Source organism: Dasypus novemcinctus, chromosome 7 (genome assembly GCF_030445035.2).
Source record: "Dasypus novemcinctus isolate mDasNov1 chromosome 7, mDasNov1.1.hap2, whole genome shotgun sequence".
Lineage (NCBI taxonomy): Eukaryota > Metazoa > Chordata > Mammalia > Cingulata > Dasypodidae > Dasypus > Dasypus novemcinctus.
In genome coordinates, this window is record NC_080679.1 from 99,902,247 (window position 1) to 99,974,335 (window position 72,089).

Genomic DNA, 72,089 nt, shown 5'->3' on the forward strand with positions numbered 1-72,089 from the left:
GACCCATAAGAATAAATGGTCTATGCTTCAATGTCTAAGTATGCACATAAAGAGAATAGAGTTTACCTTAAGTGCTATATATGTAAGCTTCAGTCCTAGAAAAAATATATATGCTGAAAAGATACAAATTTTCTGAGGTACTTATTTACTAAGCTTCCAAGCAAATACAGTATACTATATATTTGGGAGATAAGTATTCTTTTTTTTTTTTTTTTTTTAAAGATTGATTTATTTATTTAATTTCCCCCCCTCCCCTGGTTGTCTGTTCTCGGTGTCTATTTGCTGCGTCTTGTTTCTTTGTCCGCTTCTGTTGTCGTCAGCGGCACGGGAAGTGTGGGCGGCGCCATTCCTGGGCAGGCTGCTCTTTCTTTTCACGCTGGGCGGCTCTCCTCACGGGCGCACTCCTTGCGCGTGGGGCTCCCCCACGCGGGGGACACCCTTGCGTGGCACGGCACTCCTTGCGCGCATCAGCACTGCGCATGGCCAGCTGGGAGATAAGTATTCTAAAAACTACTAAGTATTATTGCTAGTTTCTCCTGCATTATGTCTTTATTCTAGACCCTTTCATGCTGCCTTATTCCAGCTTTGTTGTAACTATACTCACTTGTGAATGGCAAGTTCTAAAAGATAGTGGACAAATAATTCAAAATCCTCCCCCAATTAAGAATATCCAATCCTAAAACATTCCAAAAATCAAGATATAATAAAGTTGATTCAATTGCCATAATGAAATAACTGTTCATGAGAGAAAAATATGAGCAAACCAGGATGATTTCTATTAATAACAGGTACCAACCTGAAAAAGGCAATACAAATATATCCACAAATCAGATTGTAGCTCCAAAATATTAACCTTTTTCCCCAAAATAATCTCTTTTAAAAGAACTCTAACAATTAAGCAAACCAATTATACTTCAGTACCCACACATTTCCAGAATTTCATTTCTGATAAGAGTGGTCAAGGAAAAAGTGAGACAATAAGAGCTAACATTTATTGAGTTATTGCTGAATGCCAAGTGCTTTACCCGAGTTATCAAATTTCATCTTCATGAAGACTATTATTATGACCATTTTGCACATAAGAGAAGAAAGACTTGGGACAGTTTAAATGAATTGCCCAAGACTTTTCATATAGTAAACAGTGGACCCAGGCTATCTACTTCAGAGCCTATGCTCAGAAGCACTGTCCTTGTCTACCACCCATGGAGCAATTTCATTCTATAGTATTCATCCAGAAAACAACTAGTCAAAGAAAAATCCTGGCTATTGGGTTATAATATTTATCAGAAAAGACCTAATGCATTCTGTGTGTTTTTACATAGATAAACTCCCACTACGCAAAATTCATATTGCCTGTCTTCACTGAAAAAGGCTGATATGAGAGACCCACAGGACTTGGAGAATCTAGAAAAAGAACTATGAGAGTTCTGAGCCATCATCATGACTGTAATTTTCATGAATCCCCAGAAAAACAAAGTAAGTAAAAAGGAGAAAGTGAGAATATTTTTTCTCCTAAGATTTGATGTAAGTTATACATTTTCTATATTTTCCTTAAAAATAATAGGCTAATAACCATCAGTAAACATGCAGTGCATTGCAATCTATCTATACATAAGCACATTTTCTCTTTGAGGTAAAAGTGACATAAGACAGGACATAAGCCATTAAAAAAAAAAAAAACATGTTGAATTATAAAACAGCTACTTTCAAATCAACGGGTACCTCAGTAGAATAAATATTCAATTCACCACTTCAGTCTTCCTCAGTTTGAGAGAGCAGAACACCAGAAGTAAAGAAGGGATGGTGAGGATTAGACCACCACAGAACCGCTAATTTTAGTAGAAGCTTTGAAGGCAACCTTGCCAGAGCTGCCAGACCCTCACAAAGCTTCATGAAGCTCACGGCATCCCAGCCTGAAAGCTGCCAAAGTCCAGGAAATTGGTCTGACTGAAAAGTAACAGTAATTAGATCAGAATCCTTTCCTGAAATTCTCCTTGTTGAGTCCTAATATAGAAAATCCCACCATTTTTTAAAAAAGAATAAAACATGGGGAGTGGGTATAGTTCGGTGGTTGAGTACCTGGTCCCCATGTACAAGGTCCCAGGTTCAATCTCCGGTACCTCAAAAAAAAAATCATAATTCAATTATACTTCAAATAATACATAGCTCACAAGATTTATCTTTCAATTACAATCTAAGAGTTCACCTTAATTAGAAGCAGAGTCCCCTGTAGGAAAGAAAATAACATGAACTGTGGAATTAAACCTGGGTTCAAATCCTGGCTCTACCAGCAAGAAAATTAATTTATTTAAGTAAAATAAACTCTTCTGGATCTCAGTTTCTGTATCTTTAAGTAAGAACCCACTTCACAGGGTTTCATGAAAGATTAAACGAAGATATTTGCATAAAACATGTGTAGGCCTAGGCATATATTAGATTCCTCAGTAAATTGTAGCTAATATTGTACTGTGGTGTTAGGTAAGTACCATAATGTTAGCACTGAGGGGGATTAAAAAGGAATAAGGTATGGTTCCTCTCCTTAAGTAGCTTGCAATTTAAATTGAAAAACTAGCAGCTCTGAGAAAATAACAAATAAGAAACAGTATTGTTTGGTAGAAGGAATAGATCATTGTAGGGTGGAACAGTACAAGAGGATGCATGGCAGACACATGCATTGCCTGGGGCCCAAAACACTGAGGAAGACCGAGTATGTGAGAACTCAGTACTCAGTTCTCTTTTTTTTTTATTTCCCCCACCCACCCACCACCACCACCAGATGGCTCCCTTGTCTGTCTGCTCATTGTCTGCTCACCTTTAGGAGGCATCAGAAACCAAACCCAGGCGCTCCCCTGTGGGAGACTAGTGCTCAACTGCTTGAGTCACTTCCACTTTCTACTGATTACGTTGTCTGCTGGTTGTGTCATCTGCTAATTGCAGCATCTGCTCATTGTGGCATCTGCTCATTACAGCATCTGCTCATTGCAGTGACTGCCTTTTGCAGCATCTTGCTGGTTGAGGCATCTGCTCAACTTTTTTTAGGAGGCACCAGGAACCAAACTCAGGAGGTCCCATGTAGGAAGTGGGTGCCCAATTGCTTGAGCCACATCTGCTCCTCAGTTCTCATTTTTAAACAACCTTCACAAGGTACTGGTGAGTATATCTTCAAATCAAAATTGTCAATGAAATGAAGAAGCAATGCTTGACACAATGAAATTCAACACATGATGTGTTCTAAACCTGTGCTCTTCAAGGTGTAGTTCTAGACCAGGTGCATGACATTTCATAGTTTATTAGGCATAAAGAATCTTGGATCCCACTTACTAGATCAGACTCTATATTTTAACAAGATTCTGAGATGAATTATATGCACATTCATGTTTAAGAAGTACTGTTATAAAACCACAAGAAAATCTCCTAAACAATAAGACATTTTATATTTAGAAAAACAAGGGTTTTATGACATTTTAAGATAAACATCATTTTGTATTGTCTTTATTTCTAAGACAGAAATCATAATACCTGCTCCTCGGTGCTGTTGTGAAAAGAAATAAAATAAAATAGAGTTACTATGCCTAAGATATAAAGTCAGCACTTTTTAAAATCTCTTAGCCATAGTAACTATTTTGTTTTATTTCTTTTCACAGCAGCACTGAGGAGTAGGAGGTTCTAAGGGCAGAGAGAGGGAAAAACAGGTACAATATGGGGCACGTTGGGGAATTGTCCTGAATGACATTGCAAGGACCGATACAGGTCATTATAAATCTTGTCATAACTTACAGAATTGGATGGGAGAGAGTGTAAACTACAATGTAAATTTTAATCCATACTTAGTGGCAATGCTCCAAACTGTGTTTATCAATTGTAATGAATGTACCTCACTAATGAAGAGTGTTGTTAATGTGGGAAAATGTGGGAGGTTTGGGGAGGAGGGCATAAGGGAATCCCCAATATTTTTTATGTGACATCTGCATAATCTAAGTATCTTTAAAAAAATAAAATAAATTTTAAAAATTAAAAAGTAAAAATGGAGCCAGGAGGTCAAGTGGGAAGTTACTCTTAAGCAGCCTCAGCCTGATATCACAAGCTGCCAAAGTAAGCGAAACTACAAACAACGTTTCTCAGAATTCTGGATGCCATGAACCAACCACAAAATAAAGAAATCAGTAAACTTTCTACTTAAAAAGATATTTGGAACACCCTGAATATCCACAATCAAAATTCTCTACAAACAATTTATGTAATTTTCTTTTTTTCCTTTAAAGCCCTTACTTAGAAGCCCCAAGATGGGATACAGTTTAAGTTGGTACCTGAATCTGAGCCCCCAAATTGCAATTCTAAGGCCCCAAATAAACACTTTTGTTGCCTTGCAGTTCAGTCTGTAATTTTGTGTTCAACACTGTTATAAGGATTGAGATAAACATAGGAATCATACACTTTTTGGTCCCACAAAAGCAAAAACCATTATTTTTTTTCAATCTTTATATCCATTGTCCCTAGCTTAAATGATCAAAATACAGTGCATATTCAATAAATGTTTTAGTTTGCTAAAAGCTGCTGGGAGCAATATAACAGAAATGGGTTGGCTTTTAAAATGGAAATTTATTAGGTTAAAAGCTTATAGTTCTGAGACTAAGAAAAACGACCAAACTTGGCATCAAGTAAAGCTCTCTCCCCAAAGGTCAGCTGCTGGTGATCCTGGACTCCTGTCACAATGGCGGCTCTGCCAGTCCCTGCCTTCTCTTGCTTTCAGCTTCTTGCTCTCTGTGGGCCTTTTCTCTCTGCCTCTCATGGGCCTCTTTCCATGCCTCTCTGCTCTGCTGATTCTATCTTCTCTGGCTCTGTGACTTTTATTCTTCTGTTTATAAAGAACTTCAGAAGGAGGACTGAGACCTACTCTGGGTCATGCCCTACTGAAGTGATCTAATCAAAAGAGGAAGGTCCCATAAATGAACCTAATCAAAAGATTTTATCTATATAGGTTTATATACACAGGAATGGACAGATTTTAAACACAGGATTTTCTGGGGTCCACAAAAAGACTCAAACCAGCAAAATAAATACCTGTTAAATAAATGAATTAATGAGTCAAAGTTCTTTAAGATGTTAGTGAGCACATTTTAAAATGCAAGCAAGGGGAAAATGGGTTAGGTCTCTAGGCAAAGAATGTTAAACTACAACAGGGGAACACTTTTCAGATTAAAATATGCATGCTCAGTTACAAGATCTTTTCATTGTTAATTACAGAAATAAGATGACAATATAATGGTGAAATTTAAACCACAAAATGTATTTGTCATAGGAAATTAGATTTCTCACTTAATAATGATCTTACTAGCCTTGTGTTAATTTAATTCAGTACTAAATGTACTGTGGGGATTCTCTTATTAGCTACAATATCAGTTTCTTGTTGACAGGCTTAAATTATATTAGTTCATCTAAAAATGCAAATCCAAACATAGTTCAAAGTTTCATTCTTCCACAGCCTTAAGAAGCTTATAGTTTAGTGGGGTTAGAGACACATAATTAGCAATTAGAATGAATACTATGCCTTAATGAAATAGGGTTCTAAAGTGCTGTGGTAGTAATAACAAATGAGCTGACAGAGCCTGCCTGGGAAAGTCAGGGTAGACTTCAGAGAGATGCTGAGCTGAGACCTGAGGGATGGGGAGTGTGTCAGGTAAAGTAGTGGGGTCAGACACCAACTAGGGAAAAACAAGGAAGCAGGAGAGAACACAGCACTTTCTGGGACCTACCAATTAGCTCAGTATTTCTGGAGTGTAAAGTGTGATGGTAGCAGGAGTGAAATAAGAGAGGTACACAGGAACCAAGACATGAGGGCTTTTCAAACCACACACAAATTTTATTCTTGAGGTTATGGGGGAGTCATTAAAAGAATTTGAGTGGGGAAGTAATCTAATTACATTTTGATTTGAAGTAAGTCAATTTAGCAGCAGTGATAAGGATGGGTAAGAAGGAGGGAAGAGAAAGGAGCAAGTGGTATGAGATAAGAAATTAGCAGACAAGTACGGAAATGAATGTTTTAGTTGAGATGATGACTTGAATTAGGTCAGTGGTAGTCAAGATGGAGAAAAAAGGATGTAACAAAATGTTGAAGGGTAAAATTAATGGAATCTGAGAACTGATTGAATGTAATGGTTTTCTAATTATCAAGAGAAACTCCAGTGAGTTTAAAACTACACAAGACTACTAAATTCATTTTCAGCTTAAGCAGGTATGCTCAATGTCCTCTAACAAACAAATTTTCTAACTTCGGGATGAAACTTGCAGGTTTAAGCTTAGGCAAATGGCTGAAGAATGGTGCCATTCACTGAGAAAGGAAATATAGGATAGGGAGCAAATTTAAACGAAGAAGAACCCAGTTCAGTTGAGGCCATGTTGACCTCAAAACTACCTCTAAATTCCATCCAGACATAACTTTCTAATGGAGTCTGATCTTCTTTCAAACTGAGAGTCATTTGTAATTGTGAAGCGGGTCATAGTCAACATAAATTGGGGCTTCTTTCAGCAGCTTGAGTTCCAGAAGAATAAACTCATTAAAACCTGGATTTTTAGATAATAGCCTAATCTCCCTTGTCAGATTGGTAGAAGCCAATCTGAAAAAATCTTGCTCTAGTCTGGGGTTTCAAGGCAGACCTGAATATGAGATTGGATGCAGCTGGCCTAGCTCTATAGGTATATGATAACAGGGATATATGTGTGTCCATACATGGATGGGTCTGATAGGAATCTAGGGAAGAGGTTAAGCATCAATACCATGGAAGCAGAGAACAAACAGCCCATAAAATGTAAAGAAATGGCAATTTTTGAAGGCAAAGTCCTTCATCCCCCATTGTTTATGCCTTGTTAATCTCTATCCCTGGTTCCTTAGCACAATGATTCTCAGCTCTGGCTATGAATTAGAATCACCTTGGGAACTTTTTAAAAATACTGATCCCCAAAGCTTCTAATTTAATTGGTCTGGAGTAGGGAAATACCATCCTACACAGTAATTCTCAACTCTGCCTGCACATTAGAAACTCCTGGGACTTTTAAAAAATATATAACTAGGTCCCCCCTCTTTAAGATCCTGATTAATTAGTCTGAGGTGAGGCCTTCACATAGGGGTTTTTTTAAAGCTCCCAGATAAGTCTAATATGCAGCCAGAGTTGAAAACCACTACTTACCCTCCAAAGCAAAGAGGTTCTATATTTTCTCTGCTCTTTTCTTTTCTCTTTCTCCTGCTCACCCTAAACTCAGCTTAACCTAATCACGTTTTGCCTAACTTAGACTATGGGTGTTCCCATCATCTGTTCTCTTCTTCCTTTCTTCCATCACTTTGAATTTTGAGCAAGTAACAGCTCTGTCATCTTTATCTCACCACCATCCTGATTACTGACAACAAAGATAATAAAACCATATCCCCTTCTCTAGTGGATCTTTTCTTTCTGACCACACCCACATCAAGGCTCTCTCACTTTAAAAACAAAAACAAAATCCAAACAAAACAACCTTCCTAAAACCTTGTTAACCCTTGAGGTGTGTCTCCATTGTTTTCCTTCCCTTGAAAGCCAAACTTCTTTTGATAAAAAGATTTCCTTGGGACCAAGATAGGTGAGGTGATACCTGATGGTCCCTAATAATCTTGGAAATTTGGAAGAGCTCAGAGAATAATCTGATCTAGAAAATAATCCCCATGTTTCAACTGGAGAAGGAAGAACTTAAATTCTAGTCAGACCCCAAAAGAAGGATCCTTTAACTTGTACCAAGGAGAAGAAGAGGGGGAAATCTAGTCTTTGTTACATAAGGAGAGACTTTCATTTACATATAAAGACAAAGAATTGATCTGACAAAATGATAAAGTCTTATAATATTAAAATGTAAACAATATGAGAGTTAATATCAGGCATTTTAATACTACTGATATTGTATTATTTGATCAAACTCATTGCAATAAGTCTGGTGCAAAATATGGAACCCAAGCCTATAAATTTGGTTCAACAAAAGCTTGGCACAATTCGAGAGGGTAAATAAGATAAGGTTGAATCTTGACCATTTTATAATATGGCTTTAGAATCAATTTACTGGTTCCTTAAGGATTTACATGACACATTTCAGTAGTTCAAAGGGGGGGGGTGGGGAAGGGTGCAATAAAAAGGTACACTAATAAATAGTACCATGGGCTAAAATTCCCATGATATTCATTTAAGGTAAATAGGAACAGTGGCAAGAACAGGAGAAGGACTCTCATAAAGGTAAGGCAGGACTTTTCTAAAACTCCACTCATTTCTCTTGAAAAAGGCAGCAATATCTCTGATTGACTATACACTTGAATGTTGAAATCACTAACTTAAGAGAAGAAAGATACAAGTTTGAGGATGCTTTAGTCATCCTCAAATTCTGCCCTATCTCAAACTGATATCTAGGGAGAATTTAAGGTCTTTTCTGCTCTCCCAACACCACTGTCACCTTCACCCTCAACATACATAGACAATTTCTCTTCCAGCAAGTAGATCTCAAACATGAGTCCAAGAGTCTAGAGGATCAATTAGATCATTGCCTGAAGAATGAAGATAGTAAAAATAGCTCATTCTCAGTTATCTTGTCTCTTTCCCTGGTAAAGTTGAATGGAAAGTCTGAAAGGAATCCTTGAGAAAGAAGAGTGAAGAAGATGGCTTCTGAGGCTCAATTTTAGTCTGAGATAAGGAGTCCTTGAGGCTCATACTGGGTCCAACCCAGTTCACAAGGAAGAGAGAAGCAAATAGACTTGGCTAAGCAATAAGATTTGGGCATTTGCCTGGAGCATTATATTATATTATATTCCACTGAAACCAAATAAATAAGATGGTTACTTTCAGGATTCAGATATATAAGATCAGTTAACTATAAACATTATCTCTTAAACCCAATATAATTCCTTGCTTATTAATTGCTCCATAATTACTTGTTGAATTGAAATTTTTGGTTTTATTTTGCTTAGTATGCTATAATTAGTAAAACCTGCTTTAAAATTTTTTGCAAGAATGAATGAAAGTTTTTTAAAATGTGAGGGCTGCTCAAGTGCAAGACATCCTACCAGTAACTGGAATACAGTATTACTAGTGTACATCACATGAGCCAGAACACCTGTCAGTCCACCAAGATTCAGTATGAGCCGAACAGCTGGACAACAACAACAAAAAGCTATTATTTGGAAGGTCTTAGTCTTTGCCCTTTGACTCTCTACCTTTGGACCCAGAGTGTGGTCCTTAAATCTACTCCCCAAGAGACTGCAAGGAAATGCCTGTGTGGTCAAACCAGTTCCGCCATTGGTCTCTTTTCAACCAAAGCTCATTAGTTTTGCTTTTCCCTTTGGATTTGTGGGCTACAGTTTTATTCATTGCATAATGGAAAGCACTAGCAGCTTGTATTTTCCTTTACCTCTCGGCATTGAATCAGTAATGTATCCATTATATTTCCTTCATTAAGATTAAGTGGCAATTTGCTATATGTCCTTAGACTTGGTTGTCATTTTAAACATTTATTAAATTACTCTAATTATAAGAACAGGCTATACATTCTATGTATCTCATCAAGGTAAAATTAAAATGAACTAGTGCTCTAGCTTCAATTTTAAAAATCTAGATCTGTATTGCTACTAACCATGGTCAATGATTTACATTATGGTTTACATTTTGCACTGTACAATTTTATAAGTTTTGACAAAATTTTAAATGTCCTGTTTTCATCACTGGAAGACCATGAAGAACAATCCCAATGCCCTAAAAATATCCTTGGTACCATCTATTCTATTTTTCCCTCCCCCTCCCTTAGGGAACTATGGTAACCACTATGTTTCAATTTTAAAGAATAAGGTTCATAGTTACATGCATTAATATTGAGGACTTGACATATTTGCCTGTAATGTACCATATACATATAAAAGGTTATTAATAGGAGAGAGTAAAAGAGGGGAAGGGGGTTGAGTATATGGTAATCCCCTATATTTTCTATTGACGTTTTTGTAAACTAAAGCTTCTTTGAAGATAAAGCAAAAAAAAATAAGATGCTGGGGGAACATATAGAAGAAATTGCCACTGTACATAAAATATAATCTTATGGTGACAAAAGACACAATGAAAGAAATTTTATTTTATCTTATTAATTTTTTTATTTTTGTATTTTATTATTTTTTTATTATTTTATTTTATTATTTTTGTTTATTTTTTTTACTTTGTTTGTGGGGAGGTTTTGGATCACAGAAGAATTGCAATATGCCAGGGAAGGATCACCGGTGCAGGGTATCAATGATGGGCAGATGTGTGAGGAGCAGCGCACCTGGGGCAAGCCTCCATGGCATATGAATACCTTCAAGTAGTCACAGGACATTGTCTCAGTAGGTGGAGATCCACACAATAACTGAAAGAATATTGAATTCCCATTCTGGGAAGTCCTGCTACATTCTCTAATAGAGTGACAGAAATCTCCTGAGAAGATTCTTCACAAGTGCTTTGTGAAGGAGGATAGAACATTATGCCAGGGCCTTGATATTGATGGTTGTACTTACGAACTATTTCTTGGGAAACTGAAATTTGGCCTGGTATTATATATTGCCTAAGAGTTAACCCCTGAAAGCCTCCCTGTTGTTCAAATGTAGTCTCTCTCTAAGCCAAACAGCATATAAATGTACTACCTTTCCCCCAGCATGAGACATGACTCCCAAGGATGAGCCTCCCTGGCACCAAGGGATTACTACCAAGCACCAACTAGCAATGTATCTGGAAAAAGACCTTGACCAAAGGGGAAATGGTAAATACAAATGAGTTTTTATGGCTAAGTGATTTCAAACTGAGTGGGAAGGTCATTCCAGAGGTTACACTTATGCTCATCTCAGCAGGAGCTCATTGACTGCCACAGTAAACAGTGCCTCAAATAGCAGGGCTCTTGAGGGTTCTAGAGGTATCCAGAAACCATAAGCAGGGCAGACAGCTCAGGAGTTTGGCACCTTGTCAGTGGGTCTTACTTTGGAATTTATGCTCCCCAGTGTAACAGACTGCAATTTCCCCTACACATGACCCTTTTGCCACTTTTTTTTGAACCTATAATTAGCACTATACTTATTAAATATGTCCTAGAGATTTAAATCTTCTTCCTGTTCATATGCTAGTTTGAGCCCTGAATCTCAGCAGAGTTGCAACATCTACTCTACAGTTCATTGGACAACAAACAAAAGGATGATGGTGAACAATGCCCATTCCAAAAAAACAGAATATCTACAACTGCAAGCAAGACAATTCCATCCATCTGCCCCATGGAATCTAAGCCCCTTCTCAATCAGAAACAGAGCAGCAGCAGCATCCCAAAATCCTCAAGACTGAAGAACGAACAAATATAAGGGGCAAATACGACTACTGACTAAAGTAGACTTACTATTCTAGCAATGGAAGAACTTGTATCATTGATAAAAAGGCAGTGGCCATCAGAGGTTCTGAGGAGAGGGAGAGAGAAGAAGAAGTGTAACATGGGAGCTTTTTTGGGACATTGTAATTGTCCTGTATGACATTGCAATGATAGATACAGACCATTATATATTTATCATAACCTATAAAATTGTGCAAGGCAAAGTGCAAAGCGTAATAGAAACTATCATCCATGATTAGTAGCAATGCTTCAATATGTATTCATCAGTTGCAACAAATGTACCACACTAATGAAAATGTTAATGGAGGAAAGTGTGGGAGGGGAAGGGGTGCTGTATATGGAAGTCCCCTATATTTTTTATATAACATTTATGTAATTTAAAGCTTCTTTTTAAAAAATTAATTTTAAAAACTTTTTAATTAAAAAAAAGAAAAAAATCTAGATCTGCTGTGATGGTTAGGCTATTGTGTGAACTCGGCCAGGTAACTGTGCCCAGTTGTTTGGTCAAGTAAGCACTGAGCTAACTGGAATACAAGGGCATTTATGGACTTTAGTCACCATTGACTTTACTGCAGTGGTAAATCATAGATAACTGGTTATAATTACGTCAATCACGGAGACTGCCATCAGCAATGAGAGACGCTTAACCCAATCAGTTGAATTCCTTAAAAGGCGAAGTGATTCCAGCATTGAGAGAGAACTTCCCAGCTTGTCTTTGGACAGCTAACATCTCCCAGAGTTCATCAAGAATTGTCACTGGACTTTCATCAGAGCTCCTGGTTGCAGACTGCCTGCGGAGTCTGGACTTGTGCATCCCCACAGCTGCCTGAGAGACTCTCATAAATCTCTTACTATTGATGGATATCCCTTGTTCGTTCTGTTTCCCTAGAGAACCCTGACTAATACAGCTTAGTACCAGGAATGGTTCTTGAGGAATAGAGTCTTAAATTTGGGGTGTCTGAGGTAATTCTGGGAGTTTTGCAATTGTCTCTCTACCCTAATTGGACTCAAGGGTACTGACAACTTCCTTTCCAATAACAAAAAGGCTAACAGTCCATGACATGAGTTGCAATCGAGATACACAAACTAGCATCATAGGATCCCCTACTTCCATGTTTGTAAGAAGCAAGGATCTGGGTGAGAGTGTTTTCAACACCTTAACAGAGTTTTGTGGAGTCAAATGGTATAATGATATTGGATGGCTCCTCCTAGATACTCTGGATACCGTTACCAAAGAAAGAGATAAGTTAAAGGCTTCAAATTTGAAACTTTTAAACACTGAATGGATGACGTAAAGTTTCTATGTGTGCTCTGAAAGAAAATCTTGTCTCCTATAGCCACAGACTTGAAATATCTGAGAACCAAACTCAGACTCTCACTGTATGAGTAGTGGAGTTACAAAAGAAACTAAAATCTCAAACCCGCAGGGTTTCTGCAGTTAAAGTGAAGGCATTGATTGGAAAAGAGTGGAATACAAAGACATAAGTGATGGTGATGATATTGATGGAGAGACTGGAACCCTGAATTCTACAGAGACTTTACTAGATAAGCCTGCTATGGTCTGCCCTGTCCAGGCCTTGTATCATCCAGCCTCCAGCCTGCCCCAGGGAGTCTGAAACAACTTCCAGCCCTAAGGTGGGTACCAGCCAAACTGAAGCCTGCCCTGCCCAGCCTCTGGCCTGCCCCAGGGAGTCTGGACCTCCTCCCAGCCCCAAGGCATGTACCAGCCAAACTCTAGCATGCACTGCTGAGCCTCCAGTCTGCCCTGAGGATACTGCCTTCCAACTCGAGCCTGAAGAGATTAATCCTGTCTCATCAGAAGAAAATGCAATGGAATGCCCTGAGGTCAGCAGCTTGCAAGGCATTTCTAATCCTTCTCCTTACCTACCCCCACCACCTCTCCTGTCTTCCAGACCTCCTACTACACTAAAATCACAACAAGCCCCCAAAAGGTGAAATACAAAGTGTGACCCATGAGGAAGTAAGGTATACTCAGAAAGAACTGCATGTGTTTTCCAACTTATATAGACAGAAATCAGAGGAATATGTGTGGGAATGGATACTAAGGGTATGGGATAATGGTGGAAGGAATATAAAGTTGAATCAGGCTGAATTTACTGATATGGGCCCACTAAGCAGGAATTCTGGATTCACAGCTGTAGCTCAAGGAGTTAGAAAGGGCTCTAACAGTTTGTTTGGGTGGCTGACTGAAACATGGGCCAAAAGATGACCTAGCATGCCTGAGGTTCAGATGCCCAATTTGCACTGGTACACAGTAGAAGAGGGAATTCAAAGGTTTAGGGGAATTGAAATGCTAGAATCAATTTACCATTTGAGAGCCGCCCACCCCAGGAATGTTTACAGGACACACCTTTAACCAGAACTGTGACAAATAAATTTGTAAGACTAACTCCATCTGCCCTGAAGAGCACCGTGATTGCTCTTCTCTGTAGTCCAGATATTACTGTAGGGAGGGCTGTGATGGAATTAGAATCCTTAAACATTATCAGGGTGACTGGATGTCGGTCTGGTAAAAGTCAAGTATCAATGGTTAATCGCCAAAGTCAAGGTGGGCATGGCTACTACAATGAAAGGCAGATACAGAAAAGTACTCAAAATAGACTGAGTTGTGTAGAGTTATGGGTTGGCTAATACATCATGGGCTACCTAGCAGTGAAATAGACAGGCAGTCTACTAAATTTCTTCTGGATCTGTATAAACAGAAGAGATCTAGGTCGGGTGAACTAAACCTTAACTCAAATGACAGATGCAGAGAATCACAGCCCCTAAATCAATTCCCAGATCTGAGACAGTTTACAGACCCAGAGCTCCTTGAATGAGGAGGAGGCCAGGTCTCCTTGGGGAAGGATCCTGTTAAACTGCCCAAAATTTACACTGTTAATCTTCCTCCCCCCATTCCCCAAGGAGACCTATGGCCTTTTACCAGAGTAACTGTGCAGTGGGGAAAAGGAAATGATCAGACATTTTGGGGATTATTAGACACTGGCTCAGAAGTAACGATAATTCCAAGAGACCCAAAATGTCACTGTGGTCCACTAGTCAGAGTAGGGGCTTAGGGAGGTCAGGCGATTAATGGAGTTTTAGCTCAGGTCCATCTCACAGTTGGTCCAGTGGGTCCCTGGACCCATTCTTTGGTTATTTCCCCAGTTCCAGAATGCATAATTGGAATAGACATACTAGTATAGTAACTGGCAGAATCCCCACATTGGATCCCTGACTTGTGGAGTGAGGGCCATAATGGTTGGAAAGGCCAAGTGGAAGCCACTAGAACTGCCCCTACCTAGCAAAATAGTAAATCAAAAGCAATACCAGATTCCTGGAGGGATTGTAGAAATTAGTACCTCCATCAAGGATTCGAAGGATGCAGGGGTGGTGATTCCCACCACATTCCCATTTGACTCTCCTTTTTGGCCTGTACAGAAAACAGGTGGATCTTGGAGGATGACAGTAGATTATTGTAAACTTAACCAGGTGGTGACGCCAATTGCAGCTGCTATCCCAGATGTGGTATCACTGCTTGAGCAAATCAACATGTCCCCTGGTACCTGGTATGCAGCTGTTGATATGGCAAATGCTTTTTTCTCAATTGCTACTAATAAGGACCACCAGAAAACAGTTTGCTTTCAGCTGGGAAGGCCGGCGGTATACCTTCACTGTCCTGCCTCAGAGGTATATCAACTCTCCAGGCCTATGTCATAATATTGTCTGCAAGGATCTTGGTCATCTCTCCCTCCCACAAGACATCATACTGGCCCATTAAATTGATAATATTATGTTGATAGGACCTAGTGATCAAGGAGTAGCAAAGACTCTAGACTTATTAGTAAGGCATTTGTGTGAGAGAGGATGGGAGATAAATCCAACTAAAATACAAGGTCCTTCCACCTCAGTGAAATTTCCAGGTGTCCAGTAGTGTGGGGCATGTCAAGATATCCCTTCTAAAGTGAAGGATAAGCTGTTGCATCTGGCTCCTCCTACAACCAAAAAAGAAACACAACACTTAGTTGGTCTCTTTGGATTTTGGAGACAACACATTCCTCATTTGAGTGTGCTACTCCAGCCCATTTACCCGGTGACCAGAAAAGCTACTAGTTTTGATTGGGACCAGAACAAGAAGAGGCTCTGTGTCAGATCCAGGCTGCTCTGCAAGCTGCACTACCACTTGGGCCATATGATCCCCCAGATTCAATGGAGCTGGAAGTTTCCATGGCAAATAGAGATGCTATCTGAAGTCTTTGGCAAGCCTCTATAGGAGAATCACAATGCAGACCCTTAGGATTTTGGAGCAAAACCCTGCCATCCTCTGCAGATAACTACTCCCCTTTTGAGAAACAGCTTTTGACCTGCTACTGGGCCTTAGTAGAGACTGAGCACTTAACCATGAGCCATCAAGTTACCATGAGACCTAAGTTGCCTATCATGAGCTGGGTATTGCCTGACCCACCAGGTCATTAAGTTGGGAGTAAACAGCAGCACTCCATAATAAAGTGGAAGTGGTATATATGAAATAGATCTCAAGTGAGTCCTGAAGGCACGAGCAAGTTACATGAGGAAGTAGCCCAAATGCCCATGGTCACCACCCCTCCCATGTTACCTTCTCTTTCCCAGCCCATAGCTTTGGCATCTTGGGAAGTCCCTTATAATCAGTCGACTAAGGAAGAGAAAGCTCAGGCCTGGATTACAAATATTTCTGCACGATGTGCAGGTACCACCCAAAAGTGGACAGCTGCAGCACTGCAGCCCCTTTCTGGGACATCCATGAAGGATATGGTGAGGGCAAATCCTCCAGTGAACTTCAAGCAGTGCATTTGGTTGTTCATTTTGCTTGGAAGAAGAAATGGCCAGAGGTGCGTCTGTACACTGATTCATGGGCTATTGCCAATGGTACGGCTGGATGGTCAGGGACTTGGAAGGCACATGATTGGAAAACAGGTGACAAAAAGGTCGAGGGAAGAGGTATGTGGATTGACCTTTCTGAGTGGGCAAAAAACATGAAAATTTTTATGTCCCATATGCATGCCCACCATAGAGTAGCTTCAACAGAGGAATATTTTAATAATCAAATGGATAAGATGACCCACGCTGTGGCTAATGCTCAGTCTCTTTGCCCAGTGGGCTTGTGAACAAGGTGGTCATGGTGATAGGGATGGAGGTTATGCATGGGCTTAGCAATATTGACTTTCCCTTACCAAGGCTGACTTGGCTACAGCCACTGCTGAGTGCCCAATCTGCCAGCAGCAGAGACCCACACTCAGCCCCTGATATGGCACCATTCCTCGAGGTGACCAGCCTGCTACCTGGTTGCAGGTTAACTACATTGGACCACTTCCACCATGGAAGGGGCAGTGATTTGTTTTAACCAGAATAGATACATACTCTGAATATGGGTTTGTATTTCCTGCATGCAACGCTTCTTCCAAAAATACCATCCATGGACTTACCGAATGTCTTATCTACCACCATGGCATTCCACACAGCATTGCTTCTGATCAAGGAACCCATTTCACAGCAAATGATGTGTGGGAACGGGCACATGCCCATGGAATTCGCTGGTCCTACCATGTTTCCCATCACCCTGAAGCAGCTGGATTGACAGAATGGTGAAATGGCCTTTTGAAGAGTTGATTATGGTGCCAATTAGGTGGCAATACCTTGCAGGGTTGGGCAATATTCTCCAGGAGGCTGTGTATACTCTGAATCAGCATGCACTCTGTGGTGCTGTTTCTCCCATAACCAGGATCCATGAGTCCAGGAACCAAGGGGTGGAAATGGGAGTAGCACCACTCACTATTACCCCTAGTGATCCACTAGGAAAATTTTTGCTTCCTGTCCCTGCAACCTCAAACTCTGCTGGCCTACAGGTTTTAGTCCCAAAAGGAGGAGTGCTGGCACCAGGAAACACAGCAATGATTCCACTGAACTGGAAGTTAAAACTGCCACCTGGCCACTAGGGGCTCCTCTTACCTCTGAATCAACAGTCGAAGGGAATTACTGTACTGGCTGGGGTGATTGATCCTGACTATCAAGGAGAAATAGGACTGCATCTACATAATGGGGGTAAAAAAGAGTGTGCCTGGAATACAGGAGCTCATCTAGGGCATCTCCTAGTACTGCCATGTCCTATGGTTAAAGTCAATGGAAAATTGCAACAACCCAATCCAAGCAAGACTAATAATGGCCCAGACTCTTCAGAAATGAAAGTTTGGGTCACCCCACCAGGCAAAGAACCATGGCCAGCTGAAGTGCTTGCTGAGGGTAATGGAAACATGGAATGGGTAGTGGACGAAGGTAGTGATAAATATGAACTTTGACCACATGACTAGTTACAGAAATGAGGACTATAATGGTCATAAATCTTTCTTCCTTGTTTCATTACGATGATGATTATATATGTACACAAAATTAATTTCTTTATCTTCTTCCCCAAACTTTGCCCTTATCATATAATAAGTTGTATCCATTTCATGTCATAATATTTGAGGATGTCAAGTTTGAGAGGGAATATTACCCAAGAATTTGCACCCTATTCTGTATGGAATTAATGCATTTCCAGTTGTACACAGGAGAGTTGAACGTTGTTAGGCAGAAATATATATATATATGTATATATATGCATGTCTGTTATTGTTTTTACTTGAAGACTAAGTATGGTTTAAGATAATATGTATGGTTGCCAAGTTGACAAGGGCTAGACTGTGATGGTTAGGCTATTGTGTCAATTTGGTCAGGTAATTGTGCCCAGTTGTTTGGTCAAGCAAACACTGGGCTAACTGTAATACAAGGGCATTTATGGACTTTAGTCACCTTGACTTTACTGCAGTGGTAAATCATAGATAACTGGTTATAATTACGTCAATCACGGAGATTGCCATCAGCAATGAGTGACGCTTAAACCAATCAGTTGAATCCCTTAAAGTGGGAAGTGATTCCAGCATTGAGAGAGAATTTCCCAGCTCATCTATGGACAGCCAACATCTCCCAGAATTCATCAAGAATCATCACTGGACTTTCATCAGAGCTCCTGGTTGCAGTCTGCCTGCGGGGTCTGGACTTGTACATCCCCACAGCTGCATGAGAGACTCTGATAAATCTCTTACTATTGACAGATATCCCTTGTTGATTCTGTTTTCCTAGAGAACCCTGTCTAATACATCTGCTCTATCCATTATGGTAGCTCACAGCCACATATGGCTATTGAGCCCTTGAAATATGACTAGTTCAAATTGAAATGTTTTGTAACTATAAAATACAAGCCAAGTTTCAAAGGCTTAGCTGAAAAAAGAATGCAATTTTTAAAATTAATCGCATGTTGAAATGGTGATTTTTATTATATTGGGTCAAATAAAAATACATTATTAAAACTAATGTGGATTGTTTTTGTTTTTTAATTGATAATTAGAAAATTCTAAATTACTTATATATATAATATTACATTCTGTTTCTATTGGACAGCTTTGATCTTGATGCTCAGAATTTTTCTAGAGATTTCCATTCTTAATGATTCTGAATAGTCTGGCTAATTTAATTAATTCTAATTGCCATCTTTCTTAGGGGCTTGTTTAAAATTTGTTCAGTATTTTACTTCCAGAATTGACAAGAATACTAAAGGTAAATTAAACTAATTAATAACCATTAATCATGTTTAAATGTCACTGACTTTGACCTTGCAAGTGCTTTGGAAGCCCTTTATTCACCTGCTTTAATGGCTTTGTGTCATGTCGAGTGATTTTGACTGGTGAACCAGAAACACTCTAATGCCGTTCTTGCCTAGAGGTGACCTCCTTGGTCTGGAGTGCCATGGAGCATAACAAACAGAGAGTAACACATAGCAGCCCACACATTGATATAGGTATTGGGCAAACGTTAAAGCTCTTTTTCCAAAACAGTATCGTGAAATAGAATACAAGAAATTAGAAAAGTAGATTTGTTCCTAATACTCGTAATTTGTCCACAAACTTCAGCTTTCATTACCTGACCACCTATTCCTACATCAGAGGTATTGAAGCAAATGAAAAGAAAAGCAAGGTCTACAGAAAGAAAAAAATATTCCCTTTTAAAACTGAAAATAATAAGGAGAAATAAAAAGAGCTAGTTGGAAATGGTTAAAATAATAAAAAGCTCACCAACCATCACCCCTCCATGCCACTTATTTCATCCATTAAATTGAAAAGTAAGAATGAGAAGAAAACAGCTCAACCAGGAAAAAACAGCACTGTTCTGGTCCAGAACATAAAGCAAAACCTTTATTGAACGTCAGAGTCAAAAGGAAGCAGAGGCCTAAGATGAGCCCATTTGTGCAAAGGAAAGAAAAGCCTGCAAAAGGACAGAGAGTATGCAAGAGAAAGAGCTGATAAAGATCAAATAGAGAATAAGATGCATTAGGAAAATTGTTCTACATAATTTTCTCACTCTTGACTAGGAAGTACACTCTATAGCTGTGATAGGACATTCAAAAAGGGAGAAAAGCTTTATTTTTCTCCCAGACAAGCCTCTAATAAGAAATTTAATAATAAGAAATCATTTGATTAGTTTACTATGCAAAGACAGTGTGTTTAAGATAACCGAATCTTAAAGCTACCCATGTTAAGAGAAGCTCACAAAGAGGGAACCAAAGCATTAGCATTAACTGAAGACTGTACATTTATGTACAGAAACAACTTGATACTATTCTATTTTAGTTCATCTTTAAGCTTCCTGTTTTCCAGGTAGACAAACTGATGACCTGTATTTAAGTGACTTGGCCAAAATTACAACCAGCCTGTAAAAGGACCAGAACTAGAAATAATTTCTGATTCTTTTACTGATTTCTCAGGCCATTCTGTCCTCACACATCCTTACTGTAAAATCCTAGTCCTTCCACCTTGTGAGAAGATAATTGTTCTTCACTGTTCTTAGGACCACCTGAATGGCTTTTTTTTTTTTTTAAGATTTATTTTATTTATTTCTCTCCCATTCCCCCCCATTCCTCTCTCTCTGTTCATTCGCTGTGTGTTCTTCTGCGTCCACTTGCACTATCCGGTGGCACTGGGAAACTGCGTCTCTTTTTCATTGCATCATCTTGCTGTGTCAGCTCTCCATATGTGCGGCACGACTCCTGGGTAGGCTGTGCTTTTTTCACATGGGGCAGCTCTCCTTGCAGGGCTCATACCTTGTACATGGGCACCCCTACGTGGGGGCGCCTCTGCATGGCATGGCACTCCTTGCGTGCAGCAGCACTGCGTATGGGCCAGCTTACTACATGAGTCAGGAGGCCCTGGGGATCGAACCCTAGACCCTCCATATGGTAGACGGATGCTCTATCCATTGAGCCATGTCCAGTGAATGGCTTTAAAAAGATCTAACATGAAGGAAAGAGTCTTAATAGAATACTAGATAGATGGTCCTTGAATCAAATTCAACTTTTAAGTCATTGTTCAATAAAATCATGCTAAACTCCTCCCCCAAAATGTGACTATTAATAAATAGTTAAAGATATAGCCTTTAAAACTTTTTATAAAAGGTGTACAATTAGGGAAGCGGATTTGGCTCAATGGCTAGAGCATCTGCCTACCACATGGGAGGTCCAGGGTTCAAACCCAGGGCCCCCTGACCCATGAGATGAGCTGGCCCACACACAGTGCTGATGCGCATAAGGAGTGCCGTGATATGTAGGGGTGCCCCCCCCATGTAGGGGAGCCCCATGCGCAAGGAGTGCACCCCATAAGGAGAGCCACACAGCATGAAGAAAGCACTGTCTGCCCAGGAGTGGCGCTGCACACACGGAGAGCTAACGCAGCAAGATAACGCAACAAAAAGAAACACAGATTCATGGTGCCACTGACAAGAATATAAGCAGAAACAGACGAACACACAGCGAATGGACACAGGGAGCAGACAACTGGGGGTGGAGAGGCCAGGGGAAAGAGTGGGGAAGGGGAGAGAAATTTTTTTTAAAAAGGTGTACAATCCTATACTTTTTAAAAAATAAAAATGGGATAAGACTATACAGAATATTCTAAAGCTTTCTTTTTCAATGTGTCAGATATTTTCTTTTTCCAATACATCATTTCAATACATCATTACCTTTTTTTAATCTAGTTTGTCACTCTTTGAATGTCCTATTGTTTTCTCAACCAGGCCCATCTAAATGGCTATTTATTTAGGTTATAAACAATTTTTCACTATTGCAAACAATACTAAAGTACTATTCTTTGGCTTATATCTTTGCAACTTATATAGGGATTTCAGAAGGGTAAATCACTAGAGGTGAAATTGCTGAGTCAAATGTTATATACATTTTTAGGACTTTGGGCATGTGTTAAAAAATGACACTCCAAATCACTTGGGTCAATTTATATTCCCACCAGAAATAAATTAGAGGGCATGTCTTCCCATACCCTCATCAACACTATTATCAACTATTTTAATTATGACTGACTAGGGAAAAAGACATCTGAATTTTAATTCCACTTGGGTTTCTTTAATGAATCAAAGTTGAGTTTATTTTTAAGCTTATTGTTTTTAAAAATTGAGACATTAATAAGGCATAAATCCATCCAAAGTGTATAATCAGTGGTGTTCAATATAATCACATAGTTGTGCATTTATCACTTCAACCATTTTTAAAGCATTTTCATTATTCCAAAAATAATAAAAAGCAAAGAACAAACAAAAAATCTCGTCACCTCAATCTCTCTATGCTTCCCCTGCCATACATAGTTGCTATTCTGTTTCCATTTTTCTAGTTTATTTGTATTTATATTTTGTAAAAACAGTTTTATATATGCAAGTTTATATTGTATTCTCTACCCTCTTATTTAGTTGGCCTTTCCTGATGCTATTTGTGACAGGAGAAGAAGAAGAAGAAAGGTTCACCGTCTTGAGACTTATAGGGTATATTTGAAAATATTTACCCAATTTCAGAGATTGGCAAATATAATCCAATACTGAATAGAATTAATTGCAGCATTTTTCCTAACATTTTTGGCTCAGCTTTTATCAGACAAAGCAGAAATCCATCTTATTCTGTACAAAGAATTGGGAAAAGAGAACATTTCGTTCAGCCTGTATTCAGAAATAACACAAAGTTTTCAATATTACCCCATTCAAAACTTCAGCTCACTATTTATATTATTTTTCCTTGAAAAAATTCTTTTATGAACATAGACCCAAATCCAAACAAAGATTGTTTCATAAATATATACTTAAAAGGACACATGCACAAAACCAAGACAAGTCTTTGAGATTCCCATGGAAATTGACATTCCTACTCTGCATCTTAAGGACAACATGTGAGAGCCTTAGTAAAGTTTTTGAAGCTTTAAAGTACATCAAATTAAAATTAAAAATCATGTCCATTAAAAGACACTTCTGGCATTGATTCTGTCAACATTTCTGGGGTAACAAAAAAAAAAGTTATTTAAGGATATGAATATGGGTTGGAAATTAAAGTATTTTCTTTATTGAGCCTATCCAGATTTTCACTTTTGGATATCAATATTAAGATAAAATAAAGCAGATTTGTGCCTTTGTGCATGACAGATTAGTGAGCAACAAGGAGGAAACAATTTCCTGGTTGTAGGAAATTGTGATGCTTACAGAATAGTACAAAATGTTGAGGATTTGAAGGCAACCTGAAATGTTATCTTATTCAACAAGTTATCTATCTAATGCTTAAATCTTCTCCACAGTAGATGTGGCAAATGTTCATTTGCCCAATGTGTAAATACAGGCAATGATAGGGAATTCATCTGCTGGGACTACCCTTTTAACCACTGAGTAGCCAGGACGAATAGAAAGTCCTTCTTAGCATGTCCTGCTGAAAACTGTTTTCAAGTACTTAATATGTACTGATCCTACTTACAGGCTGATATTACACCAGAACTCTTGGGTGGCTGACTTATATCCATTTACAGGCCCCTCTTCCTTTTACTTTTCACTATACAAACAATAAAACTAAATAGTTGCTTCCTTGGCTAGCCAATGCATCAAGAGTTTGCCAACATAACATAGTTATAACAAATGAGTATATGTTCACATGCATGGGGATTCTGGGAGAGCTTCTGTCATCCATCCCCTTCCTTCTACACTGAATATAAACTTGTTACAGCAACAATTGCTACTAGAAACAGGGAAGGAACGTGCACAGGAAACACAGATGTTGGCTCTCACATTCCTGAACCACTAAACAAAACCAGTAGCCACCTATCTTCAGATTTCTTGTTATGTAGGAAAAGTAAATCCATTGTTCCCAAGAGATCTTAACTCAGGTTTCCTGATGCTTGCACCTGAACTCAAAGCTAGGATATTTAACACAACACTGAAAAGTGAAATTTAATTCCACTTGACAAGCTTTCTTTTTTTAAAAATTATATTGTAGTAAAATATATATACCATACAATTTGCCATTTTAACAATTTTCAGTGTACAATTTAGTGGTATTAGTTATACTCACAATGTTGTTCACCCATTACCACTATCTATCTTCAAAACTTTATCACCCTAAATAGAAACTCTTCACCCAGTAAGCAACAACTCCTCATTCTGCCTTCCCCACCCCCCAGTCCCTGGTCACCTCTAACCTACTTTCAGTCTCTGAATTTGCCTATTCTAGATATTTCATGTAAGTGAATCATACGATATTTGTCCTTTTGTGTCTGGTTTATTTCACTCAGCATAATGTTTTCAAGGTTCATCCATGTTGTACAATGAATCAGAATGTCATTTCTTTTTATGGGAGATAATATTCTATTGTACATGTATATCACATTTTGTTTATTCATGGGCACTTGGGTTTTTTCCATCTTTGGGCTATTGTGAGCAATATTGCTGTGAATATCGATGTACATATACTGATTTGAGTCCCTGTTTTCAATTCTTTTGAATATATACCTAGAAGTGGAATTGATGGGTCAAATGGTAATTCCCTTTTGAACTTTTTGAGGAATCAACACCTCATATTTTTGAAGACAGCTGTCACATCCTCTTCACTCCTTACAAACCCCTCCTCATCCTAGGTCTACATTGAATAAACTCTATTTCAACATATCCTTCACAATTTGTGACGTTAAAACATAAAACAGTCTTCTAGGAGTATGTAGTCATTTGGTATTATTTATGAATTCCAAAAATAGATATTGGATTATGTTTGTAAATTGGTATGGTCCTCTGGGTATATTAGATTGTATTAGATTCAGAGGTCTCCTTCTTAGTTGACTAAATAATGATTAAGGCTTTCACTGGGCCATGTCAGTAGGACTTGAGTCCCCTCCCCCTTGGTAGGTGGGGACTCACAGGGAAAATGACATGGCAGAGGAGACAGTTGTAGAGTTTTGAGCTAGAGTCAGGGAAGTAAACACATAGGAGAGAGCAGAGCAGCTGAGCTGGAGAGACTTGAGCCCTGGGGAGAGAGACAAAGGCTAGGGAGCCTGATAGTCTACAGCTGACCTTGTGGAGAGACCAGAGCAGCTGAGCCTGGAGAGAAATAAGCCCCAGGAGAGAGATGAGACTTATTCCAGGCTACAGCTGATGTTGGAAGAAGCTGGGATCATGGAGCCCTAAGAGAAAGAGGTAGGCTTAAACCCTGGAGACATCAGCAACCATCTTGCTCCAACATGTGGCAACAGACTTTGGTGAGGGAAGTAAATTATGCTTTACGGTCTGGTAATTATAAGCTTCTACCCCAAATAAATACCCTTTATGAAAGTCAACATATTTCTGGTATTTTGCATCAGCACCCCTTTGGCTGACTAATAGAGAGCATCTGCCCCACTCTTGGATACTGTTCCTCCTTCTTGGATAAATTTTCTAAAACTAAAGTAATACAGCCTAAACCACATTAATATTCTCGGTTTCTCCATTGGTCTATCAACTTAAAATTGACTACATTTCCTAAGTTTCCCTTAGCATGTAGTTGTAAAATGGTTTTGCTTGTATCCAAATACTTTTACCTTTCACCACTTTTATTAAAGTTTCTTACTGGATATAATCCATAGTTTCAGTCTATCAGGAGAGTTTGCAAGATTGATGGTTTTGTCAATCACATGAATCACTCTACAATAATGTTGCTGAATATTATGTCCATATCTAAGAATTAATCCAAGTTAGCAATAAATGTCAAGCATGGCAAGGCCCTGAAACACTTCACTAGATAGTTGTCCCCACCAAATTGTTATTCTTTACAGATCTTAGTTCTTCATTTTGCCAACAAGTTTATTATAAGACTTTGCCCTGCTAAAGTATAAATTATTTGGGTCTAATTCATTTTCCAAACATAGCACTTAGGTTATTTGACACAATTTGTTCTTAGTGACAATTCCTTCTGTTAAGTCCTAATTTAGTGCTAGTTTCTACTCTTCATCATTTATTTGTAGATGCTGACTATGGATTGCTTTAATAATCTGTTCTAGAACCAGGAGCAACATCAGTCTCACAGACTGGCAACCTTAAGTATCATATTCTACTCACCTTGCCAGTGGGCATATCAATCAAGTATCTCATGCAGAATGATTCTCCCTACTCTTGCTTGGAATGCTGGGACAGATAACCACTGGCACTCACATGCACTCACCTGTTCTCTCTCTTGCCATTTTGACGCACAGATGTGAGGATGGGAACAACAGCCATATTGGTACGAGCCTGAAGTAGAAGAAAGCACACTGAGAAGAGCAGAGCTAAGATAACTGCAGTGAAATAGCCTGAGAACCACTGTGTTAGCAACCTTAAATTCCTTCCTTTCTCTGGACTTCCAGTATGGGATCTAGTGAATTCCCATATCGTTTAAAAGTTTATTTGAGTCTGATTAAAGGGGGTTTTCCCAGACCATTTTCTATGCTTTTCATACATATATATACATAAATACATACTACACGATTTTTTTTAGGTATATTTGTTAGAACATGCTAAACCTGTCCTTCCACAGCTAGATTTTTCACCAATCAATATGTTTTGAAATATATCTATTTTAGTGCACATGAATAGACTTCATTATTTTTCATTGCTATATAATATTTTATATAATACTATAATTAATTTAAACATTCCTCTGTGAAGAATCTTTAAGTTATTTCCATTATCTATCATAAACAAATGCTCAAATTCATAGATGTCTATGCTTATAATATAAATGTAAATATTGAGTTGATAAAAATATATGCATTGAGATTTCTTAATACGTATTTTCAAATGCATTCACTTTCACAGACTTTCTTGGAAGTAGTAGCCTACTTAAAAGCCAGTTACCCTATAGGATTTAACATGTGGCCAGGAAAAGTGTCCCTAATATGAACCCTAGGCTATGAACATGTAAGATTCATTCAATGAGAGTAGTTTGAATACATACTCATTAGACTTAATGCTTAATGAGCACTAATAATTATTAATTTCATTCTCTCTTGGAGAAATATACTTCCTAAAGAAATCTGATTTTTTAAAATTACCCAGTATGATGATTCAGTAATGCTTTGATCACTTTAAAGAATTGAGTACTTGTATAAATTTGGAACTCTGATACATGACAGAAGACCAAATGATAAGGGGTCATTTCTCAGTCTTCAAATGCTAGTCCAGGATTTGTTGTGGCTGACTGCATTCGTCTAAGGAACAAAAAAAAAAAAAAAAAGAAAGTGGATGTGGCCCAGTTGAGCATCCACTTACCATATGGGACGTCCCAGGTTCAGTTCTGGTGCCTCCTAAAGAAGACAAGCTAGACGCTGCACCCACCACCCCCCACCACAACAAGCTAGACACTGCACCACCATAAGGAGCAGATGCCTAAAGGAACAGATGTTACAATCCAGCAGATGCCGCAGCCTGCAGGGAGCCCTCGGGGAGCAGATGTGGCTCAGTCTGTTGGGCCCTCACCTCCCACATGGGAGATCCCAGGTTCAGTTCCCAGAGCCTCCTGGAGAAGGCAAGCAAACAATCAGCAGACAGATGAGAGAACCATCCAGGGGAGAGGGGAGGATAATTTTTTTTTAAGTTAAAAAAAAAAGGTCCCTGGGCAGCCTGGGATCTGGTGCTGGGCAGGGCTGGGGGGAGGGAGGATGGGCTGACCCTGGCCTGGGGCCCCTGGCCACAAGTGGCCCCCAGGTCCTGCCCTTCCCTGTCTCCCAACCCTGCCCTGCACTGGGACCCCCTACTCTCCCCCAGGCCAGAGAAGTGACCCCAGAAATAAAACCATCAGAAAGACAAACAGCTCGGCCATGGCAGATTTGGAATGGAGAGAAATGGAAGATGACTGCGAGTTTCATTATGGAGGTGGTACCAGTGAGCCTCAGGACAATGACTTTCCAACAGAGGAAGAGGTAGCCTTCAAGAAATGCTGTCACTTCTGGAACTAGAGATGTACCTAGTCTAGAAACTTAGCCTCCAGGATTCTCTGCAGATCAGTTTGGACAACATGAAGAACTGTGGTCCTCAGGTACTCAAAGACTTGCCTTAGACTTCCCTAAGAAAGCTGCAGGACTTCAATGCCAAGGCCAGAAACACCACGATGGCACCGAGCGTGCCACTGGACACCAGGCTCACAGAGAAGGCTGGAGGGAGGAGGCAATACTGGGGCACAGCCGCCAACCTCGCTGCCGACATCTGTTCTCTGAGCTGCCAACCCCCGACATGCTGGTCAACCCCTTGGGCCTCCTTTGCACCCTTCTGCTTTCTTGAAATAGTTTTCAGCAACAGGAAATACTTTAGAGAATGTCCCTCTGGCAGTTTGCATGGCCACTTGTTTTGCCTGACTCCGAGAACCACTATCACACGTTTCTGCTGTGGGTCATGAAGCACATGAGACCCCTCTGGGATTGGGGGGCTTCAGAGAAGATGGTGAGGTCCTCTCCACAATGCCCACCCTTGCCTTCGAGCAAGCAGCAACTTCCAATGCCACGGGAGGCCGCAGCCCAGCCCCAGCCAGCGGGACTGCTTTGGGCACTGGGGTCTGAACCTGGATGTCGACCCTCGGGAGATCACAGATGGGCTGGTGGAAATTTCCTGGTTTGTTCCCAAGTGGCAGGGAGAACGTGGACATTTTCCCAGCGCCTGTGGCTTTTACAAACCTGAGAGGCGGTATTGGATCTCACTGGCTGCAGTTTAAGCTTCTGACGGAAATCTCCTCAGCTGCGTTTATACTAACCAACAGGATCAGTAAGAAGGAATACAAACTGCTGCACTCCGTGGAGGAATCCACCACAAAACACTCCATCATCCTGAGGCTACAGTGGGAAACGCAACACAAACCTGTGGCTCCTGAATAAATTCATTCCCGTGCTGCCCTGCAGGCGAGTGTCTGCGAGGACCTGGGAGCGCAGCCCGCGAGCTGGGCCTGAAGTGGACGGGGCCTGGGAAGAGGGCCAAAAGGCCAAAGCCTGGGTGGAGAAGGTCACCGGGAAAACCAAGGATCCTGAAGGCTACAGAAGGGACGCCCTGGGAGAAAGGCGGTGCCGGGGGAGAAGGAGCCGGCTCCGCGGGCCGGGGCACCAGGCGAGCTGCGGGCAGGCTGGGGAGCTCCAGCCTTGCAGAGCCGCCACACGCCCGCGGCGGCCGTGCGGGACGTCATCGTGGGCCTCAACGGCTCCTCCCTGGGCGAGGAGCAGGACTTCCTGAGGGGGTGGAGTTGGGGCTGGCTCCCGTGGCCCTCAAGAAGCTGAGGCCACCTCCCCCTGCGGTCCGACCCCACTGCGGGGCGGTGCGCTGCCCCGGGCGCCGGAACCCAGGGCCCCGGGCACCTCCTGTGGGAGGTGGGTCAGTGTGACGAGGCCCAGGGCTACCTCGTGGAGGCGCACAGGCTGCCGGCACGCCGCGGGCCGTTTGCCCACTTCCCCGGCGTGGCCTGGAGCTGCTGCTGAAGGGGCTGCCCCTGGAGCTGGGCAGCGGCCACGTGAGCGCCCCCTCCGCTGGGTCCCCGGGCCCGGGGAGGAACTGTCGTGTGGCTGGAGAGGAGATCGCGCCGGGTGCGCCCGGCCGTCCTGGGAGCGCGGCGCGGACACGTCCACCCCCTCACCACCACGTGTGGTCTGTGGTGTGCCACTGGCAGGAGCTGTGGTCCCCGAGGGGCCTTCGTGCAGCTCGTTGGGTGGCGGAGGGCTTCAGCCGGGTCCTGGGCTGTGACCACATTCTGGTGAGACTCACATTCTGGTGGCTGAAAGGCAGTGTCTGCACCGCGGCCAGGGCGGCGTTGGAGCTGGATCCTTCCCGGGCCGCCCTGATTACGGGACTGAGAAGCATCGCTGGGGTCAGCTTGGCCAAAACGAGGGAAGTGCGGCTGGCTATTCTGCATGCGTTCCTGAGTCTGGGGAAAACGGGGCACCTGCGCAGCTTTCAGCTGGTGTACCAGAACCTTCACCATGTGTCTACCCCCAGCCCCAAGCTGAGGGACAGGAGGCAGCTCCTGGAGCAGCTGCATGACATGAGCAAAGCTGCAGCCCAGATGGAGCAGCAGAGGGCCAGCGTCCAGACGTCAGGACGCCAACCAGTAGGGCCTGCTGCCACCCTGTGAAGCAGCACCGTGTGGCACATCCCCGACTTGTGGCAGGGCTCCTCTCCCATGACCTTGGTGAGCTCGGGATACAGCAAAGCCATTTTTAAACTAAAGAGAGAGATACCTGTTCGAGAACATCAGGAATGGTCTTTCCAACCAGAACTAAAACATGCAGCAGCTCATGGAGCAGGTGATGCTGTGAGTGCTGGAGGAAAGTGCCTCAGCTGAAGGAAACCTGCTGTGAGTGAGAGCAGTAGTGAGGGGCTAGTGCCTGGTCCACCATGGGAAAGAAGGTAAAGGAAGTACAGGAGCTTGAGGGTCTCCTGAACAATGTTAAAAAGAGGAGCAGCCACGCAAACAAGTTCAGAGATGCTATCCAGAGAATACAAGGTTCCAGGGGAGTTGTTGGGAGGCCCCCAGTATCTGGGTGTAAAGGGATAGGGGAAAGACACACAAGCAGCCATTTGTTCTCTGATTCTGAGCCCCTCTGATTCTGAGCGGCTAAGTCGGCCTCATCCACTGACCCCTGAGGCATAAGTAGCTGTCCTCCATCCTCCATGCCAGGGAATCAGGGGATGCCCAGGGGACAAGGCTGTCCTGAGGAAGTCCAGGGGCTCGTACCAGCATCCGAGGCCTTTGGGTGACGCAATCCTGAGGTGGTATTTATTGACTGAGCTGTGAAGCCTTCCCCAGCCCCCACCCCAGGAAGAGTTGGCTGCTCTGGCTTTCCTGTCCACAACACTTTGTTTTCACCTCTATGAAAGTACTCCACACAGTGAGTGGTGATTTATCTCTTTACGTATCTGCCAACCCCACCCCCCCCACCCCAGACTGTGAGCTTCTGGAGGGCAGGGACTGACTGCACATTATTATTACCCACTATTGTAACCCCCAGTGCCCAGCACAGTGCCTGGCACATTGTAGGTGCTGAACATTGTTCCACAAATGAATGAAATGAATGAATGGACGAATGACAAAATTGGGCAGGTTCTTCCATCTCTCTGTGCCTTAGTTCTCCTATTACCTTAAGGAGGACAACAGTGCCCTCAGGCTTCCTTGCCAAGGGAAGAATCCTGGCCTCTGGACAATTCTGCTAATTACACCAAACCAAGATTGGCTCTAATCTGAAAGCTGTGGTTTTAAAACTTTGGTACAATTTCTCTTGTCATGCTAGAGTAGCCAAAATCCATGCCACCCACCAAACGGGCACAATATCCAACTGGACTAGGTCATAGTTCTGCTGTCACAGTGAAAGGTAGAGAGGAGTGGAAATGCAGCTTTTTATCCGAAAGATCGTGTTATTTGAAAATACCTTCCTTCTCTAGGATACATGCTGGTCAGCTGTAGTGCTAATGATGACCAATGAGCCAATCTTAATGAACTGGTGCAGCTAGACAGGTTGGATATTCTTTCACCTTCAAATGCCAACATCTAAACTATATCTACAGTATAGCAACAATTTAAAAACTATTAGGAGAATACACCCAAAAGTAAGAGAACATATTTAATGGAAGTTGGAGACCCTTAACTTCTGATGGAAAACCACTGTAAGCAATTTACTCACTGTTCCTGGTCAATACCTTCTCTTTTCTATCTTCTCTTTCTAATTCTACCTTCCCTTACCTCTGAGTTCACATTAAATTAAGATTTCTAAACCCTGGAGAAGTCTGATAGAACTATCCAATTTGCTTTCTCTCCCCTTTTTTTCTCTTCAAGTCTATCAGGATGTCAGTTTTCTGCAAATTACTTGCAGCCATAGTTTAATCTCAAAAAGGAGCACTGAATTTCAGTTTTCCCAAGAACATCAAATTTGAGCCTCAAGTTGCAATGTGATTTAGAGATACTGATCTGCTATAATCTTTTTAGACTAATAGCAAAATGCCCCACCAGAAATATTTCTAAAACTTTGACCTATATTTCTAGCTTAATGTATCCAATAATGCTATAAGATTATTAATAAAAGTATTCTCTTCCAAAAATTAAAAAATACATCCAGATAAATCTGAATTTCTCTCATAACTTAAACCAACTCAATCCTTTTTTAAGAAAAAAAATGTAATTGCCTACTTAATGAATTATGATTTGATTTTGTCCATTTCTGAATTAGTCAATAGGATTGGTTATGTGTTTCCCTTAAGGATGATTTCTAAAGAAGATAACAGTATAGTTAAAAGAATAGACCTTGGCAATAATGAGACCTATTTGAGTATGGACTTTGCCATTTAAGAGCTGACCAATTTGGGGCACGTTATCTAACCCTATTCATATTCATCATCAATAAAAAGGGAATGGTTTTTTATCTACCTCAGAAGTCTATTGTGGGGATAAATTGAAGTAATGCATACAAAGGACTTAGTATCATCACTGGCACATATAATAATAAATGTATAATAAATGTTTAGCTTTTCATTCCTAAAAAAGTACCAGCCTCCTTTGGTACCATTTGGAACTCAACCATATGAAACTCTTTTATATCATTTCTGTTTCTCCCCTAATCCTTTCTTTTGAATAGTGGAGCAGCAATCTTGATTCATAGTATTGTGACTCAGAATAAGTGAATATCTAGTGTGAGTATAAATTCTTGGTATATTTATATAATTTCCATTTTTATCTTTGAGTCATTGCCTATCCTTTCACAGAAATAGTATCTAAGTGATTTGCCAAGACGTTTAAAAAAATGTAAATGGGGAAAGGGATGGAGTGGTAGAACCCCTAGAGTTAGAGGCATGTCTTAGTTTGTGTTATCCTAGGAGCACACCTTGAGACAAGGATTTTGAGTGCTGATAGCTTTTTTAGGAAATGCCGGGAATAATGGTAGGGAAGTAAGGAAAGGAAAGAAAGAAGGATTATTTATGAACCCAACTACCACTGTGGGTGACTTGAGCTAAATCTTATTGAGGAAACTCTGAGATCCCATGCAAAATATATACCTCCAAATTATTGCACCTGAGAGACAAAGGCTAAAAGTTATTAGTTGAGGCCTGCTCCCATCCAGGTGTTGTCAATTGCCTGGCACTTCTGCCTACTGATCATGGATCATGGGCACAGTGGCCTTTCAAGGTTCTGAGGAGAAAAAAAAAGGAATTGGACACAGATGCATATGCTGGTAGATGGAATCAGGGGGCACTCACTGGATGACCTGAGGGCTAGGAGAGAGAGGCACTTGATGGTGTGTGCTTTGAGATCAAGAACTAAGTCAAAACCAGAAGAAAAGGAGCTAAAACCAAGTCACATTTTCTGATAGGAGGAATTCTGAGGGTAAAAACTATTACCAGGAATCAGCAAATAAAATCAAAGGCTTAAAGTTTTGTGGGTTGAAAATGCTGATAGCCTAGGAGAAAGCTGGTGTTTTGTGTTTGGAGATGGGGTACACATCCCAGCACAAACTATTTTGTTTTAGTGTATCATTGCAAGAAACATATATGGTACTGTAGGGCCTGCTCATAAGCTACATGAATGAGCCTTTAGGCATGTCTTTTTTTTTTTTTTCAGGCATGCCTTTTTGTCTAACTGGCTATTGCAGAGCAAACTGTACTTCACAAAGCATGGCAATGGCCATAAACATTGCCATTTGCCATTCCAGCCATTCTTTGCAGAGCCTTGGAAATCAGAGTCCATTTTGGAAATCCTCAAGCCTGAACTTTTCTCTTGACAAAATTCAGACATCTCCAGATCCCAGAAGTCCTGTAGACAAAACTTAGTTCACTGGCACAGCATTTTCTGCATTTGTCTGGCCTGCTGCTCAGAATGTTTGGTGCCGTCCTTCTCCAAACGGGAGACCCAGAGAGAAGCATAGAGCGATGGGCTGAGGTCCAGAGACTAGGCTGAACTAGACCTGAAAATTATGAAAGAGCCTACAACACCTTCAACACTTAACTTTAGCCTGTAACCCCTGACCTTTCCTTAACTGATTCTTCAGCAAACATTTATTAAGCATCTACTTTTCTCTCACATATCTGTGGCAGGTTTATAGTAGCAAGCAAGCCAGGACTGAAAACTCCTCGATAAGGTCTGCTGATTTGTCTGTCCATGATAAGGAAGTCAAAGTTGTAAATTAGATTGCCATTATTAGTTTGCCACTTAATTTCAAATGACTGAATGCCCCAATTTGTCTCTACCCCCCACTCCCTCTCCATTCTCAACCAACTCATTCGGTGGGGAACTTCAGTCAAATACATCTCTGGGACTAGAGATAAGGCTTGTACAGCTGCCAGCAAAACCAGTGGTGTCTTTCTCAGACACAGGGATATCAGCAGCATTAGAGGAGCTGATGGAACATTTGCTAAGAGCTATACAATAATTTATGTTGGACTTCTTAGAGGTATGATTACACTTAGGAAATTTTAAGAATTTATTAGGTATTTTTCAGATAAGAATTATGGCATGTGCTTTATATAGAGAATCGTTTCCTTGAAGAGTCATGATCATTTATTCCATATATTTTTCTTTTTAAAAAATCTCCATGGATTTGATATATTGGGATAAAGATATCTCTAAAGGCAGCAATTCTCCCTTCAAAAAAATTGCTGTGTATCAATACAGACTGTTGATTTTGGTAAAGAACATGGACTTTTGTTTACAGAAAAATGTAAAAAAGGAACATGTTTAAAAGCCTTTTTGAAATTAATTTGGGGACATTCTGAAAAGAATATCAATTAAATAATATGTTTTTAGAACCTTCCCTAAAACATATTAACTTTCCAAATTGTATACTGAGATTTTTTTGCTAGATACCTATAGATATGAATGGATAGCTTTGGGAACACAACTGCATCTCCATTTCTTTGGGGGGTATTATTATCCTTGAAATATGACCATGAAACTAAGAATGGATGGTTTTACTACCATAAACTCAACTCTAATTTGTCCATATTAATGAAGGAAAAAGATGGGTGAATGATTTTTTAAGCACAGAAATAATAAATAATAATTTATAGGTATTTACCAGTGAGAACAGAGAAGTGAAATACAGAGAAAGAGAAAAATTAATTAGTATGCTAAATTTTGTCTTCAGTGATGTTTGTAGAAGGAAAATGATAGTCCCTTGTTAGAGCTTTACTTGATTCTAACTGCTTTCCTTATAGAAAATGCAAACTGGGTAGAATACAGCAAGCTCTTATTTTAATACCTTTAGTCAGGACTATACTTTCTACTTTACCACAGACCCCATCACTGTCTATTATTCATGACCCACCTGAGATCGCCCTTAAATAGTCAGCCTGGCCTGCATAGGCATTGGGACTCCTGTCCCCCATGCCTCGCACCAGCCATAGTACTCTGTTCACTATCATGGAGCATGGTTCACTCTGTGATTCCACTCTCAAATAACCCTCCTCGTGTCCTCTCTACCCATATAAATCCCATTTCACCCTAAAATCCATTCACATGATAACCCACATGAACTGATCACATTTATTATTTATATGCAATGGGGTACTGGTAGATGTTTAGTAACAGGCTCTCCTGGAGAGTGAGAGGCATCCTTGATTTGTAGTGCTTTCCAATTTCTGTGGTATAAATTCTCCTACTATAGCCCATTTCAAGACTTTGTGTTGAAGAGATACACACTATTAGTTCTTGAGAGCCAGCTCCAGCACACAATTGTTTTCTAGGACCAACTGATCTGCTACTTTGTAACATTATGACACTGTGTTATAGTTTTAAGGGATTGAGATACTATAGTGAAAACAACACTGAGAAGAAACAAAAAGAACTAGGTTCTAGCTCCAGCTCTGCCATTACCTAATTAGGAGATTCTAAAGCCAATTTATGGGAAGCAGACTTGGCCCAATGGATAGGGCATCTGCCTACCACATGGGAGGTCCGCAGTTCAAACCCCGGGCCTCCTAGACCCATGTGGAGCTGGCCCATGTGCAGTGCTGACGTGTGCAAGGAGTGCCGTGCCACACAGGGGTGTCCCCCGTGTAGGGGAGCCCCATGAGCAAGGAGTGCACCCTGTAAGGAGAGCCACCCAGCGTGAGAGAAAGGGCACTGCACACACGGAGAGCTGACACAACAAGATGATGCAACAAAAAGAAACACAGATTCCCAGTGCCGCTGATAAGGATAGAAGTGGTCACAGAAGAACACACAGTGAATGAACACAGAGAGCAACAAGGGGGGGGGGGGGGTTGGCAGGGGAAGGGGAGAGAAATAAATAAATACATACATCTTTAAAAAATAAAAAAATTAAAGCTGATTTACCACTTTAGACCCAAGCTTTCTCATCTGTAAAAATAACAAGGACACACTAAATAACCTCTTCTACCTCTCACAAGTCTATGATTCTAGGTATCCTTTCATCTGACCATCTAGACAGAAATTTCCTTGAGAGTAGGCTATGCCCTAACATATTATGTCCTCACAACACCATGCACAGCACCTTGCCCCTAAAAAGTGCTCCATTAATTGTTGTTGAATTAAAGATTCACCTGGGAGTATGATGGGTTAGTGAAGGAAAATGGGTATGATATTACAGTAACACAAGAAGACACGAATCAAGTGATTAATTTGACTAATGAATAATTTTCTCTGAAAATAATATTTTCAACATTGGTAATAGACTAATTGGGAAGTACCATATTAATTGCACACATGTCTTTCCCTCCATTCCCCTCCAAGGGCCATCTAAGCAGCTGCTAAGCTATCCTCAGTTGACAGTACCTCCTACTGGAAACTTCCCTTCCCCACCATCACTTTTCTACTTTCAGGAAGATCATACTAGACTGTTTTTAGAATTGCTTTGCCATTTGCTGCTCACAAGTTCATCTAATCTTATACCGATCATTTCATAGACATGCATCTTTTATTAATTAACTTATTTCCTTTATTTTCTACTCTGCATGTTTATTCTATCATTAGCAAATATTTATTAGGGACATACAATGTGCCAGGCACTTTCCCCATCATTATCTCTGGCAGATTTATTTCAGAGAAAAAAGTATCTCTGTCACCAATTTCTTTCTCCCTCCCCATTTTTCTTATAATGCTACTTGTAAGCATAAAGAAGCTGAATTGTGGCTGATTAGAGCACTACTATTAATATCCATATTAATACTCTTAATTAAAAGTAAAAGAGCAATATATGTGTTGAAGTAAAATTGGGCATGCAACGGAATAATAAATGAGATTCTTTTGATCTCAGCTTTAGCCAAGGCTGCAGAGATCTAGAATTATATGATAGTGAGGTGAGAAGGGCCCTATACAAAAATGCTTGGGTATTACAAAACCATCTCTGATACCAATGATCTCCAATGAACAAAAACTGTCGAAACAGAAGAATTAGAGAAGAATCCTGTGGAGAGAGTTGTTAGAGGGTATGATCCCCCCAAGGTGGAAAAACTATTTCTCCTCTGTTTTAAACCAAGTGAGAGGGACTTCAAGTGAAGCTTGGAGAGTGGGACAAGTGTCTCCAGAGTTTAGGGAATTTACATGCTGGTTTAGGAGGCTGTGGCTAGATTGGCCTGAAGGAGAAATGCAGACAGAAAGGCCAGATTAGGGCTTTCTGTTCACCAGATGTGGGCCACACAAGAACCAGCAAAGGGAGTCATCTTGAAAGGACTGCCTGGAAGGGCAAAGTAATGTGAGAGATGGGTGACCAGTAGAAGCCCAGCAACTGACAGCATCAAAGAAATCAGCAACCTGAGACAGCATCTGAAGTTCAACTTGAGGATAACTAGGAAGGGAATCACACCAAAAACACCCCATGAAAGAGTCAGCTTTGACATCTATTAATCCAAATCACATCAGTAAGGTCTAGACTGTGCCCTAACCTCTCCTTCCTCATCTCACTCCAAAGCTGGAGGGGCCAGAAACCATAGCCAGTGACTAGAGAAGGAAAATCCACTTCCTATACACACACAACACACATACATGGTCAGGCCCTGGCTGGGAGATGGGGGAATATTTAAAGTAAGCAAAAGATTTGTAATTTAGATTATTATACAACTGGACTCTGAAGCTTTATGGTGACTGGAAGTCCATTAACTACCAGAGAGTGACTGAAGAAGCTCTGAGATCTGCTGAAAACTTCTTTTAATCGCCTAGAGAAAAGCTACTCAATGGAGTGTATTAAAGGGATAGTGAGAAAAAAATAGTCGCTTTAGGTTTTTAATTCCATTGAGTCCAGCTTTTTAACTATAATGGTTGTTGACTTAATAGAAAAAGATTGACCTCCAACCTCTAAAGTCCTTGAATGTTTCCAATGCCACTTTACAATACCTGAAGGCTTTGGCTCACTTGTCTGCTCACCTGCCGCTAACTAAACCATAAGCATTCACATTCTAGAAAAGTAAAATCTCTTCTTCAATTGTGCCATTTTCCTTAATTCCTAGTATTAAAACCATGTGTTTTCTGTTGCTTTTCTTTGAAAGTACACAGCGTATTTCTATTTCCCTATATATTCTTAGGTGGGCTAGTTCTGGGATCTGAAACACTACTTATAACGCTCTATAAATAAACTGTGTATAACATTCCAAAATAACAGTGGGAAACCAACTCACTTGGATATTGAGTTTTCCTGCAATCTGTGCACAGTCCATTTGTGACTATATGTGTAAGAGTAAAAGAAGAATCTCTATTCTAAATTACAATCTCTGTGCAAACTTGCTATACCAATCTCAAATGTCTCACAAGATGTAGATGTTTTCCCCCAGCAGGTCAGGACTCAGGGATAAGAGAAATGCATTATTCTGACTGTATTAATTTGTCAAGGTCTGTGCAGTCATGTACCTAGCATAAAAATGGCACAAATGAAAACGTCCAGGCTCTGACTCTCCCCTGGGGGTCCAAGACACCATAAGTTGACAGTGCTAATAAAGATACATTCTAAGAATTATGAATCTGCCCATTATTTTTCTGGTAACAGCAGCCAAAACCCATAGCAAAAAAAAAAAAAAAAAAAGACCCAACACTGCCAGGATGGCAGGCAGCATTCTGTACCACATTTTTTGTCAATTATTTCTTCACACATGACAAGCAGACATTAATTAATTTTCAACCCCTGACCTACATTTCACATACCTAAGTTTCAGACCAAAAGAAACACTAGCTATCATAAAAATGCTACAACAGCCTGCCACATGATGCGGCATCCCTTCAGGCTTCCAGCCAACAAGTTTGGTTTGAGTCTGCAAAACTTTTTTAGGGTTAAAAGGTGAAGTAGGAAATATAAAGCAGATAACTGTCCTCCCTTCCTTGAGAGGTCTTATTTATTGCAACATCCACTATGTTGAAAATGGCAGAAAAAAATGATGGAAATAATAGTCCAGTTTCTACTTGTCTCCATGGTGCCTCAGGAGCCTAATAAACTACATCCTCAACTACCTCCCCCTCTTTTAAACCCATACTAATCATTCAAGTAAAACCTAAAAAAAAAATCTTCTGCCTGACTAAAATAGTCCAAAGACATAGGATTGGAAGTAGAGAACACTCCAGGCAGAAAATCTTAAGATGGAGCATGGATTTTGTGAATGGGATGTCATTGCCTATATCACTTCTAGTAGCTGAGCAGGAAATGGAGTGTGATGGTGGCACATTCACTAAATGGTTCTCCAGGGCCCTAAAAAAGATAACGCAGGGAAGCGGATGTGGCTCAACCAGTTGGGCACCTTCCTGTCATGTGGAAAGTCCCATGCCTCCTAAAGAAGCTAACGCCACACCCACCACAACAAGCTAGATGTCTAAATGAGCAGATGCCACAAGCCAGCAGACACTGCAGCCTGCGAGCAATGGATGTGGCTCAGGCCGTTGGGTACTCGTCTCCCATGTGGGAGGTCCCAGGTTTGGTTTCCGGTGCCTACTGGAGAAGGCGAGAAAACAAAGAGCAGACAGATGAGAGAACCATCGGGAAAGGGGGAATAAAGTGAATAAATAAATCCTAAAAAAAAATAAATAATGCAATATCCAAAAATAACTGACATCTTTCGAAGGGTAGTTTTTTCAAGAGAAGAATCTAACTCTGTGAAGGCTCACAATATGTTGGACCAAACAAATGTAACAAGGACACATTCCCAGCCTGCTAAGTCTGACCCCAAATGCAGAGAAAGAATGTGATCACGAAATATATTTAGATTATGGATGGATATCAAGACCTAGGGAGTTTCTGGTACATGGGACAACATGGATGAAACTTGAAGACATCAATCATGCTGTGAAATACACCAGACACAAAAGGAAAAACACTGTATGATTTCACTGATAGTAAATAATCAGAATAAGCAAATTCACAAAGTCATAATCTTGAATATAGGTTTCCAGGGAACAGGGTGGAGGTAGGGAATAAGGCTAAAAATGTTCAGTTTCTACTTGGGAAGATGAAAAGTTTTGATAATGCTTGGTGGTAATGGCAGCACAACATTGTGAATGTAATTAACAGCACTGCATTATATATTTGAATGTGGTTAAAAAGGGAAATTTTAGGTTGTGTATATGTTATTAGGTTTTAAAAAATTTGAAAACAACAGAATTGTGCAATACAGTGAAACTTATAAATGATGGGCCGTAGTTTATAGCATAATTATAAAACTGGGTTTTCTTCAATTGTAACAAATGTTCCACACCAGTGCAAAAGTGTTACTAAGAGAGTGATATATGGGAATCCTATATTTTATGCATGATTGTTCTATAACTCACAACTTCAAAAACTGAAGAAAAAAAAAAGACCCGGGGAGGTTAATTTAATTTTCTAAGGTCACAAAGTTAAGTCAAGAAATAGACAGTTTAAATGAAATTTCACTGCTTATATAGTAAGTCATTGTCTAACTTCATTGTTTCAAGTTATAATATTGTTTCTAAGCATAATAAGGGAAGCAAGGGGAATGTGAACAGGAGGCATGTTGCATTATTCAAGGCAAACCCTTAGCTTCTTTCTGTACTTGATTGATTCCATTCATTTATTCATGTACGAATACCTACTGAGTAGCTACTATGTTCCAGTTATTGAGCAAGCTGCTGGGGCTGAAACTGAGAACAAGATAGACAAGGCTTATCTTGTGAGAGGCAGAGGTGAGAGGACAATTGCCCTCAGGGCAACAGACAAACCACAGCTAAGTCAAAATAGAGGCTTTGCCAAGTGACATGCTTGTCAAGTATGCATTGTAGAAAACAAGGATTCTAGTCTTGGCTCTGCCCTAACTGAATGCGCAGCCTCAGACAAGTCATGAATAAATTTTGACCTGCAATTGGCCACATCTGTAAAATGGAGACAATGGAACCTGCTTTACCACTTACTGCATATGGAGCTGAGACTCAAAGATAATGAAGTTTTATAACACACTGTTTATATAAAATATCTTATTACAAATATTAGAAAACACCTTAAATAAAAGTACTTAAGAGTTTGTACTCAATTTGTTACCTACCTAGTTCAAGTATAACAAAAAATAACATGCTGTTTGAGATGACAGCCAAAATAGAAGTGATAAATGATGACTAACAAAATCTTTACACAGTCCTTCCTCAAGAGCACACATACTCAATCTGTACAAGGTCACAAGCTAGAACATAATGTTTTGCACAGAATTTTACCTGAGTTGCTCAAAAACTTCATAAGGAAAAGAAAATGTATATTTTCCTTCCACATTCCACCCAGGACCCTTAAAAATTAAAAAGAGATAAGAAAAATAGGACAAATAAGTTTTTTATGGGCAAATAAGACTTTCCCTGTTGGACAAATAGATTTTTCCAGTTAATATTCAATGTCTCCAGGGAAAGAAGCTAGGGGAATACTCAGTGGTATTTGTTTCTTTTTTTCTGCCCCACCTCCCACCAAAGGCAAGGAGCCCAGAAGAATGGTGAACTGAAGGTTTTATTTTTCATTCTTTCATAATTTGATCATGTATTTTTTCTAATTTCAAAGAAGGCAAGTACTTCTTCAGCTAAGATCCAAAATGATCAGTTTCAATTTCAAAGAGGAGAATTAAAAACAAATAAATATGTAGTGGCCAGGCCCCCTCACCTGGAAAAAAAAACATATTAAAATGCTTATTCTCCTCTGCTTTCTTATCCAGACCAACCACCAAAGCTACACGTAGACATCGATCTTGTGGCTCAGTCAGGAATGAAGACTCCAGGGCTCCTGTCCAAGCTTTGCACAGCAACCATCTCAGTATGCCTGGACTATACAAATGCTGGCAGGTATCCTGATGGGTTACCACGCACAGTTGTAATTACGTAGAAGCGTTTTTCCTATATAAATAAATTTAAATATTTTAAATGGTTTTACCTCTAGGTAAAAAAAATAGATTGATAGAGATTTCTTTAATAAAGGGAAAATGCAAAAAATAACTCACAGTTGAGTTTTACAGCAATGAGTACCCAGGGGTTCTTATTTTTAGAAAATGAGGACAAAAGGTTTAAATCCAAACCTACTGAGGAATCAAAAACGCCGTGTAGGAGCAGTCCGTCAAAAAGATTTTCATAGACTGTTTTGGCACAGGAGGCATCGCAAATGTGATGCAGCTGATCAGACCAGTTTCTCTGTATGCAAGTCCTGGCAAACACATATGGGAAAGGCTCTAACCCTTTTGCAAACAGACAAGCCTGACTCCCCCCCTTTGGTGTGGAGGAGCTCAATTCGTCCTATATCATACTTCCCACAATAGTATGAGATGACTTATCACATAGTTATTCCAGACATGGCAGGATAGCTACAAAGAGTAAACTTTCTAATGCACATTCACTCCAAGAAGGTCACAGACCAGGTGGGCCAGACAAGTCTATTATAAAGTTAAATACTTAATAACTTAGTGGGGTAAAGATTTAATACCAGCCACTTGTCATAAGAAGTTAGAGAAGGATAAAAAGAGTCCCAAAGGAGCCATAAACTTAAAAATCAGAATGTTTCCAATTAAAGAATGCAGTTCTACAAGTTAGCAGAAAAGCTGCAAAGGAATGGGCTTTCAGTGAAGGTTGTCAAAAATCAAAAGTAACACTATAAAAGAGTTTTAAAATCACAAGAAAGAGGAAGACACTGGGCAGTTGGGTAATCATTGACTCACAAAAAAATATCTTACATAAACATCAGCATGAAGAGAAACTACATCTTAACTAAAATTACCTGAGGGCTGAACTGTAGATGCCATGTAAACAGGATTTTTCTTTAGTTTTCTCCCAGTAGCAATTTTGATGGGTTAAATAAAAGCTGTAATTTTTTTCTACACACATATATTAAATATTAGTGTATACTCATCTATCCAAATCTTATGAGCAGGAATATATTTTGTGATGATATAAAATATAATCCTTATTGTTAGGGAGGATTTTGCTTTATAACTATGGCATAGTTTTGTCAGATGCCTTAATATCATTCAGTCTCAGCCAAACAGCAAAGTTAAGCATGATTTAAAACCTGGTGAATTCACCAAAGTTTACTGTGAATGGAGCAGAATGCATGACACATAGCAGTAAGCACTGGGTAAATATTTGTTAAATTAATTAATTAATATAGTAAAACCAATAACAAACAATTTAATTGAGGTTTTACCTTTACCATTTGTATAAACTAAAATATATTTCCACTGGAATATTGCTAGTTATAAGCTAATAAATATCTACTTAGATTTCACAAATAAGTTAGAATTTCCCACCCTTCTCTTCCCAGCAGCAGCCTCAGTTAATAAGTCTATAGTGACCTTTCAAGCCCTGGTGTCTAAGAAAACTGTCTTAGTTCACCAGGGCTGCTATAAGAAAGTGCCACAGACTAGCTGGCTTAAGCAAAGGGAATTTTCTGTATCACAGTTTGGAAGGCAAGAAGTCTAGAGTCAAGGTGTCAGCAGGATCCTGCTTTCTCTGAAGTCTGGAGCCTTCTGGTGTGGCTGCTGGTAACCCGTAACTCATATCTGCCTCCATCACGTGGCTGTCTCTGTCCCTCTGTGACTCCTCCTGTGTCTGAATTTCCTCTTCTTACTGGGACTCTGGTTCTACTGTATTAAGGCCCACCTTTATCCAGTTTGGCCTCATCCTAACTAATAACCCCATCAAATTTCCTGTTCATAAATGGGTTCACACCCACATAGCCAGGGGTTACAATCTGAATAAGTTTCTACAGGGGGGCATGTTTCAATCCAGAACGCTAGTGAGTAAAACTAGAAGAGTGAGAAGCAAATTTATGAAGTATTATTTGAAGAATACTTAAAGGATTGCCCAAGAGTAGTTTCTTACACCAATTTACCATTGGTATGGTATGAAATAGTGTCTATCAATCTACCTATTGGACTCAAGGAATTACAATTCAAATACGTTACAGTTATAACCTGAATTTTCTTAGGCCTTAATACATGTGGATTAAAATAAAGCTCCATTAAAATGGAATGTTTAAAGTTTCCTGGCTTGTACCTGCACTTGTATTAGATAGGTCCTCTGGCCCTCAGTCCCCTGCAAACTCCTTTCCAATGTTTCCGGGTCTCCAGAGAGTAGCTCAGACTTGCTCCTAAATAATTCCATTCCAGCTGGCTCCTGCTGTAACCTGCCTTGATTCCTGAAAGTATTCTGGTCCCTAAGAGCGTTCTTAAGAAATCAGATATATGCAGGGGCCTGTGTCACAGTAAAGCAGAATGTGTCACTTCCTTTTGGTTTGGAGGGATTCTCAAGCACTGCTATTTATGTCCCTGGACTTATAGGGGTTGTTTTTGTTTTTCTTGCTTTCTGTAACTTCGGTTAACTTTTTAGTTAGAGTCCCTCTACTTTCCACAGAGCTCAGCTACTTTTCCAGTAGGGTTGGGATAAGAGACAAGTCTAGAGTGGTAGAAAGCATGGCGCCTTCTGGCCCATCTGCCCCTTGACAGCCAAGGCTCTCTTCTTGGTCGAGCTCATCTGGCCTACCTCCTTCTCCTCCCAGGATATTCCTCTGTATTTGTCCAAATTTGATTTTGAGATCAGATAGCCCCTCAATAGAGATAAGATCTCTGAAGACAGGGCTTAGGACAGGTATGGTTTGATGAAAAGGGTACACAGGACAGAGAGACATAAAGGCTAAAGAATTCAGGAGCTGAGGGTCATGTCTAGGGACAAAAGGCCCACCATTGGGTGCATTAAGGGTGATTGGCCAGGGGCAGCCTGATGATATTGGGTGAGGCAGGGGATACCTGGTTGCAAGGAATAGAAATGATAATAGAGGGAAAACAAAGGGAAACTTAACTAGGCCTTAGAATTTCTGAGAGTCAGTCTTGGAAAAAAATAATTATCTTTTCCAATGAAATTCCACAAAATTTTATTTCCCAAATTTATTCTTGGTCTCCCCTATAACTGGCTCTGTACCAACTTTCCCAGTCATAACATCATCTACATGACACCAAATACCTAGCCAATCCAGCCATAATCAAAACTGCAGTAAAGCAACCAGATGATTTCTGTACATAACACCAAGCAATCAAGTAGACTAAATCTATGCCTGGATTGACAGAAAAGACCAGATGTTTGGGCATTATAGAAATGTTAAGTGCCAATTGAAAACAGGAGTGTTAGCTGTCATTTTATATGCAATCTTAAAATGAAAAACCCTGCACCTTACTCAGAAACCCAGCAAAGATCTAAGATGTGCAAACACATGTACACATACACACACACAGAAAATGCTAGTGAGTATGTGTGGGTAGCAAGCTGTCAAAGGTATGGTGGAGGCAATAAGTTAGTTCATACAATTTCAATTTTACAGAAGTTATTAAATTAGCCAGTCACTTGCTGGTTCACAGTGTTCCTTGCCCTTCCTGTGCTCTGCTCTGTATCTTGGGGAATGACATGTCCACACTCCCTTGCCCTTGGCTTCAGCATGTGGGAGGCATTGCTGGAAGATGGAGAGTGTAAGGAAAAGGAAGAATGAGGGCATGTCCCTCCCTTGTTCAATTTCCCATGATAGCTCCAGAAGGTGTGTCTCTTAGCCCCTCCTTCCATGGTTCCAGTTCCCACCTGAAAGGCCCCCCGTTGTCCCCACACTGCCCTCTCCATAAGATGGAGGATCCATTTTCTGTACCAAATTCCATCTACTGAGAAACCTAGAGTGACATTTCTATTTCTGGCTAGACCCTGACTAACACACAGGATAATCTGGAAAAGTAAAGTATTGTCTTATACATACATGGGTTTCAATGGGCAATCCAAATCCCATTAAGTAGCAGCCCAGGTGCTCAGTCAGTGAAGGAGGCCACAGAGTTGTATCCCTCCTTTTCCTCTCCTTGTCAAGTTTCCCAACCAGCAGAAAATAAAAATAAATAAGAGTAATTTTTCAAAGCCAGTTCCCACTCAAAGCTTCCTCCATAACAATACAAAACCCCCAAGTCAAATGTTCAAAACACTTTCCAAAATCAGCAATCCTTTCTGCCTGCCTCTGTGTTCTGTTTGAAAAAGAAAGACTTGCAAAGCGATTCCATAATTTGTTCTTTTTTCAGAAATTTATACAAATGGTCCTCCAAGCAGTTGATTGCTTTTAAATTCTAATCAAAATTCACTTTAACAAACTTATTTATAATTTAACACATTAGGTCTTTTTGAGAAGCTTTTATACTTTTCTGAACAGCTCATTTTTTCAGAACATTCCAGGGACTCAAAGTTCATTCACACATTCCCTCAGCATTCACACAGGTGAAGAAAAAAATGAAACAGGACTATCAAGGCAAAAGGGATTTCACTGTAAACAGGAGAAAGCACTGACATGAAAAACAGCAAACCTAACGAATTCCTTCAACAAACATTTGCTGAGTTCTTCCTACAGATTGACACTACACTGTGTAGGGCAGACAAATGCAAATAAGAGAGACCCTGCCCTCAAGGAGCTTACAACCTTGTGAAATAAGGAGTAAACAAGTTATGAAATTATTTTTCCTCATGAGTAATTGATACAATTTGTGGAAATAGTATAAAATACAGTTTAAAATAAAAAGATTAAACCATAATCACTAATAATCTTGGCACCCAGAGTGAACCCTCATTTACATATTGATGCATAAAATTCCACACTCTTCTTTATGCATGAATATGAATATATATTTGTAATTTTACATAAATTGGATCATGTTATGCCAATTGTTTTATATTAGCAATATATTGTGGACATCTTCCCATATTAATAAATAGTTTACATAATCATCTTATGGATAAGTGTTACTGTGTGGAATGTTTCCATATACTAGTTCTTATTGACAGACATCGAGACAGTTTACAATGTATCAGAATTATAAACAACATTGCTAAGTATACCTTGAACATATAGTTTTGCACCTTCACGAATATTTCTATACTTCTAAAAAGTGGAAATATCTAAAACTTTTGTGCATATCACAATATCACCAGCCCAAGAAGTCTTGTAACAATTTATAATCCTGTCAGTTGTGCATGAGAGTAAATTGATTCTCCCCTACCCACTCTTATCAACCCTGGGCTTTATGATTCATTTAAATTTAAATCAATCATCACAATGAAAAATTGGTGACTGCAAAGGTTTGGGAATGGATAGTATTGATGGTGGCAAATTGTGAACATAATTAACAGCACTGAATTATAGAGGCAAAAGTGGTTAAACAGTAAACTTTAGGTTGTATATGTTACTCAAATATAAATTGGAGATTAAACATAGGACTGTATAACACAGTGAACCCTATCGTACATGATGGACTATAGTTAATAGTACAAGTATAAGAATGTTCTTTCATGAATTATAACAAATAAATGACACTAATACAAGTGTTAATATAATAATAAGGTGGTATATGGGGAAAAAATATACCTAGTGTAAACTATGGATGCTAGTTAATAGGACTATTTTAGTAATCTTTCATCAATTGTAACAAAAGTAACTACTGTTAAAAAAGAGTAGAATTTTTTTTAAGTGCTGTCATCAATTGTAACAAATATTCCACACCAAAGCAAAGTGTTGGTGGTGGGGTGGTATATGGGTATCCTGTATTTTATGCATTATTGTTCTGTAAACCCACAACTTCTCTAATAAAAAATTGTTTTTAAAAGTATTGCCCAGGAGGGGAGGGGATGTAGTTCAAACGGTTGAGTACCTGCTTTCCATGTACAAGGTCCCAGTTTCAATTCCCAGTACCTCCTAAAAACAAATGAAAACAACAATTCTCATTGGGAAGCAGATGTAGCTCTGTGGTTGAGTGCCTGCTTCCCATGTACAAGGTCCTGAATTCAATCCCCAGTACCTCCTAAAAATAAATATATATAGTGGCAACTAAAACTGACACTGTAATCCCAAATTTTATTTTTCTTACTTATGCTTTTCTTCTTTCCTTTATTTTCAACTAGTTAGTTTTCTTTTTTACTTTGCTTTCAACTAATACTGTAAGAGGTAAATTAATAAATATTATATATATTAGGTCCTAGACACTGTGAAATGTGCACATGTGTGCAAGGCATTGAAAATTCTCAAAGAATGAACTATCATTAATATCCTCACAAAGATAAGGGGAAAAGCCAGGAAACAAGACAGGATGCTAAAGAAACAAGAAAGGGCTCTTAGAAATTAAAGCCCTAATAATAGAAATGAAAATTTCAATTGAAGGATTGAAATATAAAGTTAAGGATATCTATACAAAAAGAGACATGCAGGTAGAAAATAGGAGATAAGACAGGCTACAAAAATCTACAACTCAACATTGTCACGAAAAATGTGACATATACATGCTGTAAACTAACCTAAAGGATGGAAGAGTGAACTACAGAGAACTTTGGAGGGGTGGAATTTGAACTGGCATTAAAAGTGAAAAGTATAGGACTGGAGCAGAGTGGTGTGAAGAAGAAATTCAAGAAATAAAGAAGATGGGTAGGTTAGGACCACTTGTGGAGCAGTGAGAATTCTAAACTGAACTGATAGGTAACATGGAACCATGAAAGGTAGAGAGCCTGGAAGGTTGGCATGATCAAGTGTTCTTTCAGAAGATTAATCCAGAATCAATTTGGCTGCCAGCATTTTGAAGAAGAGGATGAGGGCAGACAGACCAGTTAAAGGTTCTATATAATGAGAGTCTGGGTGAAGAATTGTTTATAAGCATAAATGAATAAGAGAAGAATAGGAAAGAAGATAACAGTAATTTAATTTTGAAAGCAGGAGACCAGATGGAAAAGTGATAACTAACTTAGAACACCTGAAAGTGCTGAAGCCTAAACCAGCAGATTAGATAATGAATTCTTAGATATGACACCAAAAGCACAGTGACAAAAGAAATAGCTAGAATAAAAAGCATCAAAATAAAAACTCTTTTATCTCAAGGAACACCATCCAGAAGATGAAAAGACAACCACAGGGGACTTCCCAGAAGAGTGCAGACTAGAAAGACACAGGACTCTGTGTGTGTGTGTTTTTGTCTTTCTTTATTTTTTTAATGTTACTTTCAAAAAATATGAGGTCCCCATATACTCCTTCCCCCATAACAACAACTTCTTCAATCATCATGAGACATTCATTACATTTGGTGAATACATCTCTGAGCACCACAGGACTCTCTTCTTCTCCAGAAAAATAGCTGACAGCAGGCTGAAACAGCCTAGAAAAAGATCTTCTAGGGTTTAGGACACCAGGCGAAGGCTGGACACCACCCCATGGAGAGAGGGAAAAAGAGAGGAATCACAACAGCAAAACTCAAACACACTCTAACCAGGCATTGAACTGAGAGGGCTGCCATCTGTTGGCAGACCAAGGAAGTAAGTATACATGAGTAAACTAAAAATAAATGAAAAGCCTTTTCTAGCCTTTATAGCCTCTTTCTCCAAGGCCCTATAGGAAGCAGGTCTGCAACCCATTAATGGGCCCAAAGCCTAGATTTGAGATACCAACAGGGACAATCCTAACAACCAAGGTTGAATCATGGATCAGACACACAGCCTCCAACTACTAAATCCCTATGAAAAAGAAAGAAATTGAGTATCTGAGTAAACCACCATCCTAATCAGATGCCTAGATATCAGCAAAAAATTATGAGCAATACTAAGAAAATGGCATGTCCCAAGGAAAGGAATATATCAAAGCCCCAGAAGAGATGCAGGATTTGAGAGAACAAATTAATGAGATGCACACAAATTCCCAAAATCAAATTAATGAGTTGAAATTTAATATGGCTAAAGAGATAAATGATATCAAGAAGACATTGGGAGAGCACAAAGAAGAACTTGAAATCCTGAATAGAAAAGTACCAGAGCTCATGGGAGTGAAAGACACAACAGGTGAGATCAAAAACACATTTCAGGCATACAACAGAAGACTCAAAATGATAGAAGAAAGAATAAGTGATACTGAAGAGAGAACAGCTGAAATTGAAGAGAGAAAAGAATGGGAAAAAAATTAGCAAGGGCTCAGGGAGTTGAATGTCAACATGAAACACAACAACATACATGTCATGGACATCCAGAAGGAGAAGAGAAGAAAAAAGGGACAGAAAGAGTATTTAAGGATATAATAGCTGAAAATTCCCCAACTCTCATGAAGGAAATGAACATACATGTCCAAGAAGCACACTGTACCCCAATTAGAAAAAACTCTGAATAAACCTACTCCAAGACACATACTACTTAGCATATCAAATGTCAAAGATAAAAAGAAAATTCTGAGAGCTGCAAGGGATAAGCAAACCATCACTAACAAAGACTTAGCACAGATTTCTCATCAGAAACTACAGAGGTGAGAAGACAGTGGTATGATACTGAAGGAGAAAAACTGCCAGCCAAGAATTCTTTACCAGCAAAATTTTCCTTCAAATATGAAGGTGAGCATAAAATATTCACAAACAATAGAAACCAAGAGAGTTCTTTAAAAAGAATCCACCTTTGCAGGAAATATTAAAGGAAGTTTAGAACCTGAAAGAAAAAGACAGGAGAGAGCTGCTTGGAGGAGAGAATAGAAGAAAGAATAGCCAAAAGACTAAAAAGACAGACAAAAATAAGGTATGACATATGAAAACCAAAGAATAAAATGGTAGAAGTAAATAATGTATATATAGTAATATTATTGAATGTGCATGGATTAAAATCCCCAATCAAAAGTAACAGGCTGACAAAATGGATTAAAAAAACAACAACAACATGAGCCATCCATGCTTATAAGAGACTCACCTTAAAGCCAGGGATACAAACTGGCTGAAGGTAAAAGGCTAGAAAAAGATACTCCATGCAAATAGTAACCAAAAAAGAGCAGGGATACCTGTACTAATATCAGACAAACAGACTTTAAATGCAAAAGAGTTATAAGAGATACAGAAGGCTACTATACATTAATAAAATGGACAATCCACCAGGAAGATATAACAGTCATAAATTTCTATGCATCTAACCAGGGTGCCCCAAAATACATGAGACAAACTCTGACAAAACTGAAAGGAGAAATAGACATCTCTACAATAATCATTGGAGACTTCAGCACACCACTCATATCATTAGCTAGAACAACTAGACATAAATTCAACAAAGAAACAGAGAACTTGGAACAAAATGATAAATGAGTTAGAACTAATAGACATATACAGAACATTGCATCCAAACTCAGCAGGTTATACATTTATCTAAAGTGCCCATGGATCTTTTCCAGGATAGACCACATGTCAGGGCATAATGCAGCTCTCAATAAATATAAAAAGATTGAAATAATATAAAGCACCTTTTCCAATCATAATGGAATGAAACTGGAAATCAATAATAGGAAGAAGGTAAATTTGCAAATCTGTGGAGGCTAAACAACACACTCCTAAATAATCAGTGGGTCAAAGAAAAAATTGCAGGTGATATCCGTAAACATATTGAGACAAATGAAAACAAGGACACAACTTATCAAAACTTACGGAATACAAACAAAGGCAGTCTGGAGAGAGAAATTTATGGTCCTAAATACCTATATTTTAAAAAGAAGAAAGTTAAACTCAAAGATTTAACTGTACAACTAGAGAAACTAGAAAAAGAACAGCAAAGTATTCCCAAAGCAAGCAGAGCAGAAAGAACAGAAATAAATGGAATTTCAAACAAAAAAGCAATAGAAAAACTCAACAAAACCCAAAGCTTGTTCTGTGAGATCAATAAAATTGACAAACCCTTAGACTAACAAAGCAGAAAGAGAGAGAAGATAAAATAAATACAACTGAAAATTAAAGGGGAGTGTTACAATTGACCCCACAGAAATAAAAAGAATCATAAGAAGATATTACGAGACATCGTATGCCAACAAACTAGACAACCTAGGTAAAATGGACAAATTCCTAGAAATGCACTAACAACCTATCCTGACACTACAAAAAAATATGAGATCTTAAACAAATCACATTTAAAGAGATTGAATCCATCATCAAAAATCTCCCAAAAATTCCAAGACCAAAAGATTTCACAGGGAAGCAGACTTGGCCCAATGGATAGGGCATCCGCCTACCACATGGGAGGTCTGCGGTTCAAACCCTGGGCCTCCTTGACCCATGTGGAGCTGGCCCATGCTCAGTGCTGATGCACACAAGGAGTGCCATGCCACGCAGGGTTGTCCCCCGCGTAGGGGAGCCCCATGTGCAAGGAATGCGCCCCATAAGGAGAGCTGCCCAGTGCAAAAGAAGGTGCAGCCTGCCCAAGAATGGCGCCACACACACGGAGAGCTGATACAACAGGATGATGCAACAAAAAGAAACACAGATTCCTGGCACCGCTGATGAGGATAAAAGTGGTCACAGAAGAGTGCACAGTGAATGGACACAAAGAGAAGACAACTAGGGGGGAGGGGAGAAAAAAAATAAAAAATAAATCTAAAAAAAAAAGACTTCACAGGTGAATTCTATCAAGCATTTCAAAAAGAATTAACACCAATCCTGTTTAAACTTTTCCAAAAAATTGAAGAGGAGGGAAAATTACCCAACACATTTTATGAAGTCAATATCACCCTAATACCAAACCAGATAAAGACACTACAAGAAAAGGAAATTACAGTTCAATCTCTCTAATGAACATACACACAAAAATTCTCAACAAAATACTTGCAAATCAAATCCAACAGTATACCAAAAAACTTATACATCATGACCAAGTGGAATTTATTTCTGATATGCAAGGCTGGTTTAACATAAGAAAATCAATCAACCTAATACACCACATTAACACACTGAAGGAAAAAAAAACATGATCATCTCAATCAATGCAGAAGAGACATTTAACAAAATACAGCATCCTTTCTTAATTGAAAAAAAAAACACTTCAAAAGGTAGGAATAGAAGGAAAATTCCTCAATATGATAACAACCATATATGAAAAACCAACAACCAACATCATACTCAATGGGGAAAGGTTCAAAGCTTTCCTTCCAAAACCAGGAACAGGCAAGGATGTCGACTGTCACCATTATCATTAAACATTTTACTAGAATAAGAGCCAGAGCTATTAGACAAGAAAAAAAACTTTAAGACATCCAAATAGGAAAAGAGCAGATAAAATTCTGACATGATATTTAGAAAATTCTGAAATGTCTACCACAAAGCTACTTGAGTTAATAAATGAGTTCAGCAAAGTGGCAGAATAAAAGATCAACATGCAAAAATTAGTAATGTTTTTGTACACTAGCATTGAACAATCTAAGGAGAAAATCAGAGAGAAAATTCCATTTACAATAGCAACAAAAAAAACTCAAATACCTAGGAATCAATTTAACCAAAGAAGTATAAGATCTATCAGAAAACTACAAAACAATGCTAAAAGAAATCAACAAAGAACAAAACAAAAGAAAAGACATTCCATGTCCATATGTATCATGATACGTGCTACAAGATGGATGAACCTTGAAAACATTATGCTAAGTGAAAGCTAGTCACAAAAATCCATATATTATATTATTCTATTTATTTGAAGTATCCAGAATAGGCAAATCCATATAGACAGAAAGGAGATCAGCAATTGCCAGGGGCTGGAGAGTAGGGAAAATGGAGAGAGACTGCTAATGCATATGGAGTTCATCTTTAGAGTGATTAAAATGTTCTAAAATTAGATAGTGGTAATGTTTGCACAACTTTGTGAATATACTATAAACACCGAATTATAGACTTTAAAAGAGTAACTATTAAGGAGTTTGAATTATAGCTCAATAAAGCTGTTATTCTTTTTTTAAAAAAAGGAATAAGAAAAAAAAAAAGGATGTCCAAGATTAAATTCTTTGGGCACTCAATTTTCTAAAAGTTCAATAGCAGAGGAAAAGCCATCAAAAGCTTTTGAGAAAGACAACCAGTGAGATAGAAGAAACAGAAGCAAGTGGTGTAATTGATGTGGAGGAATAAAGTGATTCAAGAAATAGGGCATGGTCAACTACATCAAATGTTGCTAAGTAATTGAGTAAGAAGATAATAAAGTGACCATTAGATTTGACAACAAAGGTCAATAGCAGAATAACATATTTGACTTTCTTTTATTATCTTTATTAATCTAATCTGTTATTTCAAACTCTCAACAAACATTATCAGAAAAATTGGCAAAACGTTGGTCTAAGATCAGGATAAGATCATAGAAAACTAAAATAACAAAAACAACAATAAAATAAGACATTTATTAACTTCAGGGGAAAAAAAATGTTCAGGAAAAGAAAAGTGACCATAGTATACTACCTGACTCAGCCATGAATAAAAAGGACACAGTCATGAAAATGTAAGCCCTGATTACTGTCCTAATAATATTATCATATAGTCAAACTGAAAGGTAGCTGGGACTGAAAGTGGACAAAGGGTAGTCAAGGCAAGAAGTTGCAAAGAGTTAAATCCTCATCCTCTAGTGTACTAAGTCAATACATAAAACTAAAATTATTCTCCATTTAAATGTCTTTCTTCATTGACTTTGTGAGAGTTTACACTTCTGTATTCCTATAGACTGCCACACAATGTTGAGTATATAATAGATGCTAAATAAAATGCTTTATAGGAAGCAGAACATTTCGTTTTATTAGACTCACTAAATGTCTACACCTCTACCTATGTGCAAGCCTAGAACCCAACACTTAATCATCCAAACCAGGTGATGATAAGACTGTGGAAGTGTAGCCCATACAGTGGAATTCTAGTGCAATGGCCACCAGAGGCATTCCTATTTCTCCTTCATCAAATCCTTCAGAAATACTTAGATGTTATCTCTCACTGCTCTTGTAGCTTCTATTTTTTTGTCCTAACAAATGAAATGTCTCCAGAAATTTGAGAGAAAAAAGAAGGCAAGTTATAAGCTCAATCAAAGGAAGGTTGATTACTTTCCTGATATTCCAGAAGAGGACTGATAACATCTTAGAGAGCTAAAAAGCCTTTCTTATTCATTCATTTTTTAAATAAACCTGCAATTGGATCATTTCGTTTTTATAGCACCTTTGATTTAGAGGAGCAGATTCATTATAATTGGTATTTATAAATTCTCTCCTAAGAGAAATTTATTAAGGATCATGGTTAAAATGTGCAATTGGCCAATTAAAAAAACTTTTTTTCTATTAACACTGATACATTTTTATACAGAACATTTTTAAAAGTATTTAACACTGAGATATTGCACCTAGGGATTTGAATCATTTTTTAAAAAATAGTTTAAACTGCCAGAAAACAGAAAAATCCTTCCAAGATACTGTTCCATGTAACATGGGAAACTGATAGCAACTCTGAGAAAGCAAAGAATTTACATATTATTGCCTGGAAAATATCTCTAAGTGCACAATAATATAGTGCAATTTTATTTGAAAGTCCAAGACACTCTTAAAAAGACTAATAAAAAGAAAATGTTAAAATTATAATACCTTATAGAGTTCGAAGCTACATACATATATTCATGTGTGTATACATTTATATCACTTTTGAAAGTATTACTATGCTCATAAAAATGCTGAACTCTTTTCCAGGGGGATTTAGATAGTAAATTTTGCACTGAAATCTTTGGGGATTAGTGTCAACACTAAAGCAAAATACCAAAGTACAATGCTAGCAGAAGCTGTTGGGTTTTTTTTTTTAAACAAAAAAATTAATTGAAAGGCAATAAAGTGTTTATCCTATAGGAAATTAAACATGTAATCTTCTCATTTGAAGTCAGATGATTAAAGTTGCCTTTCATTTGTATAAACTAGCACACAAATCATTAAAGCATTTGGTTCTACTTTGGCCTTTTCTGCCAGTTCTCTAAGAAAGGGAAATGTAATGAACCCTCTGAGCTTTAGTTACTTCATTGCCAATAGGAAAGCAAAAATTTCTAAAATTCTAAGACTCAGTAGAGACTGTAGAAGAAATCTACTCTACATTTCATGGTATTATTCCACCATAGTTAATGCACAGTTCAAATAGTTTTCTAATTCAGATGGCCATTGTGATCCTTTTAACTATCATTGGTTGGCCATATAATCATTCATTTACTGGCTAGTCTCTTCTATCATAAATTTAGAGTGTATATTTTGGCCCTTAGGGGAGAGTGTCAGGTAGAAAACCACCTACCTCCACCACTATCCCCAGACACTTTTGCTTCAGACCAAAATGGAGTAAATAGGTATAGATTTACTACCCCACCTCTGCCTCCTATCCTAAACAAGGAGAAAGCCAGACAAAAATTTAGGGAACAATGGTGTACAGGCATTAGAGAAGGGGCATCACAGGACTGTGATCCGTGAGAAAGAAAATAGACAGGGAGAGCTTGACAACTGCACCAACTTTCTTCCTGGCATCAATATTCAGGCCACAACACTGTCAGGCAGTCCCTCTGAGTTGAAGGAGCAGAAATTGGAATTCAGGGAGGCAGGGAAGGTAGAATTTGCAGGGTAGAGTACCACAGAGGTAGTAGCTGCTCAAAAAGAGAGCTCCAGAGATACGGCAGCAGGGCCCACTTGAGACTTTGGCTGAGTTCTGATCTGTGCCCTTCTGACAGAAAATTACCCATCAGTGGGGAAAACCACAAGAAAAGACTAGGCAGAGAAATCCCTGGAGCTCACAAAGGGCTGGGAATAGGTCGTGTTTCCACCAGCCAGAATGAAAAGACCACCAAGTACAGAGGGCATCAGATAGAATCCTCAGAAGGGTATTGCATGCCAAGGCACAATGTAATCAAATTGCTTAAAATTAGTGATAAAAAAAAAATCTTAACCTCAGCCAGGAAAATAATATACATTGTTACACACTGCATACAAAGCAATGGAGAAAATGACAGCAGCCTTCTCATCAGAAAGCTTAAGAGCCAAAAGTACTGAAAGAAAAACTGCCACTGTAGTTCTTTACAAAAGGAAAAATATCACCCAAAAATGAAGAACAAGTAGACCTCTCCAGATGAACAAAAACTAAGAGAATTCATTGCCAAAAGAACTGCATTACAAGAAAAGTTAAAGGAAGTTCACTAGGCAGAAGAAAATCACACCAGACAGCATGTCAAATCTACACAAAGGATTAAGGAAAGTCAGAATGGTAAATAGGTAGGGGCATGTAAAAATAAATTCTCATTTTTAAGCTACCTTCAAAATATAATAGTCTGAGGGCATGAAAAGTTAATACTTAAATTATACAGTTTCTATTTGGGTTAATGGTAAAGTTTTAGTAATGGAAGATGGTGATGAGAGCACAATATTGTGAACATAATTAATAGCCCTGAATTATATATTTGAATGTAACTAAAAGGGGAAATTTTAGGTTTATATATGTTACTAGAATAAAATTTTTTAAAAAACAGCCTAGGACTGTACAACACAGTGAACCCTATTGTAAATAATGGACTATAGTAAATAGTACAATTATAAAAATGTTTGTTCATGAACTATAACAAATGACTATAACAAATGTACCACACTAATGCAAGGTGTTAATAATAGTGTAGGATATGGGAACTCTGTATTTTATGCATGATTTTTCTGTAAATCCACAACTTCTTTATTTAAAAAAGTAATAAATATACATATTGTATGCTTAAAGCAAAAATGGTAAATACAGTGTGGAATTTACAGCATAAGTGGAAGTAAAATATAGGACAACAATAACACAAAGGATGAAAGGATGGAAATGTACTGTTGTAAAGTTCTTATGCTACACGTGAAGAGGTATACAATTATTTGAAGGTATACTGTGATAAGCTAAACTCGAGAAATTAATTTAAAAAAACAAGGATATAAACCAACAATGTAAATAAAACAGATATTAAAAAATAAGTTACTTAATCCCAAGAGAAAACGGAGAACAGGAAAAAAAGGAACAAAGGACAGATGGAACACATAGAAAACAATAAGCAAGCAGGTAGATTTAAATTAAACTATATGAATAATGACACTGAATAGAAATCATTTATTCCAATTACAAGGCAGAGATTGTCATACTGAATGAAATCTACAAGAAACACTTTAAATGTAAAGACATAGCTCAAAAGTAAAGGGATGGGGAAAGATATACCATGCTAACAGCAATCCAAAGAAAATTTGAGTGGTAATATTAAAATCAGATAGAGTAGGACATCAGTAGGAATATTATCATGAGTAAAGAGGGTCATTTTATAATAATAAATGAATCAATCATCAAGAGAATGTACAAATCTAAATATGTACATATCTACTAAAAGATCAAAATCCAAGATGCAAAGCAGATAGAAGGAAAGAAGACTGACCTCTCTGTCTCAATAATTAATAGAATAAGTAGTCAGAAGGTTTGAAGGATACAAAAGACTTGAACACTGCAATCAACCAATTTTATTCAAATGGCATTAATAGAACACTATATCCTTTAATAACAGAATATATTTCCTTTTCAAGCACACATAGAATATTTACCTAAATTGATCATTTCAGGGCCATAAAATAAGTCTCAGTAAATTTAGGAGAATTGAAATATTATAACACACATTCTCTGATCATAACAGAGTTAAACTGGAAATTAACAACAGCAAAATATCTGGGTAATCCCCAAAATATTTGAAAATTAATTAATGTTCTTCTAAACAATTCACTAACAAAGACTAAATCAAAAGGAAAAAATAAAAAATACTTTGAACTGAGTTAAAAATATTAAAAATAAGATTGTCAAAATTTATGGAATGTAGCTAAAGCAAAGTTTAAAGGGAAATTTATAGCAAAAGCTTATATTAGAGAAAAAGAAAGGTCTTGAATCAATTTTCTAATTATCTACCTTACAAACCTAGAAAAAGAATGGGAAAAAATACCCAGAAAAAGCAGTAGGAAAGGAATAATACAGACAAAAAGTAGAAATCAATGATACTGAAAACAGAAAAGCAATATAAAAAAGTAATGAAATGAAAACCATTACTAGAAAAATCAATAAAACTGATAAACATCTAGACTGATCACACACACACAAAAAAAAACAAAACACAAATTACCAATATTGGAGATGAAAAAGGGACATCAATACCAATCCTACGACTATTAACAGTACGATACAGGAGCAGATGTGGCTCAAGCAGTTGAGCACCTGCTTCCCACACAGGAGGTCCTGGGTTCAGTCCCTCGTACCTCCTTAAAAAACAAAAGCAGACAGCAAGCAAACAAATGAAAATACCAGCTCAGGGGAGCTGATGTGGTTCAGTGGTTGGGCACCAGCTGCCAGCTTCCCACATACAAAGTCCTGGGTTCAATCTCTGGGCCACAGTACCTCAAAAAAACAAAACAAAAAAATCCCTGTGCCTGAAGAGTTTATAATTAGTTGGTAGGACAAGCATGTACAAGAAAAAGTTAATAATCGTATAATTATATGCATAATAATTATTAACATCTATTGATCACCTTATATTCCATGAAAAGTTCCAAGGACTTTATGTTTAAGGCATTTCATCACCACAACCCTAAGAGATAGACACTATTAATAACCCTATTTTGCAGAAACAAATCTAAGGCCCTTGCTCAATATAGATCTTACAAGAGTAGATATAGTCAGAAACTTTAGTAAATCAGAATCAGGAGGAGAAATCAGGGTCAGGAAGAGAAATAAGGTATATACCAGCCTGGGGACATTGCCAGGAAAGATAGAGCCTTGAGCTAGCTCTTGCAAATTCTATGCTAAAGATGACCAGGTTTTTCACACTGGAGATTACAATTTAATCAGAGATCCAGCACTTCAACAGAGTAGTTTAAATCAATTCCTCTGTTGTCTCAATAAACATTTACTGAACATCTACTATCTTCTCATTTCTAGGACCACAGAGATGGATGAAAAATAAATAGTTATTGCGTATTTATATAGAATTCACACCATATTACTAGATGCCACAGGAATATAATCTCTGTCCTCAAAAGTCTCCTAATCTAGTTGGTTGTGTGCACATATGTGCATGTGAATTTGTGTCTATAAAACAATTATTAATAGAGAGCAACTTACACTAGGTTACAATCATGAGTAAAGTGTATAGTACAAACGTGAACATGAGTTCAGGAAAGCCAGAGATTAGTGTGATTTATCTAGAAATAGCCATTAACTGCAAGGAGGAGAGGCTTGGAGCTGAATATTGAAAAACCAGTCACATGTACATAGGTAATGGAAGGAGAAGGGGCAAACCAGCTGGGTATAGCAAAATGAAAAATATTCAGGTGAGAATAAGCATAGCCTGTTTGGCTAAAGGCAGGTAAAACTAGAAGACAGCTGGAGATAAAGTTAAACCTAGAAAGTGGGCAAGAGGGATACAAATCATGGCTTAAAAAGTAATTTGAATCCCAGGTTGTTGTTGAGAATATGCTCTTAATAACTTACATCTCCAAATTCTCACTAAATCATTCTGCTTCACTTATGCAGGAGAAAGGGCAGAAATAAGAGAGTGCTGAGAATGCCCAAAACAATAGGGGGAAAAAAAGGTTTCAATGGTCATTTGATAGGCACGTAATTTCCCCGAACTGAAATATACCGATAAAATTTAAAATGGAGAAAAATGTCGACAGATCCAAGACCTTATTGATTTTTAAAGTCAAAAGATTCTTTAAGCCTTAATAAACATATGTCACTGATGCCACCAATTATAGAACCACATAGAAAAGAGGAACCTTGCACCAAAGTGCAGCATAATCGTTGAGAGTCCTGTGGTCTCGTGAAGCGCCTGCTCTGGGCCTTCAGCAGATCCAAGGCATATTCCCACTGCAATTTGTCAGCAGATTAGCAAGTGTTCTTAGTGACAGGCGCACACAGCCCTGGAAGATAACCTCACCCTCATGCGCTGCTCATATCACTTCAGCACAGCGTTGCTCTGCTCTCCTGACTCCCTCTATTGGCCCAGATGCCAATTAAACACCTTCACCATCTCTGTATATTAATGTGTACCCGGGTATCAAATTTCGATGCCTGATGAGACTAATTAAGTACTTTGCAAAAAAGGTGAAGTAATCAGCCCCAGAACGGGGCGGGGGGGGGGGGGGGGGGGGAATTAAAAGGCAGAGGCGGTAATCCCCAGAGGTGAATCTGACGCGGTACCTGTCCCCACTGCGGTTTTTTGTAAGACCACAGCTGAAAGAACATTCTGTCATAAATCGAAGGGCTCTGTGTTAACAGCAGGAAACAAAACCTCGTTTCACAACTCGTCCTCCACTAGTACAGCAAGTCCAAAACCGTCCCGTTGCCGCGTGTCGCCACCTACCGGCCAAATGTGTCGACATTGGCTGAATCCTTGAAATCCTTGTGGGCCTGCTGTTGGAGTTGGGATTTCACTACAAGATTCCTAGTGGGGTTTCTCACTCTACTTCACGACGTGTCCATGAAAGGGAACTTTGGGATTTGCTTCCTGGTGGTTAAACATCGTCCTCAGCTCCTTGAAAACGTTCCAGGATGACTCTTCTTTTGCCCCTTGGCATATGTCAGACTCCCACCGTTCCTTCTTGCTACTCCTCCGTTAGTTGAACGGAGACTTTCCAAATAAAATCTGTATATATTAATAGCATTATTTTCCTCGTGAAATATAATTGTTAGGAGGAGCCTGAACCAGAAATGCATCCAAATTGTTGATAGCATGATTTGAGTGGCTTTAGATTTTGTTTCATTTCGGAGTTTCGCCCTTTCCCTCCTTCTATTCTCTTGACCACAGGGTAGGAAAGAGAAAGAGATATTAATAAATAACCAAAAATTGGCAGAATATATCTGAGAAATCAAAAATAACCCCACGAAGTAATTATTAAGAGGCCCTATTTCCTTCCAAGAAATCTTCAGGGTATAAGCTCAAGCCATTTCTAGACAGAAAGTGTGAACATTTTTTAAGATATAAGCTTTCAATTGCAATAATTTCTCTCAAAGCCTTTTTAGGCCTATATCATTGTTTCTGAGTCAGACTTTTTCATACCAGGAAAAATAGAAGATCTGAGCAATTAGATGAGGTTGGTGTGTATAAATGAGAACAGAGGCAGTTTTCCTTCCTTTACCTTGGGGTTAGAGATGCCAGATTGTCACACAATATTTGGGATATAATTAGAATGAAAAGGTATTTGTTGTTTATTTGAAATTCAAATCTAACTTGGTGTCCTGTATTTTCCCTAGCAACCCTACAGGATGGAATAAGAGGCCTGGTAGGGAAAAATAGCCTTGCTCTTAGAAGAACCTGAGTCATTTTAAAGGAAATAGTGCTTTGGTGGGGTTCCAAAGACCAACATCAAAGCAAAGCCCCAATATTGTAAACATCCAAATAATATTTTGCATTATTTAATCTTCATAATTTATAAAGCTTTTCACATTTTTTGTATTTCCTGGATCATCCTCAAAACAACCTTTTTGATATTTTTATGTCCCTTCTATACATCAGGAACCAAAGGTCCAAAGATGTTAAGGAATTATCCATCATGAACTGCACTGGCAAGGCAAGAATGTGAAGCCATATCTCCCAGTGTGGTGTGGAATGCCTACAAATAAAAAGTTCACATGGATACTACGTAAGACTTTCAATCCCTGCAGACAAAAATAAAAATTCTGGCAAACTCTCTGTGAAACTAATATTGTGGCAAAAGACCAGGAAAATATAAAGACATTCTCAGAGAGGGTCTCTTAGCAGTCTTACATACTTAGAGGCTATATAGTCCTATTTGGTTTTTTTCAACTGCAAAGACATTCACTTTATTTTCTCCACGTTCAACAAGACATTTTTCTTCTAAAATAGGTTTATTCACATGTACCCCAAGTCTCTAAATCTCCAACCACTACTCCTCATAAGCTGTTTATATAACCTAGGGATTTTTAATACAATTACAGGATAATCCAAATCTTCTCAACTTAAATTTGGTTTTACCTAGATCTTTGTATTTCAATTTTAGAAACTAGTCTGGTAACAATTCTGTTTTGCTATTAACTGTGAGGGTCATTTATAAATTGTAGAGTAGTGACAGCTGGTGTTCATAGCATGTACTGCACTTCTCCCCATCGCAATTTTCATCTTTTACCTGTGGTCCTGAAATGCTAGCGTTCACAAAATTCCAGGAGTTTGTTAAAATGCAATTTTCTAAGCCCCACTCACATGAATTCTGATTCTATGTATCTGGGTTCATCTGCATTTTTTAAACTTCTCTGATTCCGCTTTTTTTTCCACCTCCTCATCAATCTCATTCAAAATAGTGCTTTCCAAAGTTTATCATGGATAGGAGTCACCTGGAGAGCTTATTAAATACGGAATCTGGGGCAATGTGTTTGGGATGCGGCTTTAGATTCTGCATTTCTAACAAGATCCTGGGTGGCTTATTATGCCCATTTTAAACCTAAGCATTTCCACTTCTTCATGTAGTCAAATCACCACAGCCTAAAGCCTCTGAGTTTATAAAATGTGAGGTATACATGCTTCTTACTCAGCAGTTAAACAGATTTTATACAAATCTTATCTTAGCCCCTGTTCTACCTTCTCCACAGGATTTGAGTTCTACAGGATTGCCACAATCAAGGAGAAGTAGTTAGGAACAAAGCAAAGCAGCCTCCTGATGGGAGTCCCACCTGAGTCCATGTCTCCTCCTCCAGACCAAAGCATTTCCTGGTGCCAAAAAGCCAGAAAGTTCCAGGGCAACCTCACCTGCTATTGATGTGGGCTATGGGTGGAAGGCTCTTTGTCTCTTCAGAGATAACTAAGTTGTTTGTCTTGTGGGTGTGAAACGGTAAGAGGCTGCAGTCCTGCTCTTAGGGACCAGCAGGCTCCAGTCCCAGGAAATGTTTAACAAAGCAAGGGCTATAAACTTTAAGTATTTAGGGGAAATGCAAAAACCAAGGCTTATCTAAAATGTCTGGAGTCCTTGCTAAAAGCTTACCTAAGATGTGAAAGAGATATATGCTAATTGAAGCCTACTGAGAACTGAAACAAAGGGACCATTTGGCCTTTCCTCTCTGTATAAAAGACGTTTGAAAATCTTGTTCCGGGCTCGGGATTCAAACAGAAAGCTCCCGAGTCCGGCCGGCCGTCAATAAACCATTTTTCCTTCTCAAAATCATTCCTGAGTCCTGGCCTCTCTATACTCAAATAATTGAACTTCTCTTAAATTCCACAACACTATGAGTGCAGTGCACATGTATGGGAACCAAGCTCCTTACCTCATTAACACCTCTCTGCAAGAATGGCGTGCAGAAGAGTTCCACGATGATGATGAAGAAGAAGGTATCAGCTAACATAAATGCCATGCACTGTGCAAACTCCCTCAGATGAATTATCTCACATGATCCTCAAAATATCCATGAGGTAGGCGATATTACTGTCTGCATTTTTCAATGATGAGGAGAGAGACACAGAGAAGAGGAGATAGGTAATAAAAGTGTTAAATGAATTGGCAAGAGCCTGGAGGCAACTTGTCTAAAGCAAAGACCAGCTTATCTGTACATGCTGAAATCACCCATGCCCAGCAAAGGCAAGTTATCCCTGAGAGAGATGATCTAAGACTCCATGGCCTTGCACAGATACTAGGACGTTCTGACATTGTTTTAACCTGAGTCTTGATTTCCCAGATACCAGGACTTTTGTCAGGGGTAAAGAAGTTTTGTTAGCATTCCATCCTCTTAAAAGGCCTGCTTTTCTTATTGTATTTTCTTAATCAATCATACTTTCCTTTGTGAAATCTTATTGAATTTACTAAATAAACTGCCTCTTTCTCAAGGAAAAACGGAGACAGGGCATCTTTGTCTAGGAACTGAGCATTCCCCAGTCTGCAAATTGTCACCTTTTGATAAATAAATGGTCTCTCTTTCCTAAAATCTTAAAGTTTGTCTTTTATTTGACAATAACTAATATTGCAGTTAAATCCCAGTAATAACCAGTGTGAGACACCTTCAAACTAAAAATCAAGATATTAAGTCAAAGGACTCTTTTTCCATTATGATATTAATGAAAAGAGATTTACTGTAAGAAAAGGAAGAATTATCTGCCTTTCCTTTAAAGGTCTCTCTAATATTCATGTGTTGCCATCTAACAATGGATGGCTCATTTTAGCTGTTTCCAGGAAATTCGTGGGTTTTCTAGAAAAGGCCAGAGCATAAGCCTGCCTTAATGTAGCAAATACTAAAAAGCTATTGCAGCATCCATGCAAGCAGCTTAAAAAAGGTGTATTCTCAAAAGTTGAGTTTTGCAGCCAAGTCAAAGAATAAAAGCCGGTGTTCACATACTTTTCCTTTTACGTATACCCTTGTTCATTTCTATTATCATCATTTTAGATGTTATCCATTATTTTTTGCAACCAGATAATAGCTCCATGCCACCTTTGCTTAAAATAACAGAATATTGTCTCCAAACTTCAAATGTGCTTTAAAAATACGTACTTGAGCGGGGAAAAATTCTCTTGTCTCTTTTGGTTTTATAATCCTATTGTCTTTATGGAAAGAGCTGGCTGAAATACAATAGCCTTTCTAGCTTGAGCACTTAGTGACTTCTAGGTATCCTTAGCTTGCTTATGTATGCATTCTTTGTTGTTGAGAACCAATGTTTTCTGGAATAAAGACATCCATATGTTTATCAGAAAGGATTAATCCAAGCAGTTGTGAGAGGGAGATGAGAACGAAAACTCCAAGGATTACATATTGGCCTCTGAATAATCTTATAATCTGGTAATTTAATCAACCATTATAGTTGTATGAAGGCTCTGCTTTGCCTCTGAAGAATTAGAATATACCAACAGTGAGAGGAGGAAAGCAAGCAGATAAGAGGAAATTGGAAGAGCACATGAGAGATAGCTACTCCTCCCTTATCTGAGTTTTCTGTAGTGAAAAGAATAAAGATTTTGGAGCCAGACAAATCCAAAAGTTTGAAGCTCACATCCATTATGTTTTAGTTCTGTGGCCTTGGCAACTTACGGGCCTCCATGGGTCTCAATTTGTTCACTTATGAAATGTGGACACTACTACCCCAGCAGCGTTGTTGGGCAGATACATGTTATGTAGACATGGAGCCTGAAAATAGAACAACAAACGGCAGCTATTGCTAATGGTAGCTGTCACTAATTCTACATCCATTCGACTTCAAAAAATATTTTTTATTGCCTCTCAGGAATGTAGTGAAGTCCCGGGAAAGTAGTAAACAAATTTTGTCCTCCAGAAGTTTATTTTTCATCTTTTAAATGTCCACAGTAATCAAAATTCCATTCCCTATTCCACTGAAACTCCTATGTCAAATGCACTCTGCAAATTGGGGAAAATGGCATCAGACTAATAGGCAGAGCCGAATGCTCTCACAAAAACAATGGAGAAAGAGTCAAAAGCTGTCTGAGGTACCTGCTTTGGGGGTCAGTAGACCAGGACAGTGCTACATAACACCCAGAAGCAACAAAGTGAGTTACCAAGTCCCCGTGGCAGCTGGGAAGGGCTCCCCTCCCCCACCCCCAAGATATTAAGCAGGGATAAAACCCCTTGGCTCACTACAGCTGACTGAGAGAGGAACAGGCATCTTCCTCCCTGTCAGCTGTTTCAAGGGAAAAGGGAAGGGGAGTCAGGGAGCTTTACTTCAATGAATTCAGCCAGAAGAGCCTGCTATGAACCTCGGCTCTGAAGATTCAACACAAACAAGGAAAGTCCAGACTGAAACATCTCCCTAGAAAGATGTGCAGACAAGCGCCATCTACTGGCCAATGTGGAAACTGCATGGGCAGAAAACGATTTTCAGCTCTCACTGTATCCTAACCTGTAAGAGAAAATCTGTGCCCCATTAGTGAGACCCTGGTCCAATTTTGATAACGTAAGTTGGGCAGTTTTAAAGCATTAGCATAACTTGAACCAAATATCAAAGAAGAGCTGTGGGGGAAAAAAAAAAAACAGTAGGCAAAAGAAATTGGCCATCAGAGTAAATTCACCAACATATCAGATGCCTAAATATTAGGAAAAAATTACAAGCCAAACTAGGAAACAGGAAGAGATGGCTCATCCAAAGGAACTAACCAAATATCCTGAAGAGACATAGGATTTAAGATAATGAATCAGTGATAATCACAACTCCCCTAGATCACTTCAAAGAATTTAAAGAAAATATGATTAAAGAAATAAAGAACAATTTGAAAGCATCCAAAGAAAAGTAGCAGACCTTATGGAAATGAAAGACACAGTGGATAAGATTAAAAATACATTAGGAGGCTTGGACAACCAGCAAGATGGAGGCAGGGTAAGGAGCTCCTAGACTCAGCTCGTGCTACAGGGCAGTTAGTAATAACCAAGAACTATCTAAAGCACCTGTTTGGGGGCTCCAGGAGACCAGAAGAACATCCTCCAAAATCCATGAAAGAATGGAAGGAGGAGACTACCCATCTGCAGAGTATATTCATGAGTAGAGCACTCCATGCCCCAGAGGCTGATGCCCATCCTCCATCGGAGGCACAAGTTTCCTCAGGAGCTATTCTGTGACTGGAATTGTAAATTCCACTTCCCAAAAACGGAAGAGGAAGAGACAGTTGGGCACCAACTTCAGCTACAGATTAGTAAATTCAGCAGGCTAAAATATAATCCTAAGAACAGCTAAAGTTTGAACCTGTCCAAGTCAGAAAGGCCCACAGCCACCATTTTAACTTTGCCCCTGGGATGAGAAGTGGGGCAGACTGAAAATCCCAGTGGTGGTAGGGACCAGCCTCTTTCCATTCAGATCAGATTGAACCTCTAGTATAAGCCCCAGCCCCACCTCCAGCAGGGAGGAGGCTGGGGGGACCTGCGTCAGCCTCTCTGAGAAATTATAGCCCACACCACAGAGGCCAGAGCCCATCCTACTCTGGTGGTGCAAGCCACCCGGGAGTATTCTGTGGCTGGAATTGGAAGCTCCATTTCCCAAAAATAGGGAAGGAGGAGATGGTTGGCCACCAATTGCAGCTCATGGTTAGTAAATCCAGATGGCTGAAGTATAACCCTAGGAACAGCTAAGGTGTGAAACTGTCCAAGTTGGAAAAAGGTAGCTGCCATTTTAACTCTGACCCCAGGATGAAGGGAAGTTGGGCTGACTGAAAATCACAGTGAAAGTAGGGACTGATTTCTTTCACCCAGATTTGCCTGCAGGCCTAGTGTAGGCTTCAGACCTAGCATAGGCTTCAGCCCCACCTCTAGCAGGGAAGAAGTTGGCAGGCCCTGCACCAGCCTCTCTAGGTAACTGCAGGCACAATTGGCCAGCATAGACTTAATAGTCAGAAGTCTACCATGGCAACTGCAGTCGTATGGCATAGAATGCTGCCCACACTTGCAGCTCCACCTCAGTGCCAGGCAGGGAGAAAGGGGCATGAAGCTTCATTAGTCTCTCTGGGCAACTACAGTCTAGGTCTCCACAGTTTGGATTATTACACATGGCTGTGGCTCTGATCTTACCCCTGGCAAAGGAGAAAGTTGGGAGAAGCTTCATTAGTCCCTGGGGCAAAGAGGGCAGCTTGAGGCTTTCACAGCTTACAGCACCAACTATACTTATGGCTTCTACTACACAACCAGCAAGTAAGAAAGGGCAAGAAATCCCTAAATTAAGCAGAGAAACTGCACCCAGAATAAATACATCTAGTAAGCCAATGCCAAGACTCCAACAAAAAATTACAATCCACACTAAGAAACAGGAAGATATGGCCCAGTTAAAGGAGCAAGATAAGCCTCCAGATGACATAAAGGAGTTGAGACAATGACTCATTGATGTTCAAACAAATCTCCTTAATAAATTCAATGAGATGGCTAAAGTGATTAAGGATATTAAGAAGACATTGGATGAGCACAAAGAAGAATCTGAAAGCATTCGTAGAAAAACAGCAGATCTTATGGGAATAAAAGGTGTAATAAATAAAATTTAAAATACACAGGAATCATATAATAGCAGATTTGAGGAGGCAGAAGAAAGGATTGGTGAGCTTGAAGAAATGGCCTCTGAAAGCAAACATACAAAAAAATAGATGAGGAAAAGGATGGAGAAATTGAATAAGTTCTCATGGAACTAAATGACAGCAAGAGATGTGCAAACATATATTTCATGTGTGTCCCAGAAGGAGAAGAGAAGGGAAAAAGGACAGAAGGAATATCTGAAGAAATAATGGTGGAAAATTTCCCAAACCTATTGAAGGACATAGATATCCATGTCCAAAAAGCATGATGTACTCCCATCCAAATAAATCTGAGTAGACCAACTCCAAGACATACTAATCAGAATGTCAAATGTCAAAGACAAAGAGAGAATTCTGAGAACAGCAAGAGAAAAGCAATGCATAGCATATAAGGGATACCCAATAAGATTAAGTGCCAATTTCTCATCAGAACCCATGGAGACAAAAGACAGTGGTATGATATATTTAAGATACTACGAGAGAAAAACTTCCAGCCAAGAATCTTACATCCAGCAAGATTGTCCTTCAAATTTGAGAGCAAGTTTAGAATATTCACAAATAAACAGAAACTGAGAAAGCTTATAACCAGGAGACTAGCTTTGCAGAAAATACTAAAGAGTATGTTACAGCCTGAAAAGAAAAGACAGGAGAGAGAGGTCTGGAAGAGAGTCTAGAAATGAAGATTATACCAATAAAGTAACTAAAAGTGTCAAAAGAGTGGTGAAAATAAAATATGTCAGATAAAATCCAAATATTTAGGAATAAACTTAACCAACAATGTAAAGTACTTGTATTCAGAAAACTACAACTCATTATTAAAAGAAATCAAAAAGGAACTAAATAACTGGAAGAATATTCCATGCTCACAGATTGGAAGACTAAATTCATAAAGATGTCGATTCTACTCAAATTGATATACAGATTCAATGCAATCCCAATAAAAAATTCCACCAGCATTTTTTGAATAAATGGAAAACATGATTATCAAATTTATTTGGAATGGTAAGGGGTCCTGAATAGCCAGAAACATCTTAAAAAGGAAAAGCAAAGTTGAAGGACTCTCACTTCCAAACTTTAAATCATATTACCTAGTTACAGTGGTAAAAACAGACATATAGACAAATGGAACTGAATTGATGGTTCAGAAACAGATCCTGACATCTATGGTCAAGTGATTTTTGATTAGCCTATCAAACCCACCCAGCTCAGGCAGCACAGTTCATTCAACAAATGGTGCTGAGGGAAGTGGATATCCATAGCCAAAAGAAGGAAAGAGGACCCCTATCTCACACTTTATATAAAAATTAACTCAAAATGGATCAAAAGCCTAAATATAAAAGCAAGTACCATAAAGCATCTAGAAGAAAATATAGAAAAACATTTTTAAGACCTGGTGGTACATGGTGGATTTTTCAGGGATATAAGAGGAGGACTGAGATGGACTACTGATATCTAATGTATGTAGAAGTTTTAATTAACTTGACTGTAAAACTGGAAATATATAATGTGGATGATAACACATTATAGTGAGTAACAGCTGGTTTATAAATGGGAATGTGGCTGAAAAGGGTAGTCTCAGGATATAAATGCCAGTTGACAGAAAGCTAGAGAATAATCTAGGGACTGAATAACACAGAGGTGGATGACAATTGTGATTGATAGTACAGATGCAAGAGTGTCCTTTGTAAGCTAGAGTAGTTGTATATCATTATTGCTGCGAGGTGGAAATGTGGAGAAGCATGGGAAAAATACAACTAGAGTGACCTATGGACTGTGGTTAATAGTAATAATGTAATATTTATGCATCTATGCCAAAGACATACTGTGTTGACAATGGAGAAGTATGGAAAACGTGTGCCAAATGCACATGATGAACCATGCCTGGTAGTAATAGTCTGACGATATTACCTCATAATCTGTAACAAACGTTCCACCATGGTGTGGTGTGTTGATAGAGGGGTATTGTACGGGAATTCTGCATGTGTGCATGATTGTTCTGTACGTTTACAACTTCAGTCATAAAAATATTTTTTAAAAATAATAATAGGGTGGGTTGGGAGGAAAATGTACCAAATGTAAGATTAGGACTATAGTTAGTAGTAAGATTTTTGACAATATTTTTTTCATAATTTGTAACAAAAGTCTTACAAAAATGCAAAGTGTTGGTGATGGGTTGATGTATGGGAACCCTGTATGATGTTAGGCATGTTTGCTTTCTAAGTTCACAAATTTTACTATACACTTACTATGTTTGTTCATGTATAAGTGATATAAAAATAATATTAAAAGGGTGGGTTAGGGGGAAAATAAACCAAATGTAAGAGACTGGTTAGTAGTAATATTTTAAGGATGCTCTTACATCATTAGTTTAAAATGTTGCATGACAATGCAAAGTATTGGTGGTAGGGTGAGGTAAGAGAGCCCTGTATGACGTTATGCATGTTTGTTTTATAAGTTCACAACTATTACTACACACTTATTGTTTATGTATGAGTGATATACTTGAATAAATTTTTTTTAAAAATAGGGTTGAGATGTTGCAAAGTTATTCCAATAAAATCTGGTCTTCTCCTGAGGGTAAAAAAAATACATTAGAGGCTCATAAGAGCAGATTTGAATTGCTCAAATGCAGAATTAGTATTTTGAAGACAGAACACTTGAACTGGAAAAGCAGGTGAACAGAAAGGGAAGAGAATGGGTGTGGCGGCTTGCTCGGTCGGTAGAGGTGGGGTCTGGCTGCGGAAGAGGGGTCAGTCCAGCTTTGGACGAGGGGTCGGTCCCGCTTGGGACGAGGGGTCGGTCCGGCAGCAGACAAGGGGTTGGTCTCACAGGGGTTGCGCGGTTCGGCTGACGGGGTCGCCCGGTGAAGCCGGCGACGAGGGGGTCGCCCGGAGCAGGCGACGAACTGGGGACAAGGGAGGCCGGGAGGCCAGGCCCTTGTCGGGGGCTCTCAGGACTGGAGGGCGCACGGCAGAAGAACTACCACAGAGACAAGGTAAACACGCAAGTCCACTTTATTGAGGGAGAGGCAACAGTTTTATAGGGGCTGGGGAAGGCTGATTGGTCGAAGCCACGCCCTGTTCTGATTGGTTG

At 39.1% G+C, this 72,089-nt stretch overlaps 1 pseudogene; it reads left to right on the forward strand.

Moving 5' to 3' along the window:
* Positions 1-16,299: 16,299 nt before the first annotated feature.
* On the forward strand, positions 16,300-30,071 carry LOC101427747 (up-regulator of cell proliferation pseudogene; annotated as a pseudogene).
* The last annotated feature ends 42,018 nt before the right edge of the window (positions 30,072-72,089 follow it).